Genomic DNA, 70,425 nt, shown 5'->3' with positions numbered 1-70,425 from the left:
GCCATCATCGACTCCCTCTCACCTCAGTACTCTTCCTCCTGTCTTTGGGTTCCCTGATTTCTTGCCACGTCTCACAGAACTCACGGACCATATAAAAGTAATGGTTCATGAGGTTTTGGAGGCTGGCAAGTCCCAAATTTGCTGTTCAGGCACAGACTTTTCCCTGGCCCTCAATCTCTGCCCAAAGGCATTCAGCTTTCTTGCTCCATGGGTCAGGAAGCCCACTGTGCCATCTCCTGTGGGTCTGTCCTTCTTAACGGGTGGTAAGCTCTCCTCCTCACTCTGGAATTGGCTCTTTTAAGGCAGAGCTGACCAATCCCCCTGGTAGGCCACAATTATTCTGTCACACAGTCACCTGGGTGGGAGTTACAAGTCCATGGCTATAAAGGCCACCCACAAAAGTAATTAATCCACCACACAAGACTTTCCACTTCACAGACACACAGCTTAAAGTGCCACACTCTCCTGAGAGTATACCTGGAGGGTAAAAAGGAGCTAGCTGGAGGGCAATTGTTGGTACAAGAGAGGACAGACAGGAAATGTTTGGAATTCTCAAAATAAACTTCCTGTTTTTTACAATGTTGTGCTTGGCTGACTCAGACTGCAGCCTATTTTCAATTCTTAAAAACTTTATTATCTAATGAGACTTTCCATGCATGTTTTAGGCTAGGAATCAAATAATGAAATTGGGCCCAAGGGCCTGTGTTGGCAAGGAAAGGGATTTTAAGGTGGAGCTGAGCTCTCAGGGCAGTGTCTAGATAATGCTTTCCTTTCTCTTCCTTGTGGACTTGCAGGTGGCCCTTCTGACTGAGATGGCATCTTCTCTAAAGGTCCTGGGCTCTGTCTTTCTCCTACTGTTACCCCTATGGGAGCAGCTCATATATGGCCAGAACCTCTCCCGGGAGGAGTTCATGAAACAGCACCACCTGAGGCCAAGCCAGGCATTCAGCCAGTACAAATGTGATGTCCTCATGAAGGAAATACAAGGTCTGAAAGAGAAGAACTCTCATATCTTCCTCTATACTCCATGGCACCAAATTTACAATGTTTGTTTCAGGACCTGGAGAGAGCGGAAGAGAAATGTGTATGTGTGGTCCAAGCAACCCTTCAAAACACTCAAGTGTAGTAAGAGGAATTCAGAAGATATGTATAGAGAGAAAAGGAGCTACAGCTACGTTGAATTCCACTGTAGCGTGGAAGGGTATGTTGATAGCATAGAAGATTTGCAGGTGTTAGGTGTCATCTACTACTAGAAAGGCTACCCACTTCCCCAGGCACTAAATATCTTATTCAGTGCTTCCCAAGTGGTGGGCCCTGCCTACACCAATAGTCCTTGCCACTCCCCACTTTGCAGTTCATATGCCAAAGTTTTCAAACTATTTAGACTTATGCATCACACTGTTTCTTGATACCATAACTTTACCTAAGCTGTTTCTTGCCTGAAATACCCTTTTATCCTATTGGCCTGATTTACTCCTATATTTTTTTCAAGATTCAACTCATATGGCATCTCTTCTTGACTAGCCTAATACTTTCCTTATGCCTACCCAAGTCTCATAATCTTCCCTTCCCTAAATAAACTATATCATTCCAATGTGTGTGACATTTATGTGTGATGTGTGCAGAATATGTCTTATTGATTTTTGTACAGGTGGTACAGTTGCAAGTGTGGTATAGATTGGGGGCTTGGATGTGATATGTGCTGTGTGTAGGTTTAAGGTGTGTTGTGTGTGTGTATGTGAAGTGTGTGATATGTTTTACTTTTATGATGAGTGTGTAAATGTTTATGTGCTAAGCTGGGCACAAGCTGTGACCAGATAGTGTGTTAGGCATTGATTGTTGTGACATGCTGAGTCTCACACAGATTGGGGGTGGGGTAGGCAGAGCTAACTCGGTAAAAAACACACAGCATAGTCCCTGGGCTCATAGTAGGTGCTCAGTCAAATATGGTTTTCTTTTCCCATCCTCTGGCTTAGGAGTTTAGCTTTGACTTTGATAAAACAAACATGACAAGTTCGCATCAATCATCTGCTCTCTCTAGCTTAAGAAAGTAGGGATTTCTAATACAAAAAGACAGTAGCCTGTTATCTGTGAGGAAGCTATAAACTCCCAGAATCAAAAAGAGCTCTTCCTCTATCAGCGGCAGAGTGGCAGAGCTCCCTACTGTCGTGATTCATTTAAAATGTCCCTAAACAGGTAAGTGCATTTTAGATGGTTTAAGGCATTATGTTTCCTAAAGGCAAAAACATTAAGTAGAAGACATTAGCACAGATGAATTTATCTTATATTAACATTTTCACTTGGCAGAGGAACAGCGTGTGGTGAGAGGACTTAAAAATGCAACAATCCTTAAGAATGGGGCTTAAAATTGTGAATATTGTTGTAGGAAAGAGGAAGTCAATGGAAGAAGGAAACATTCTGGACAGACGCAGGTAGAATCCATGAGAATTCTGTTTGTAAAAGGGTGTGTTCATTTTCCTGGGGTTATTACAACAAAATACTTCAAAATGGGTGGCTGAAAAAAACATAAATTTGTTCTCACAGTTCTGGAGGCTAGAAGCCTAAAATCAAGGTGTTTTCAAGGTCATGCTCAGTCTGAAGGCTCTAGAGGAGGATTTCTTCCTTGCCTCTTCTAGCTTCTAACCAGGCATTCTTTGGTTTATGGCAGCATAAACCAAATCTCTGCTTCTGTCTTCACATGGCCATTTTCTCTGTGTGTCTGTCAGAGTGTGTCTTGTCTCCTCATTTCATAAGAACGCCAGTCATATTGGATTAAGGCCCACCCTACTTCAGCCTGATCTTATGTTAACTAATTACATCTTCAAAGACTATTTTCAAATGAGAGCACATTCACAGGTACCAGGGGTTAAGACTTGAACATACGTTTTGGCGGGGGCGGGGGGGGGGCACAAATCAACCCATAACAACTGGTTTTCTACAAAAGCTGATTGTTTGTGTTCTAAAGGAATTAAAAGAGTTTCAAGAATTGGAATGTCAATCCTTACCCTATGAACACTTTTCTTGGGCCTAGGAATTCTTGCTGAGTTATTCTGCCTTCCATAAAAAAAAAAAAAAAAAACAGCCCCTTTAAATGTCGCCTACAGATTATTTTGTTCTCTGGAAAAGCTTTCACCTGCTACTGGTTCTAGTCTTCCACTATTGTTTTCTTGCCTTCTGGCCTTTGGTTTCTTCCTCTCTGCAGCTGCTTATAGATGCCCACCTTTCTTTCCACCAGGATCATTTTGCAAACAGTGCTCTCAGGCAAATGAAGCACATTCCAAGGTGAACAACCAGGAAAGCAAAGGGCTGATTTGATGGGTAGATGCATGGACGAAAGAGTGGATAGCTCATTAGGGGAAGAGTGTTTATTGATGGAACCAAAGATTTTTAACATATAAAAGAGAAACTTGAGGGGCATCATCACTGTCTTTAAGAGCCTGACAAGCTATCATGAGGAAAGAGAAAAGGGAATTATTCTCTATGGTAATAGAGAACCAAATCTCAAGTTACAGGAAATTGTAATATATGCACGCTTTTTTTTTTCCAGTCTCACTCTTTATGCAAAGGCCACAGAGGTGAGTGCCAGCCACCTGCAGCTCAGAGCCAAACTAAGTGGTCTGATATCCTATCTTCTTTCTTTCCCCCAACATCCATTTTAATTGAGATGATTTTTAAGTCTGTCTTTCTGCTGACTTGTCCCTTGGCACAGAAAGACCCACTGAGGACAAGAAATGGACAAGAAGCCAAGTCCTGAAAGGAAGTTTGCAAGAACTGTCAGGCAGGTACAGGAAGGCTCTTTATTCTCTCTTGAATGACTTTTGCTTCATGCAAAGCATTTAACTCAATAGAAGTCCAAAGTTGCTCTGAAACTACAGAGGTTGAGGTGAGATTTCTCAAGCAAAGGAATTGAGAGAAAAAGAGCCCATAGTGATTATTGGATCCTAAAGTATGGACTAACCAGATGCAGAGATGATAACTTCCGGGTAGTTGCCATTGTTTGACAGCTCAAGTGAGTTTAGCAAGGTTGAAAGGTGCAAAATTAACATACAAAAATTGATTGTATTTCTAAATGCTAACAACAAACAATCAAAATTTAAAATAAAAAATAACATTTACAGCACCATCAAAAATTTGTTGTGCAACACATGCTGTTGTTGTTAGGTGCTGTTGTGTTGGTTTCAACTAATAACGACCCTATGTACAACAGAACGAAACTGTGCCTGGTCCTGCATCATCCTCACAATCATTGTTGTGCTTGAGCCCATTGTTGCAGCCACCTTCTCAATCTATCTCGTTGAGGGTCTTCCTCTTTTTTGCTGACTTTCTGCCACGTGTGATGTCCTTCTCCAGTGACTGATCCTTCCTGATAACATGTCCAAAGTATGTGAGATGTAGCCTCTCCAACTTGCTTCTAAGGAGCATTCTGGGTGTACTTCTTGAAGACAGATTTGTTCATTCTTTTGGCACCCCACGGTACATTCAATATTCTTCACCAATACCCCGGTTCAAAGGCATCAATTCTTCAGTTTTCCTTACTCTTCATCCAGTTTTCACATGCATATGAGGTGATTGAAAACACTATGGCTTGGGTCAGGTGCACCTTAGTCTTCAAGGGGACATCTTTGTTTTTCAACACTTTAAAGAGGTCTCTTGTAGCAGATTTGCCCAATGCAATGTTTCATTTGATTTCTCAACTGCTGCTTCCATGGGTGTTGATCGTGGATTGAAGTAAAAGGAAATCCTTGACAACTTCAATCTTTTCCCTGTTTATCATGGTGTTGCTTATTGGTTCAGTTGTGAGGGTTTTTGTTTATTTTGAGGTGTAATCCATACTGAAGGCTGTGGTCTTTGATCTTCATCAGTAAGTGTCTCAAGTCCTCTTCACTTTCAGCAAGCAAGGTTGTATCATCTGCATAACGCAGGTTGTTAATGAGTCTTCCTCCAAACCTGATGTACCATTCTTCATATAGTCCAGCTGCTTGGATTATTTGCTCAGCATACAGATTGAATAATTATGGTGAAAGGATACAACTCTGACGCACACTTTCCTGACTTTAAACCATGCAGTATTCCCTTGTTCTGTTCAAACAACTGTCTCTTGATCTATGTACAGATTCCTCATGGGCACAATTAACTGTCCTGGAATTCCCATTCTTCACAACATAATCCATAATTTGTTATGATCCACACAGTTGAATGCCTTTGCATAGTCAATAAAACACAGGTAAACATCTTCTTCATATTCTCTAATTTCAGCCAGGATCCATCTGATATCAGCAATGATATCCCTCCATCCATATCCTCTTCTGAATCTGGCTTGAATTTCTGGCAGTCCCCTGTCGATACAAAGCTCCAGCTGTTTTTGAATGATCTTTACCAAATTTTTACTTGTGTGTGATATTAATGATATTGTTCAATAATTTCCACATTCTTTTGGATTCTCTTTCTTGAGAATACATGTAAATATGGATCTCTTCCAGTCGGTTGGCCAGGTAGCTGTCTTCCAAATTTCTTGGCATAGAGGAGTGAACACTTCCAATGCTGCATCCATTTGTTGAAATATCTCAATTGGTATTCGGTCAATTCCTGATGGCTTGTTTTCTGCCAATGCCTTCAGTGCGGCTTGAACCTCTTCCTTCAGTACCATAGGTTCCTGATCATATGCCACCTCCTGAAATGGCTGATTGCTGACCAATTGTTTTTGATGTAGTGACTCTGTGTATTCTTTTCATTTTCTTTGTCATTTAATATTTTCCCCATTGAATTCTTCAATATTGCAACTCCAGGCTTGAATTTTTTCTTCAGTTCTTTCAGCTTGAGAAATGCCAAGGCTGTTCTTCCTTTTTGGTTTTCTAACTCCAGGCCTTTGCACATGTCATTATAATACTTTGCCTTCTCAAGCCACCCTTTGAAATCTTCCGCTCAGTTCTTTTACTTCCTCATTTCTTCCTTTCGCTTTAACTACTAGACGTTCAAGAGCGAGTTTCAGAGTCTCTCCTGACATCCATTTTGGTCTTTTCTTTCTCTCTTGTCTTTTTAATGACCTCTTGCTTTTTTCATGTATAATGTCTGTGATGTCATTCCACAACTCCTCTGGTCTTTGGTCATTAGTGTTCAATGCATCAAATCTATTCTTGAGATGGTCTCTTAATTCAGGTAGGATATAATCAAGGTTGTACTTTGGCTTTTGTGGACTTGTTCAGTTTCAACTTGAACTTGCATATGAGCAATTGATGGTCCATTCCACAGTCAGCCCCTGGCCTTGTTCTGACTGGTGATATTTAGCTCTTCCATCATCTCTTCCCACGGATGTAGTCAATTTATTCCTGTGCATTCCATCTGCATAGGTCCACAAGTATAAAAAGTCACCATTTATGTTGTTGAAAAAAAGTATTTGCTATGAAAAAGTCACTGGTCTTGCAAAATTCTGTCATGTGATCTCCGGTATGGTTTCTATCACCAAGGCCATATTTTCCAACTACTGATCCTTCTTCTTTGTTTCCAACTTTGGCATTCGAATCACCAGTAATTATCAATGCATCTTGATTGCATGTTCAATCAATTTCATTACTGGTGCAAGAAATATACACTGAAAATTACAAAGTATTGCTGAGGGAAATTAAAGACCTAAATAAATGGAAAGGTATATCATGCTCGTGAGTCAAAACACTCAATATTGTTCAAATGTCTATTCTCTCAAATTGATCTACAGATTCAATGCAAACTCAATCAAAATCCCAAAAGGAATTTTGAAGAAATTGACAAACTGATTCTAAAATTCATGTGGAAAAACAAAGGACCTTGAATATCTAAAACAACTTCAAAAAGAACAAAGTTGGAGGGCTAACATTACTTGATTTCAAGACTTATTATGAAGCTATAATAATAAGGTAAGCCAAACAGTGTGCTATTGGTATAAACATAGACAAATAGACCAGCAGAACAGAATAGAGAATCCAGAAACAGATCTACACATATATGGACAATTGATTTCCAACAAGTGTGCAAAAGTGATTCAGTAAAGAAAGGCTATCTTTTCAACAAATGATGCTGAGGTAATTGAGTAACCACGTGCAAAAAAAAAAAAGAACTGAATCTATACGTTAGATCGTATATAAAAACCAACTCAAAACGAATCATAGACCTAAAGGTAAAACCTGAAACTATAAAACCTCTAAAAGGGAACAGGAAAAAACTTTGTGACATAAGGTGAGACAAAGATTTTTTTAGATACAATACCAGAAGCATAATCCATAGAAGAAAAAATTAGTAAATTAGACTTAAAATCAAAGTTTCTGCTCTTCTAAAGAATGAAAAGACAACAGACTGGGAGAAAATATTTGCAAATCATGTCTGTCAATAGACATATCTACAATATATAAAATCTCATTTCTATGGATTGAATTATGCCCTTCAAAAATATGTGCTGTAAACCCTAACCTTGGAGCCCTGGTGGAGCAGTGGTTAAGTGTTCTGCTGCTAACCAAAAGGTTGGCAATTTGAATCTACTAGCTGCTCCTTGGGAACCCTATAGGGCAGCTCTACTCTGTTCTGTAGGGTCTCTGAGTCCGAATTGACTAAAGGACAATGGTTTTTTGTTGTTGTTGTTGTTGTTTTATGCCTGTGGTTATAATCCCATTTGGGAAGGGGTTGTCTTTGTTATGCTAATGAGACAGGATTAGTGCAGGGTGTATCTTGAGTCAATCTCTTGAGATATAAAAAGAGATTTAACAAAAGAACAGAAAGAGACATGGGGTAAAATACATCCAAGACACATGGAGACCTCCAGGGAACCAGGAAGCAGAAGCTGAACAGACAAGGACCTTCCTCCAGAGCCAACAGAGAGAAAGAAAGCCTTCCCCTTGAGCCAGTGCTTTGAATTTGGGCCTCTAGCCTCCTAAACTGTGAGAAAATAAATTTCTGTCCGTTAAAGCCACCCACTTGTGGTATTTCTGTTATAGCAGCAGTAGATAACTAAGAGACTCGCAAAAGTAAATAATAAGAAAACAAAGCCCTTTATTTTTAATTAGCAAAAATTTAAACACTTTACAAAAAAGATATACCAAAGGCAAATCAGCACATGAAAAAAGATGTTCAACACCACTAGTCAAAACTAAGTAATAAGAAAACAAAATCTTTTTTTTTTTAATTAGCAAAAGGTTCAAACAGATACTTCACAAAAAAAGATACATGAAAACAAACCAATACATGAAAAAAGATGCTCAACACCATTAGTCATTAGGGAAATGTGAGTTAAAACCACAATGTGATACCACGGTAGAACTATTTGAATGGCTAAATTTTAAAAGACTGACCATACCAAGAGTCACACACTGCAGGTGGACATGTGAAATGGTACAACCACTTTAGAACACAATTTGCCAGTTTCCCAAAATGTTAAATGCACATACACCCCAGCCATTTCATTCCTAGGTGTTAGCCCAAGAGAAATCAAAGCATATGCCCACACAAAGAATTGGGCATGAATGTTCTTAGCAGCTTTATTTGTAAAACAGCCAAAAACTGGAAACAACCCAAACGTCCATCAAGTGAATGGATTAACAATTTGTGGTACATGCACACAGCAGAACAGCACTCAGCAATAAAAACAAACAAACCGTGTGTAGAGGGAGAGGAGATACATGGGAACTCTACTTTTTGCTCAGTTGTTAGGAACAAGAGCTGTAAGATTTGTGTTTGGATATTGTACCTTCTCAGATAGATCTTAATCTTTTACGCCATCTTGGCATTCTGCAGATATGATGTCCCAGAATGTAAGGGAGTGTCTTGACTTGGCTCCCTTTTTTTTCAGCCATTGTCATTACCAGGTATCTTCAATTGCATGTCTAATGGATGACTCAGACTTAACTTGTTCAAAATTAAATTGATATTCCTACTCCCCCACAACACACACACACACACACACACACACACACACACACACACAAACCCTGCTCCTCCTAGCATGTATCTATCTCAGTAAATAACAAATCTACCCTTCCAGGTGCTCAGACCAAAAACCTAAGTCTCATCTTGACTGTTTCTTTGGCACTCCACATCTGATCTCTCAGCAAATCCTGCCACGTTTATCTAAAAAAGTAGTAAGAATTTACCTCTCACCACCTCCACTGCCAGAGTAATCCTGTTGAAATGTGAAGCAGATCATATCATTCCTTCGCTTAATACCCTTCAGTGCGTTTCCATCTTGCTCAGAGAAAAATCCAAAGTCCTTTCCATGGTCAACAAGGACCACAAGACCTGGAACCCCATTACCTCACCAACATCCTCCTGGAACCCTTACTCTCAGGACAGGCAAGCACTTTCCATCTCAGGACTTCTGCTCCTGCTTGTCTCTGCCCCTAGAAAACCCTTCCTCCTGATATGCATGGCTCACAACCTCACTTCTTTCAGATCTTGCTCAAATGTCATCTTCTCGTGGAGGCCTTCACTAACCACTCTAGTTAAAAGCACACATTCTTCCCATACATACTTGCCACCCACTTAACTGCTTTATTTCTCTCCATAGCATTTATCATCATCTGAATCAGTATATATTTTATTTTATTTTTAATTGTCTATCCCCTTTTAAAGTGTAAAATTCCATACGAGGAGACATTTTTGTCTGTTTTATTTGGTCCCAGTGCTTAGAGTATTGCCCGGCATGTAGAGATGATTAACAAGTGGGCATCGAAAGAATGAGAAGAAAGGCAGGAAAATGTAGTCTGTGTCCTCCTAACACTGGGGTTATAGAGTACTGAGAAAAAGGGAATGGGCGATATTGGGGTAAGGTAAGCTGTCTGTCACAAGGACTACCCACGTAACAACTCAAAAAGACTAGAAATTTCAAATGTTAGCTTAAAAGACCGTGAGATTTTAGGGAAGACTCTTGGGAAAAACCCCATAAGGTGTCTGAGGTCTGAAAACCTCTGACACGAACATGGAATTAATTTTGCTTTATTTTGAGAAGCACACCTAATTAAGAGAGGAGTATTGCGTTCTTAAGCAAGTATACCTAGTTGCCTCTTCAGTGATATAGGATGCATATTTGCAAGAGAGAAAATCTAGACCACGACTATCTACAACCTCGTTGTTTAAGGTCTCTTTGTGAACATTTGTCACCAAATAGCCTTAATTTTATCAAATGAAGGTTATGATTGGCTGTCACCAGGAAGCTACAATTTCCGCCCTTGGAGGGTAAAAAGAGTGGCCAGAATGCCTCCCCCCCACCCCACACACACCATTCCTCAATCCCAAACCCAAACCAAACCCGGTTGCCACGGAGTAGGTTCAGACTCACAGCGGCCCTATAGGACAGAGTAGAACTGCCCCACAGGGTTTCCAAAGAGCACCTGACGGATTTGCACTGCCGACCTTTTGCTTAGCAGCCTGAGCTCTTAACCTCTGCGCCACCAGGGCCCCTTTGCTGGGGTAGTCACCTGTTTATCCCTGCAAGGTTAGGCAGTGGTTATGAGTTAAATCCTCTCTTACTGACACCCACTACCAGAAGAGACACAGCAGCATCTCGGCATTTCCATTTCGTTGTAATGGACAGGAGCGAAAAGCTCCTTCTTCGAGAAGTTTGGTGGACCCTAAAATGGAAGCTCTAACTCTAGGAGAATTGAGGTGTGGCTACACTTCCTGGTGTCAAGAGGAGTGGCTTTGGAAATTTATTGTACCGAGCAGTTTCCGCCCTGCTCCCTCGGAGCGCAGCAGGCAAGTCTGTGCGCCTGGGGAGCCTGCGGGACTGAGTGCACGGAGTTCTCAGGAACCCTGGGTAACTCAAACACCAGCTTGGGTTCAAAACCGGGGCTCATTCTCTGTAGAAGGGTCTCTCCAGCCATCTCCTTCCCCAGCCATCTGTCAAAATAATCTCCACGTTGCTGACTGGGAAAGGGGACTTCTTTGGGAGACGCAGATACTGGTTTTGAGGATAAGGATCCCCTGCTTCCCCGGCAACGGAACTGATTAAACCCAAAAGATAGGCTTCTCTTCAGACACTTAGAATTAGGGGACAGAAACTCTGCAAAAACTACTTAGGCTGATTCTGGGGAGTGTGCATTGATCCGCGCAGGCTATCCGCGCGTAGGGTCTCAAGGATCAGAAAGGAACAAGGTGACAAGGTTTTCTGTGGTCCCTTAACGCTCGGCTTAGACTTCCTGGAAACTCGAAAGTATCAAACTCAAAGTCTAGCGAAGAACTGATAGCGCTTCTCGGGGGTAACAGGGAAAGAGTTTTTTCTCCACCACCATCGCTATCACCACTACCATCACCGCCGCCACTGTCCCCAATCTATCCAAGGGCTCTAGATTAAGAAATTGTCTTCCGTTCTCTAAAGTTTATGAGCGTTTGCTCTCGCCAGGGTCTGCGCTTGGGCATGGCAGAGGCTGATGCGCTCCTCCTTTCTAGGAACAATTACATTCTAGATCTCAAGAGCTTCGTTTCCCGTGCAGATAGCTTGTTCTAAGAAAGATCTTGCCCTTCAGTTCCCTGAAGGAGAGGAGCGGTGCGGGACGGACGGGTGCAGGTTGGAGTCCTACTGGAGCCGAGGAGGAAGGCAAGAAAGAAATCGGCTCTTTTCGGAACTTTCCCCTGAACCTTTTTTGGTGGTATCTGGGATCAAAGCTTCTGGTCTCGCATCCAGAGGAAAACGCTGAAGAAATGACAGAAAACGTGACTAGGAGGAGTAGACAGGCAATATTGCACAGTCTGGTAGAGTGGCTAAGAAGCCTAAGGCTCTCCTCTCTCTGGAGGCATGGGTTTGAGTCCTACCAGAGCTAGGTTTTTGTTTCTATGTCGACAGTGATTACTTCCCGGGTCTTCACTGAGGGTAAAAGTTCTGCAAATATCCCAAGTATTATCCATGTTAACACCTGAACTCTCTGCGAATGCCAAGCACTGGACTGGGTTATGGGACCAGTGGATGAATGGCTCACAGTCTACCCACACGGTGCTCACAATACAAGTGGATGCATGGACCAGTAAAAGCCCAGTAGCAGAGGCACTCATCTTTGATCCTTGAGTTCAGTTTGGAAGGGAGTCAGGGCACCAAACTGATGACATTTGAGATGGAGCCTTGGATGAGTTAAGAGGTGGAGAGGGGAAGGTTAGAAAGGCTTGGAGCCTTGAAAGTGCAAGGTATGTTCTGTGAATTGGGGGGAGAGGGTGGGGAGCGGAGACTGAAGGGAAGCAGGGGACGAGGCTTTGTCTCATCATTTGTCCCTAAATATCAAACAAAGGAGATGGGTTTAAACAGGACAGGAATAACCAAGGGAGGCAACTGCTCACCAGCTCAGGGAGGTGATGTTAAAGAAGATCCCATTCTCAGGCATGAACCAGCCAAGGACAACCCGTTCATCCACCACTTTGCCCCCCACCTAACCCATAAAGGGTTCCGTGGTGGATTCCAAGTCAGAATTTGAACTCTTTAAGGGAGCTTCTCACTTTCGGACCTTTGAGTGCAGCATCCTTCCTGCCTTGCTCACTGGCCTTTGGTGTCCAGGGAGTGCATTCCTAGGGACTCCACCACACCCAGGTTTGAATCCCGGCATTGCCCATTCCTCAAGGCTTTGGAAAGGAATCACCAGTTCATTCAGTAATGATAGAGCCTGACTGGCCTGTGCCCTAAAAGGGACAAATTGTAAATTTGTCTATGTGGCTGGTCAATCTCAGCACTAGTGACATTTTTGAATTGGATAAGTCATTGCTGTGAGAGGCTGTCCTGTGTATTGGAGGATGGTTAGCAGCATCCCTGACCTTTACCCACTAGATGACAGTAGCACCACCTCCCAGTGTGACAACCAAAAAATGTCTCCAGACTTTGTCAAATGTCCCCTAGGGAGGCAAGTCATCCATGGAGGCTGAGGAGGGTAAAATTATTATCTCCCAGTGTGGGGCTTGTCTTTTCTACCCCTCAACAGTGTTTTACAAAACACAAGATTTTTTTTTAATAACTTTTATTAAGCTTCAAGTGAACGTTTACAAATCCAATCAGTCTGTCACATATAAGTTTACATACATCTCACTCCCTACTCCCACTTGCTCTCCCCCTCTTGAGTCAGCCCTTTCAGTCTCTCCTTTCTTGACAATTTTGCCTGCTTCCCTCTCTCTCTATCCTCCCATCCCCCCTCCAGACAAGAGTTGCCAACACAATCTCAAGTGTCCACCTGATATAATTAGCTCACTCTTCATCAGCGTCTCTCTCCCACCCGCTGACCAGTCCCTTTCATTTCTGATGAGTTGTCTTCGGGGGTGGTTCCTGTCCTGTGTCAATTGAAGGTCTGGGGAGCATGGCCGCCGGGATTCCTCCAGTCTCAGTCAGACCATTAAGTATGGTCTTTTTATGAGAATTTGGGGTCTATATCCCACTGATCTCCTGCTCCCTCAGGGGTCCTCTGCTGTGCTCCCTGTCAGGGCAGTCATCGATTGTGGCCGGGCACCAACTAGTTCTTCTGGTCTCAGGATGATGTAGGTCTCTGGTTCATGTGGCCCTTTCTGTCTCTTGGGCTCTTAGTTGTCATGTGACCTTGGTGTTCTTCATTTTCCTTTGCTCCAGGTGGGTTGAGATCAATTGATGCATCTTAGATGGCCGCTTGTTAGCATTTAAGACCCCAGACGCCACATTTCAAAGTGGGATGCAGAATGATTTCATAATAGAATTATTTTGCCAATTGACTTAGAAGTTCCCGCAAACCATGTTCCCCAGACCCCCGCGCTTGCTCCGCTGACCTCTGAAGCATTCATTTTATCCCGGAAACTTCTTTGCTTTTGGTCCAGTCCAATTGAGCTGACCTTCCATGTATTGAGTGTTGTCTTTCCCTTCACCTAAAGCAGTTCTTGTCTACTGATTAATCAATAAAAAACCCTCTCCCACCCTCCCTCCCTCCCCCCCTCGTAACCACAAAAGTATGTGTTCTTCTCAGGTTTACTATTACTCAAGATCTTATAATAGTGGTCTTATACAATATTTGTCCTTTTGCCTCTGACTAATTTCGCTCAGCATAATGCCTTCCAGGTTCCTCCATGTTATGAAATGTTTCAGAGATTCGTCACTGTTCTTTATCGATGCGTAGTATTCCACTGTGTGAATATACCACAATTTATTTACCCATTCATCCGTTGATGGACACCTTTGTTGCTTCCAACTTTTTGCTATTGTAAACAGAGCTGCAATAAACATGGGTGTGCATATATCTGTTTGTATGAAGGCTCTTGTATCTCTAGGGTATATTCCTAGGAGTGGGATTTCTGGGTTGTATGGTAGTTCTATTTCTAACTGTTTAAGATAACGCCAGATAGATTTCCAAAGTGGTTGTACCATTTTACATTCCCACCAGCAGTGTATGAGAGTTCCAATCTCTCCGCAGCCTCTCCAACATTTATTATTTTGTGTTTTTTGGATTAATGCCAGCCTTGCTGGTGTGAGATGGAATCTCATCGTAGTTTTAATTTGCATTTCTCTAATGGCTAATGATCGAGAGCATTTTCTCATGTATCTGTTGGCTGCCTGAATATCTTCTTTAGTGAAATGTGTGTTCATATCCTTTGCCCACTTCTTGATTGGGTTGTTTGTCTTTTTGTGGTTGAGTTTTGACAGAATCATGTAGATTTTAGAGATCAGGCGCTGGTCAGAGATGTCATAGCTGAAAATTCTTTCCCAGTCTGTAGGTGGTCTTTTTACTCTTTTGGAGAAGTCTTTAGATGAGCATAGGTGTTTGATTTTTAGGAGCTCCCAGTTATCGGGTTTCTCTTCATCATTTTTGGTAATGTTTTGTATTCTGTTTATACCTTGTATTAGGGCTCCTAGGGTTGTCCCAATTTTTTCTTCCATGATCTTTATCGTTTTAGTCTTTATGTTTAGGTCTTTGATCCACTTGGAGTTAGTTTTTGTGCATGGTGTGAGGTATGGGTCCTGTTTCATTTTTTTGCAAATGGATATCCAGTTATGCCAGCACCATTTGTTAAAAAGGCTATCTTTTCCCCAGTTAATTGACACTGGTCCTTTGTCATATATCAGCTACTCATACGTGTATGGATCTATGTCTGGGTTCTCAATTCTGTTCCATTGGTCTATGTGTCTGTTGTTGTACCAATACCAGGCTGTTTTGACTACTGTGGCTGTATAATAGGTTCTGAAGTCGGGTAAGGTGAGGCCTCCCACTTTCTTCTTCTTTTTCAGTAGTGCTTTGCTTATCCGGGGCTTCTTTCCCTTCCATATGAAATTGGTGATTTGTTTCTCTATCCCCTTAAAATATGACATTGGAATTTGGATCGGAAGTGCGTTAAATGTGTAGATGGCTTTTGGTAGAATAGACATTTTTACTATGTTACGTCTTCCTATCCATGAGCAGGGTATGTTTTTCCACTTAAGTATGTCCTTTTGAATTTCTTGTAGTAGAGCTTTGTAGTTTTCTTTGTATAGGTCTTTTACATCCTTGGTAAGATTTATTCCTAAGTATCTTATCTTCTTGGGGGCTACTGTGAATGGTATTGATTTGGTTATTTCCTCTTCGGTGTTCTTTTTGTTGATGTAGAGGAATCCAAGTGATTTTTGTATGTTTATTTTATAACCTGAGACTCTGCCAAACTCTTCTATTAGTTTCAGTAGTTTTCTGGAGGATTCCTTAGGGTTTTCTGTGTATATAATCATGTCATCTGCAAATAGTGATAACTTTACTTCTTCCTTGCCAATCCGGATACCTTTTATTTCTTTGTCTAGCCTAATTGCCCTGGCTAAGACTTCCAACACGGTGTTGAATAAGAGCGGTGATAAAGGGCATCCTTGTCTGGTTCCCGTTCTCAAGGGAAATGCTTTCAGGTTCTCTCCATTTAGAGTGATATTGGCTGTTGGCTTTGCATAGATGCCCTTTATTATGTTGAGGAATTTTCCTTCAATTCCTATTTTGGTAAGAGTTTTTATCATAAATGGGTGTTGGACTTTGTCAAATGCCTTTTCTGCATCAATTGATAAGACCATGTGGTTTTTGTCTTTTGTTTTATTTATGTGATGGATTACATTAATGGTTTTTCTGATATTAAACCAGCCTTGCATACCTGGTATAAATCCCACTTGATCAGGGTGAATTATTTTTTGGATGTGTTGTTGGATTCTACTGGCTAGAATTTTGTTGAGGATTTTTGCATCAATGTTCATGAGGGATATAGGTCTATAATTTTCTTTTTTTTGTAATGTCTTTACCTGGTTTTGGTATCAGGGAGATGGTGGCTTCATAGAATGAGTTGGGTAGTATTCCGTCATTTTCTATGCTTTGGAATACCTTTAGTAGTAGTGGTGTTAACTCTTCTCTGAAAGTTTGGTAGAACTCTGCAGTGAAGCCGTCCGGGCCAGGGGTTTTTTTTGTTGGGAGTTTTTTGATCACCGTTTCAATCTCTTTTTTTGTTAATGGGTCTATTTAGTTGTTCTACTTCTGAATGTGTTAGTTTAGGTAGGTAGTGTTTTTCCAGGAATTCATCCATTTCTTCTAGGTTTTCAAATTTGTTAGAGTACAATTTTTCATAATAATCTGAAATGATTCTTTTAATTTCATTTGGTTCTGTTGTGATGTGGTCCTTCTCATTTCTTATTCGGGTTATTCGTTTCCTTTCCTGTATTTCTTTAGTCAGTCTAGCCAATGGTTTATCAATTTTGTTAATTTTTTCAAAGAACCAGCTTTTGGCTTTGTTAATTCTTTCAATTGTTTTTCTGTTCTCTAATTCATTTAGTTCAGCTCTAATTTTTATTATTTGTTTTCTTCTGGTGCCTGATGGATTCTTTTGTTGCTCAGTTTCTATTTGTTCAAGTTGTAGGGACAGTTCTCTGATTTTGGCTCTTTCTTCTTTTTGTATGTGTGCATTTATTGATATAAATTGGCCTCTGAGCACTGCTTTTGCTGTGTCCCAGAGGTTTTGATAGGAAGTATTTTCATTCTCATTGCTTTCTATGAATTTCCTTATTCCCTCCTTAATGTCTTCTATAACCCAGTCTTTTTTCAGAAGGGTGTTGTTCATTTTCCAAGTATTTGATTTCTTTTCCCTAGTTTTTCTGTTATTGATCTCTAGTTTTATTGCCTTGTGGTCTGAGAAGATGCTTTGTAATATTTCGATGTTTTGGACTCTGCAAAGGTTTGTTTTATGACCTAATATGTGGTCTATTCTAGAGAATGTTCCATGTGCGCTAGAAAAAAAAGTATATTTTGCAGCAGTTGGGTGGAGAGTTCTGTATAAGTCAATGAGGTCAAGTTGGTTGATTGTTGTAATTAGATCTTCCATGTCTCTGTTGAGCTTCTTACTGGATGTCCTGTCCTTCTCCGAAAGTAGTGTGTTGAAGTCTCCTACTATAATTGTGGAGGTATCTATCTCGCTTTTCAATTCTGTTAAAATTTGATTTATGTATCTTGCAGCCCTGTCATTGGGTGCATAAATATTTAATATGGTTATGTCTTCCTGATCAATTGTCCCTTTTATCATTATATAGTGTCCTTCTTTATCCTTTGTGGTGGATTTAAGTCTAAAGTCTATTTTGTCAGAAATTAATATTGCTACTCCTCTTCTTTTTTGCTTATTGTTTGCTTGATATACTTTTTTCCATCCTTTGAGTTTTAGTTTGTTTGTGTCTCTAAGTCTAAGGTGTGTCTCTTGTAGGCAGCATATAGATGGATCGTGTTTCTTTATCCAGTCTGTGACTCTCTGTCTCTTTATTGGTGTATTTAGTCCATTTACATTCAGGGTAATTATAGATAAATAAGTTTTTAGTGCTGTCATTTTGATGCCTTTTTATGTGTGTTGTTGACAATTTCATTTTTCTACATACTTTTTTGTGCTGAGGCGTTTTTCTTAGTAAATTGTGAGATCCTCATTTTCATAGTGCTTGACTTTATGTTAGTTGAGTCGTTACGTTTTTCTTGGTTTTTATCTTGAGTTATACAGTTGTTATACCTTTTTGTGGTTACCTTATTGTTTACCCCTATTTTTCTAAGTAAAAACCTAACTTGTATTGTTCTATATCGCCTTGTATCACTCTCCATATGGCAGTTCAATGCCTCCTGTATTTAGTCCCTCTTTTTGATTATTGTGATCTTTTACCTATTGACTTCCATGATTCCCTGTTATGTGTATTTTTTTTTTAATTAATCTTAATTTGTTTTTGTGATTTCCCTATTTGAGTTGATATCAGGATGTTCTGTTTTGTGACCTTGCGTTGTGCTGATAGCTGATATTATTGGTTCTCTGACCAAACAATATCCTTTAGTATTTCTTGTAGCTTTGGTTTGGTTTTTGCAAATTCTCTAAACTTGTGTTTGTCTGTAAATATCTTAATTTCGCCTTCATATTTCAGAGAGAGTTTTGCTGGATATATGATCCTTGGCTGGCAGTTTTTCTCCTTCAGTGTTCTGTATATGTCGTCCCATTCCCTTCTTGCCTGCATGGTTTCTGCTGAGTAGTCAGAACATATTCTTACTGATTCTCCCTTGAAGGAAACCTTTCTCTTCTCCCTGGCTGCTTTTAAAATTTTCTGTTTATCTTCGGTTTTGGTGAGTTTGATGATAATATGTCTTGGTGTTTTTCTTTTTGTATCAATCTTAAATGGGGTTCGATGAGCATCTTGGATAGATATCCTTTTGTCTTTCATGATGTCAGGGAAGTTTTGTGTCAGGAGTTCTTCAACTATTTTCTCTGTGTTTTCTGTCCCCCCTCCCTGTTCTGGGACTCCAATCACCCGCGGGTTATCCTTCTTGATAGAGTCCCACATAATTCTTAGGGTTTCTTCATTTTTTTTAATTCTTTTATCTGATTTTTTTTCAGCTATGTTGGTGTTGATTGCCTGGTCCTCCAGATGTCCCAGTCTGCATTCTAATTGCTCGAGTCTGCTCCTCTGACTTCCTAGTGCGTTGTCTAATTCTGTTATTTTATTGTTAATCTTTTGGATTTCTACATGTTGTCTCTCTATGGATTCTTGCAACTTATTAATTTTTCCACTATGTTCTTGAATAATCTTTTTGAGTTCTTCAACAGTTTTATCAGTGTGTTCCTTGGCTTTTTCTGCAGTTATCCTAATTTCATTTGTGATATCATTAAGCATTCTGTAAATTAGTTTTTTATATTCTGTATCTGATAATTCCAAGATTGTATCTTCATTTGGGAAAGATTTTGATTCTTTTGTTTGGGGGGTTGGAGAAGCTGTCACAGTCTGCTTCTTTAAGTGGTTTGATATGGATTGTTGTCTCCGAGCCATCACTGGGAAACTAGTTTTTCCAGAAAATCCGCTGCGTCCAGTCCAAATCCCTGCGGGACGGTTCCCCGGCTCGGACGCTGCTCTTTCTGCTCCAAGACCAGTCACTGCCTCCCAGGGACTTCTCCTACCGGCTGCGTCCCACGCCGCCTGTGGAACTGGGTGGTCCCCCTCTCGGGGTTAGTTCAGGGGGGTGGAGCCGCTCTCTGTGCTTGTGCCGTACCTGACTGGTATGCTCGCTCCAGACTCTGGAAACAATCACTGCTTCCCCGTATTAGTTCGTTCTCCGTCTCTAAATCTGTGTTTGTTGTTCAGGGTTCGTAGATTGTTATGTATGTGATCGATTCACTTGTTTTTCCGTGTCTTTGTTTGAAGAGGGATCCGAGGTAGCGTCTGCCTAATCCGCCATCTTGGCTCCGCCCCAATACAAGCTTTTTAATGTTGCTGTTTTTTTTTTTTTTTTACAAAATACAATGAATCATGTTTTTCTTTTATAGATTATGCTTTGGGTGTCGTATCTAAAAAATCTTTTCCCAATCTGAGTGGACAAAGATATTTTCCTTAAAAATTTGTTGTTTTGAGTTTCACCGTTAGATCTGTTATTCATTTTGAGTTAATTTTTGTGTATGATGCCAAGTAGGGATCAATACGCTTTAAGTTTGTCATGGATTGAATTATGTTCCTCCCAAAATGTGTATAGGAACTTGGCTAGGCCATGATTTCCAGTATTGCATGGACATCCTCCATTTTGTGATTGCAATTTTATGTTAAAGAGGATTAGGGTGGGATCTTAACACCCTTACTAGGGTTACTTCCCAGATCCAAAGTAAAGGGAGTTTCCCTAGGGTGTGGCCTCTACCACCTTTTATCTTACAAGAGATAAAAGGAAAGGGAAGCAAGCAGAGAGTGGGGGACCTCACACCACCAAGAAAGCAATGCTGGGAGCAAAGCGCATCCTTTGGACCCGGGATCCCTGCACAGAGAAGCTCCTAGTCTGGGGGAAGATGGATGAGAAGGCTAACAGAGAGAGAAAGGCTTCCCCTGGAGCCGACACCCTGAATTTGGACTTCTAACCTACTTTACTGTGAAGAAATAAATTTCTCTTTGTTAAAGCCATCCACTTGTGGTATTTCTATTAAGACTAAGACAAGGTTGTTGCAATTTTTTTAGCACCATTCATTGAAAAGACTACCTTTCTCTGATAAATTGCCTCTGAAACTTTGTTGACAACCAATTACTCCATATATGTGTCTTCTGTCTCTGTACTCTTATTCTGTTCCATGTGGCATTGTGACGCCAATACCACATTGTCTTGATTATAGTAGCTTTGTAATAAGCCTCAAAGTCAGACAGAGTATGTCCTCCAGCTTTTTCTTTTCTTCAAAGTTGTTTTGGGTATACTGTTTTTTTTTAATTTCCACGCGAATTTTGGAATCAGCTTGTCAATTTCTGCAAAACAAACAAAAACCTGTTGGTCTTTTTATTGGGATTACATTGGATTTATAATTTGGGTATAATTGATATCTTAACAATAATGAGTCTTTCAATTCATGAACATGAAATCTCTCTCCACGTATTTAGGTTTTCTTTCATTTCTCTCAACATTTTTTTCAGTGTACGAGTCTTGTACATGTTTTATCCTAAAGTATTTCATATTATCGATTCAATTGCAAACTGAATTGCTTTTTAAAATTTCAATTTCTGATTGTTCATAACTTGTATCTGTTGCCATCTAGTCGATTCCAACTCATAGCGACCCTGTAGGACAGAGTAGAACTGCCCCATAGGGTTTCCAAGACTGTAATCTTTGCAGAAACAGACTGCCACATCTTTCTCCCAAACAGTATCTGGTGTATTCGAACCCTGACCTTTCAGTTAGCAGCTGAGAGCTTAACTACTGTGCCACCAGAGCTCTGATTGTTCATTACCAGTATATAAAAATACAATTAACTTTGAATATTGATCTTGTATCCTGCAACTTTGCTAAATGTAGTTATTATATTTGAAGCTTTCTGTAGATTCTATAAGATTTTCTACAATTGACTTTCATGTTTTCTGGAAATAAAAGACAGCTTTGCCCTTCCTTGAAGCTTGGATGCCGTTTATTTCATTTTCTTGCCTTGTTGAATGGGCAAAATTCCCCAGAAGTGAGGAAAGCAGATAATCTTCATTGCTCTTGATCTTAAAGCAGATATTCTTTTTTAAAAAATAATTTTTATTGTGCTTTAAGTGAAGGTTTACAAATCAAGTCAGTCTCTCACACAAAAACCCATATACACCTTGCTACACACTCCCAATTACTCTCCCCCTAATGAGACAGCCCGCTCTCTCCCTCCACTCTCTCTTTTCGTGTCCTTTTCACCAGCTTTTAACCCTCTCCACCCTCTCATCTCCCCTCCAGGCAGGAGATGCCAACATAGTCTCAAGTCTCCACCTGATCCAAGAAGCTCACTCCTCACCAGCATCCCTCTCCAACCCATTGTCCAGTCCAATCCAAGCCTGAAGAGTTGGCTTCGGGAATGGTTCCTGTCCCAGGGCAACAGAAAGTCTGGGGGCCATGACCATCGGGGTTCTTCCAGTCTCAGTCAGACCATTAAGTCTGGTCTTACGAGAATTTGGGGTCTGCATCCCAAAAGCAGATATTCTTGCTCGCTCTTGATCTTACTGGGAAAACATTCACTCTGTCACCATTAAGTATGATGTTCGCTGGAAGTTTTCGATAGATGTACTTTATCCAGTTGAGGAAATTCCCTTAAAACAAATAGAACAACTTGTTGGGCTGTCTTCAGTCAATGGTTCTCCATCTTGGCTGTACTTTGGAAAATTTATAAAATACTGATATTTGGACACCACCCCCAGAGATTCTGATTTAATTGGTTTCGGGTGCAATTTTGACATAAAATTTTTTTAAAGCTCCACATGTGATTCTAATGAGTAGCCAGTGTTGAGAATTGCCCTAGGGATATAACTATTATTTTGAGCCTGAGGTGCCAGGTTCAAAACTTGAACAAGCCGTAATGCGGTTTTTGAAAAATGCCACCAGTTATCAGAGGAAGGCCATTTGTAAATGAGGGCGGAATATTCTGTAAAACTGCCAGAAGGGAGGATAGGTGCAGGGATCCCACAGTCTAGCTAGCCCCTATGTAGCTGCAGGCCTTTGCCCTAGCAATTCTCGGAAAAACCCGGGAAAAAGGAGCCCGGAAGTGACTCTTACTCAAGAATAAAAGAGAGCTAGTAGGTGACCTTTCTTCCTGGCCCTTTAATACACAGCCTACATTTCCTGATCTACCTGGACTTCTATACCTACAGAGAACAAAGTCAGGGAAATAAATGATATGGCGTATTTGAGTGCCATGTGGAAGAGTCGTTTATCTTTTCTGCGGGCTTCCTCTGGGACCAAAGACCTAGTAGATTCATTCTTCAACCAATATCTTCTGTACATCTACTATTTATATGCAAGGCACTGGGGAAAAAAGACCACATCTGACCTAGTTAGTTTCCTCTAGGAGCTTCCATTTTAAATACCTAGAGTTTCACTACCTTGATTGAAAAATGAAAACTCCATCCTCTGTAAGACCTTCTTCTTTCAACGCTGAGTAGAGAATGAATATCCAGACCCAACTGGGAAAGTACAGTTCTGTGAAAAGACCAGCTGTTTTCCTGAACGTTTTCTGCGCATGCTTTTAGGTGGACTCAGTAGGACTTCAAAAGCACAATCCGTAGAACAAAGCTAAAAGATGGAAAGGAAGGTAGCCACCATCAGAAAAAAAAAAAAATCAGAAGAAGGTAGGAATTTTTTTTTACCACCCGATCTTGTGGTGGAAACCCTAGTGGCGTAGTGGTTAAGGTCGGCAGTGCGAATTCACCAAGTGCTCCTTGGGAACTCTATGGGGGCAGTTCTACTCTGCCCTGTAGGGTCGCTATGAGTCGAAATCGACTGGGCCGCAATGGGTTTGGTTTTCAGGTTTTGATCGCGTGGTTGAGCAGTCCAAAGTGGTGGATTAAGGCTCCAGTCTATTTGGGAGGATAGGTTCGAATCCCACCCCTACCAACGAAGGTTCTCTTTCTTTTTTTGCCAATTGCAGAGCACAGACCAAAAGACGGTGCATATCCCAGGAGCAACGGTTAAGCACTTGGTTACCAAAGGAAAGGTGGCAATTCGTACCTACCCAGCGACTCCAAGGGAGAAAGATCCTGGCGATCTGCTTCCTAAAGATTACAGCCTAAATAAACCTATGGAGCAGTTCTACTCTGTCACGTGGGGTTGCTATGAGTCGAAAATTGCCTTCAAGGCACCAAACAACATCACTAGATTGGGACTGTCACCGAAATATATTGATGAGTGACTCTTGCCAAGAGCTTCCCCTTTTTCTAGCTGTGTAGAAGACCCATTCAAGTCCCGTAGGCACCCTCCCCCCGTGCTCTGCTGGGATAGAGCTCAGAGAAGTTTTGCCCAAGGGTCATGTTTTGCATAGTCTTCAAAGATGAAGTTCGCTGGGAGGGTAAGAGTGTGGGGAAACAAGTTTTAAGACCTGACAGTGGGAGACCTGACCCCGAGAAGAAGCAGATGTCCCTTGCAGCTGGAGGACTGGTATACAGACTGGAGAGGGACAAGTAGTGGTGTTTAGTCACATTTTTTTTTTTCTCCTAGTACAAAGAAACTCATAGAAGCTTCAAGGGAAAGTCGGCTAGCCTAGAGCGAACTTCAAGAGGCAACAGCGTTGGCAAAAACACAGGAGTCAACTGAGACTTCAGAGCGGGTTCCTCGAGGTCCCGGCTCCCCAGTGATCTGTTTGTTGTGGAACGTGTTTGTCTCCCCATCCCCTAAACCCCTCCCTTCCTGGTCTTCACTGGCAAGACCAGCGTCTCCTCTTCCCTAGGGTCTTTCTCTACCAGGAAATGAAACGGAAAGAGAAGGTCTGAGAAAGACGGTTAGGCGATGTGACTCAGCAAAGAGACAATGCCCACCGGGCGAGGGGATGTTTCAACTCTTGCAGACTTGAGCCTAGGATCCTTGATAACCAGCCTGGATATCAAGATCGCTGCCCCTCCCCTCTCGCCCTCAAAGAGCCCCAGAGTGTTTCAATCCATAACCTGAACTCTTATCAGACATTCTCACCTCTATGAGTACAATGTTCTTCCGAGTTTGTGCTCGCTTTGGGGATTCCAGAAGGTGAATGGCTAGTCTTTGGGGTCCCCTGCAACCTGGGTTGAATCTGTGTTGTCTTTTGTTCAGTATCTCTATGAGGGAGTTGAAAAGGAGAGAGCGCTTTTAGGGGAACGGGAGGAACTTCATTTCAGGAGGTGATGAAAGAACGGAGCTGGTCTGTGCTCTTAAAAGAGGTCCTTAGAGAAGCTTCGAGTTCCTGGTCGGCTTCTGGTTGCCCGACTTTTGCTTAGGCATATTCACCCAAATCGCATTTCTTATTTAAATGCAACATTCAGCCTACGTTCACCTTGCTGACCTAGGCTGGAGAGAAACACAATAATACTAACGGGGTCTCACATTAAATTCATGACTAATCCGAAGTGCGTCTGCATGACAATCTATTTGTCTCAACCCATTCATTGTACCATTTCTTAAAGATTACCCTTTCATCCCTTGTCCTATCTCCTCAAAACTGCCCAGACTTCCTCACATAGCCTGACTCTCAGCTTCATATTTCACGGAGAAAACAGAAGCAGGCACAGGAGAACTTCTACAAGGTCGCCATCTACCTACATCCGAGTGCCCTTAATGCCTCCTGTCACTATGGATAACCTGTCCGAGATCCTAACTAAGGCCATCCCCGCCACCTGTGCACTGAATGCCATCCCCCGTTGCTCTCCAACAGTGTCTTCTTATGTCTTCTCCTGGATCATTCCCAACAGCCTACAAGGGTGCAGTTACTAAGGTCCCACCTTAAAAATCGCAGACTCCGGAAGCAAGAAGGGGGAACGCCTACTTCCTAGAATTTTTAAGACACTTCTGAGCACCTGAGGGCACGCCGAACTTCTGCGCAATTCTTTCTGGGTCTCCGAGTATCTCGCTAACAAATCCTAGGAAGATCAGACGTTTTGGTGCTTGGATGGCGTGTAGAGCGGACGTTTTATTTCTCTCTTTTCTCATCCCTCCAACCCTAGTAAGAAGGGATGTAGATCAAGACGTACGGCCGACCCTTCAAAGAATCACGGAGCGCCTATTATTTGTCACGAACGGAGTTTGGCGCTGGGAGACATGGTTCCGTCCTCCAGAAATTCATTTTCGTTTTTAAACAAATAGTGGCAGTGGATTTAAAGTAAAACCTTCCAGTTTGTTTACAAAATGTGGGAAGAGTGAGAGTAGGTTGGTGTCAGCAGGTAGCGTGGCCGAGCGGTCTAAGGCGCTGGATTTAGGCTCCAGTCTCTCCGGAGGCGTGGGTTCGAATCCCACCGCTGCCAGGGTTGTATTTTGTTTTTAATATAAGTTATTCGCCTGTTTTACTCACTCTATCGCAAAACCCCCCAATTCAATTTCTCCTACCTATTAAAAAAAAAAAAGTGGGTATAAATAAATGTTCACATTTCCCACCACGAGTAGCTCACGAACTACCTGGGTACATAAACCACTGATCTTCCAGTGGGAAGACACTTATCTTTATTTCTTTTCTATAATAGAAACAGAATAAAGAATGGGTGCTTCCTCATGAAATCTCTCTGAAGTACTGTAGTCTCTAAAAACTATTCCTCGCTAAGAAGAACCAGAGCTTCTTAGAGTGGCTGATTTCAGGTTTGGGGCAGAAAACATACGTGAGGATCCTGGCAAGAAAGCAAGACTTTTTTGGGTACTTCTGACATGACTGGTTATGTCCAAAGTTCACAGGGGCCAACGTAAAGACGTTTCCATTGGCCAGAAATGGAATAAACTGATGACCAAAAAGAATAATGACTGCAATTGATAGAAACACATTGAATATACTAATATATAATGATTTTTAAGTGAAGAAAGGCATTTAAAAAATTGATCACCAGTGGGGAAAGCTAGGGCCAAAACTCCTTACTGTGAAATTTGGCAGTAAATGATAAGAAGCAAGCATTCTCTCTCCCTGTAATGTATAAATTCTATTTTACGGTAACCAGACAGCTCCAGTTGGTGAGTAAAATCTCTTTGAAGAGGAGCTATACTGAAAAAACATGGCAGAAATATAGAATTATACATAATAATTTAGCAAATCCTAAAATTTTATTCAAGTCGTGATCATAGTGAATGAAATAATAATTCAACGGTAGGACTAGGTGAATTTTACAGTGGACAGCTCAGGCTATCCCTTAAAAAAATCCCTTATGAACCCACTAATCAACATTAGTGTCGAAGCCTGGAACGTCATGCACCTCCTGAGGAGATAATCTACACAATATATAGTGTGGAGAAGACCACCTATGAAGTATTTTTGTCATAATTCTATACACCAGGAGGGGTTACATGTGCAGGCATTTCTTCAAGGGTGGGTTCCAACCAAGCTAAGTCCTTCTGGGCCCACCCAAAAAGATCGGGTGACTTGGTTTTCTGACTTTCTTGGAGGAAGTATTCCAGGTGAGAGAGCATGCACCCTTCGATAGCTCAGCTGGTAGAGCGGAGGACTGTAGAAAGGGACGTTTGTGGATATCCTTAGGTCGCTGGTTCGATTCCGGCTCGAAGGAAGTGCCCGACACTTTTGCTCAACCCGCAGTGCACGTCCAGCCCCGCCTCTCCTTTGCCTGCTCCCTGGTCCTGCCCTGCAGCAACCCAGCATCCCGACTCTGACACGCTACAACCTGGAATCAACTCGCGCAAGGCCCGTGCCTCTCTGATTTTATTCTCACATAGCTACTGAACGACAGGTCCGGCACCGGTACTTTGCTCACAATTGACGAATCTATCCATCCAGGTAGACAAGCTAGCTACCCCTTGTTAGGTGCCGTCGAGTCGGTTCCGACTCCTTGCGACCCTACGCACAACAGAACGAAACACCGCCGGGTCCTGCGCCACCCTTACAATCATTATTATGTCTGAGCTCATTGTTGCAGCCACTGTGTCAATTCATCTCGTGGAGGGTCTTCCTCTTTTCCGCTGACCCTGTACTCTGCCAAGCATGATGTCTTTCTCCAGGGGCTGATCCCTCCTGACAACATGTCCAGAGTATGTAAGACGCAGTCTCGCTATCCTTGCTTCTAAGAAGCATTCTGGTTGTACTTCTTCCAAGCCAGATCTGTTCGTTCTTTTGGCAGCCCATAGTACCCATAGTGTAACTTTAAACTCCCCCCAAAGCAAAAAAACACCCACTTCCGTCGAGTTGATTCCGACTCCTAGCGACCCTCTAGAGGCAGGAAAAATCATGGCATTCTTCCTGAAAACATTCGTTCATGCATTCACTCTCTCTTGGTTTCTCTCTGTCTCTTGCCCTGTCTCTCATATGCTTTTACGTCTTATACGTCTATCTTTACAGAAAACCCAGGAGAACTCTCAGTCGGCCTTGACGGTCACAAAGAGGACATCCAGTGGCTCCTTCAAGTTGCCTGTCGTTATGAAGGCCTCTGCTGCCCAGGATGTTTGTGGCCTTTCCTGAAGGAGCAATGACTCCGCCGACGCCATTCAACGCTGGAGAAACCAGTTGCGGCAATTCTCCTGCAACTTCCGGAGGTGAGAGCTGCTCCAGGGATCAAGAGCAAGTAAACATGCAGGACTGGAAGGAGCTGGCCTGAGAGAGGGAGGGAAGATGTGTGTGGCGGGGGCGCAGGGTTGGGTGTGGTAGAACACTGGCATGGAAAGCAACTCTCATCTGGAAAATGGCACACACTTGGCCTGCTTGCCCGGGCTGGGTGGGTCTCAGCACCTTTTGCACTGGGCCTGCAGGGCTGAATTGCAGGAGCCCCAGGAGGAGGATGCAGCATCTCCATCAGCAAGCCTGGAGCAGGAAGTGGGCTTAGCCTTACACAAGGGTGCTTCACCCTTGGGCCAGGAGGGGGCTGTGGGAGCCCAGAGAAGAACGCCAGGGAGCTGACCCAGCTCTCATCCTTGGCTCTCTAATGAAAACACCAGACACGTGTTGTACAGATGAAGATAGCAGGGAGCAGAAAGAAGGAGCATCCCCAGCTGGAAGTGTAGCCCTCTGAGGGCTTGGGGGCCCTGCCGCAGTCGCCAATGTCCAACCCCTCAGCCAGAAAGCCCTTTTCCGAATCTGGACTCCAAATGGAGACTGCGATTCTGCAGTACTTTCCCGTCCTCGCAAGCTGCCCCTGCTCTTCTCATCCCTGCAATCTCACCTTCCCTCCTCCACCTCCTTCTCCGACATTTTCCCTAAACTGTTAAGTAGGGAAGAAGTCTCTTGAGTCTCTAGTGGCCGGGAGGGAGCCTGTGGGGGCAGACAGGAGACCTTGGTGAGAACTGTAAAGCTTTGCAGCCACACAGAAACCTTGAACGTCATGATCTGCGAGGAAAAGCAATCAGGGACAGAAGTTGGAACCTCAGCCCTTTATTTGCTCTTTTCTGCTGATGGGATGTTGAGGTGCCAGGCCCTTCGCAATCGAAATCTGATGCTTTGGGGGCCTGAAGAGGAGAGCCAGGGATTTTGGTGATCAGCACAACCAGGTTGGGGATAATCCCGGAGCTGACTCTTCCCGGCTGGGGCAGGACAGACAGCAACAAAAGGCGGGGATGAAGCGCACTGCTCCACGACCTGGGATGTGATACACCAGGTGGGTGCTGAAAGCCTGGCCAAAGACTTGCGCCAGGGCAAGGAGGGCAACCCGAACACCTGTGATGTCTGTCCCTGCCTCCTCCTACCGAAGGTGCCTTTCCATGGAAGCCAGCATAACCTAGAATTACTTGAGCAAGCGTCCGCCTCTAGCAACCGACTCAGGATCCACAGGCGGGCAGATGAGAGCACGAGGGGCATCGGCCTCCGCCAGCCATGGAGGTGGGTCACCTGCCGGGCGCCTTATCCATTCTCCCTCACTTGCCAGCGACCCCCATTGGGGAAAACCGAGGCCATATGGGTCAAAGAGGGCATGAGGGAGGGGCCAGAGCAGGACCCGGAGGAAGCAAAACTGAGAACTATGCGAGTTTCGGAGCCCTAGTGGTGCAGCGCTTGAGCGTTCGGCTGCTAACCCCAAAGGTCGGCAATTCGAATCCACAAGCGGCTCCATGGAAACCCTACGGGACAGTTCTATTCTGCCCTATAGGGTCTCTGTGAGTCGGAATAGACTAGAGGGCAACGGGATTTTACGCCATGGGCGGCCGTTCCTTTTTTCCTCCATCACCCCTCCCGACACACCTTCTCACTACTGGCCAGAACCCTCCCACTTGCTTTCTAGCCCCGGAGGGCCATCCTGCGTACAGGTGGGGGTGGGATCGATGAGGCCCCAGGGAAGGGCCCCGGGGATCTTTAAAATCGCCACCGCGGAGTCCCGGTCGCGGCCAAACGCCAGCGGAAACCGAGTACAGAATATCTGCTCCGCCAGGAAAGGCGCTCTCCGGCGACCAGTGCCGGCGTCTCTCCAAAGGTGGCTTCCAACCAAGGAAAAGTATCCGGGACTCAGAGTGGTCCGGTGACTTGGCTTACAGCATTTCTTGAAAGAAATATCCCCAGCGGTACTGGAGTGCACCCTTCGATAGCTCAGCTGGTAGAGCGGAGGACTGTAGGCAGGACACAGGTGGACATCCTTAGGTCGCTGGTTCGATTCCGGCTCGAAGGAGTTGCTTATCACTTTTACACAAACCACAGTGTATCTCTCTTCTGCCTGCCGCCCAGCCCTTCCCTACTACGGCACAGCATTCCGACTCCGACAGACTAAAGCCAGGCAAGCCTTTCTGGAGCAGGCACGTGCCGTGTTGGTCCCAGAGAACACATATGGCCCTCCTTCTAGCTTAACCAAACATACCCGCAATGACTTGTTCCTTTCTGCCTTTATTCTCACAGAACTCTTGAGCCACCAATCAGTCACCAGCAGTTTGCTCACCATTGAGGAATTTTTTCCACCAGGTGGACAAACTAGCTACCCGCAGTGCAACACTGGAGGCTGACAGGCATACCTGTCAGGAAAAATCATAGCGTCCGGTCTGTAAACTTTCTTATTCTCTCTCTGTCACCTCTCCCTCCCTGTCTCCCCTTTGTGTCTCTCCCTTTTGACATCTCTCCTTCATATGTCTACAAATTTCTATATGTCTTATGTATCTATCAATACAGACAGAAAACGCTTGCCTTCCAATTGTTAATCCACCTGTCCACCAGATCTCCCACCCTGAAAACTCCAAGTCTCTCTCGATTCTGCACCTTCACCAAAGCTCACCATGGCAGGAGGACAACACAGGAGGCCTGTGAGTGTGCCTTGACCGTCACTATGAACACATCCAGTGGCTCCTCTAAGTTTCCTTCAAGTGTGTGCAGTTGAAGAGTAGAGAGGCAGGCCTTATTTGCCAGTCGTCATTTGTGCCCCCTCTAGCTGCCCAGAAGGGTTGTGGCTTTTGCTGAAGAATCGATGACTCCTCACGCGCTGTTCAGTGCTGGAGAAACCAGCTGCAATGATTGTCCTGCAACTTCCGGTGGTGAGTGCTTCTCTGAGTGTCTAGGAGGAACAGGAGGGATGTAAGGTAGGGGCTGAGGGTTGGGTGCCATGAAAGTGAGATGTGAACCACAGCTTCTAACTCGCAAAGGGAAAACAACTTCACCTGCTTACCCAGGCCACTGTCCGGATAGGTTTCAGCAGCTGGCTGGCTCCCTTTTACACTTAGCCTTCAGAGATGAGTTGCCGTGAGCCCCAGGTGGAAGATGCAGCATCCTTCTCAGTGAGCCTGGAGCAGAAAGTGGGCTGAGCGTCGTACAAGGAGATGCTTCATTTGGGGCTGCAGGGGGCTGTGAGTGCAGATAAGAATGTCAGGGAGCTGATCATACTTGGCTGTCCAAACGAAAATGCCAGAAACGTGTTGTGCAGTTGAAAGGTAGAGAGGAGAAGAAGCCAGGAGCAGCCTGGGGTGGAATGCGGCTATCTGAGGCCCTGGTGTCCCTGACCCAGTTGTCCATGCCTGATAGTGCAGCCAAAAAGTGCTTTACTGAATTCGGGCCCCAAGTGAAGACTGAGGTTCGGCACATGGTTTCCCCTCTTTACAAACTTCCCCTGGTCTCCTCCTGCAGACTCCTCCTTCCCAGCCTCCATCTCCTTCTCCGGACAGCAAGGGTTGAGTTGGGCAGGAGCCCTTTGAGTGTCTAGTGATCATAAGGGCACACCCAGGTAGCAGACTGGTGACTTGTCAAGGACTGTAAATCTCTTCAGCCGCGCAGAGACCACAGCCTTGAACGTTGTCGGCAGGTACCAGTGCACAGGGACAGAAGGTGGAACCTCAGCCTTTTACTGGCTATTCTCCCCTGATTTTTCTCCCCTGATTGGATATCCAGAGACAGGGACCCTTGAAACCATACTTTGGTGCTTTGGGAGGCCTGGTGAGGAGGGCCAGGGAACTTTGGTGACCAGCACAACCGAATAGGAAAGACCTTCGGCACTGACAGATCCTCGCTTGGCGGGACAGACAGTAGCAGGTGGCATGAGAGAGGAATTGATCCTGGTCCACGGAGGTCCCAGAGTAACCGCCAGTCACGTGGGAGCGTCAAACGCCGACGAGGAATAAGGCTTGGGTGTGAGCGACCAGGCCACTGGTGAACTTTCCTGTGTGAGCCAGCAGCCTGGTGGAGTCACACACCAGGTGGGTGCTGAAAGCTTGGCCTAAGACAGAGCAAGCAGCACAATCCGAACAGCTTTGTTCTCTTACTTGCCCCCTCCCACCCTCAGGCGTCTTTCCATGGAGGTCCCTGTAACCTTGACCTAGTTAAGGAAGCCGCCGCTACTTCTGTGTGCAGGCAGAAAAGGTATGGAAGCCCTCACGGATCCAGAGGGGCACCAGCCCGCCCGGCGCTCTATATACTTTCCCCCTCCCTTGCAGCAAGCCTCATTGTGAAAAACTGAACACCGGTCGGTAAAAGCGGGCAGGAGGGAGGGGTCAGATCTGGCTCTGGGAGAAGCTAGGCTCTGAGAGGCGGTGTTTGCCGGGGGGCCTCTCCAGGAGGGTTGCGGTTTCCAGCCGCCCGTCCAGTGGCAGTTCCAGTTCTCCTTTCCTCCACAACTCCTCCCTACACCCATCTCGCCACTCGCCGGGGCCTACCACGCGCTTTTGGGCCCCCTACGGCTATCGTCTCACGAGTACAGGTGGGGGTGAGCTCGATGAGGCCACAGTGAAGGGCCCAAAAAAAAAAAAAAAATTTTTTTTTTTTTTTTTTTTTTAAGACATCTTTAAAATCTCCGCTCCGGATGCACCGGAGCGACCAATCACCAGCAGCCACGGAACGCAGATTTGTTGCAACTGGAAAAGCGCGCTCTGGCGACTTGTGCCGGCGTCTCTTCAAAGGTGGGTTTCAATCAACCAAAGGCATCTGGGACCCAAAACAGTCCAGTGACGCCAATATTTCTTGGAAGATATTTCTCTATCAACTTAGGTGTGCACCCTTCGATAGCTCAGCTGGTAGAGCGGAGGACTGTAGATAGGACATACGTGGATATCCTTAGGTCGCTGGTTCGATTCCGGCTCGAAGGAGTGGTTGAGGCTTTTGCGCAAACCACAGTCCACGTCTAACCTCCCCTTTCCGCTGCCTGACGCCCCACCCTGGCCCACTGCAACGCAGCACCCCGACTCCGACGGGCAAAAGTCAGGAAAGGCAAGCCTTCTTGGAACACGGAGGTGTGATATTGGTCCCAGGGAACATATCTCAACGTTCTTTGTGCTCTTCAAACATGCCCGCGAATGACCTGCACTTTTCTGCGTTGATTCACGTATAGCTCCAACTCCTGACCGGGCGAACTGGCATCAACACTTTGCTCATTATTGAGGATTTCTTTCTTTCTTTTCATCTAGGAGGACAAACTAGCTACCCATGGTGTAATTCTGGAGGCTGACAGGCATACAGATCAAGGAAATTATGGCATTCTTCCTGAAAACTATCTTATTCCCTCTCTCTAACCTGCTTTCACCCTCCCTCAGTCCTTCCTTTTCACTTCTTCTGTCTCCTGCCCTCTCTCCCCACTATATCTGTAAATTTCTAGATGTCTATCAATACACCCAGAAAACTCTCATCATTCCCATGATTAACCCACTTGTGGACAGATCTGCCACCCTGAGAAACTCCATGTGTCTGTGATTCTGCACCTGCACTGAAGCCCCAGCCCTGAACGCCACCGTCTGCAGAGACCAATGCACAGGGAGAGAAGATGCAAATTGGAGTCTGGTTTGGGTGCTTTTGTGGTTCTGGCGGAGGAGGGGCATAATCCCTGCACTCACCCTACAGCTGGGGCGGGGGAGTGGGGCAGACAGCAGCAGGAGGAAGAGCTTTTGGATAACTGAGGTCCTCCTGACAAGCTGTCACATTGGGATCATGGGGGATATCAAACTTGGTCAACCTGAGGTCTCTTCACTGTAGCTAGTCAAGGCACAGTTGGAAGGTCTATGGGTGTGACACGTCTGGTGGGTTCTGAAAGCCTGCGAGAAACCTGGACACCTACGGTCTCTGCTCTGCCTCCTCCTGCAGCACGTGTCTTTCCATGGAAGCTGTCATGGTTATGGTTATCAATCTCTGGCTGATGGTTCAGGGTTCGCAGGTGGGCAGATGTGGGCAATGAAGACCCACTGGCCATGATGGGCACTATCCTTGGCCAGGCACTGAGTGTGAGTTCTTTTCCTGGAGCTATATCCATTCTCCCTATCTTGCAGCAAGCCTCTTTGCATGGAAAAGCAAACCCACGCCGGCCAAAGCAGGTAGGAGCGAGGGGCCAGACCAGGACCTGGAAGAAGCAAGGCTCTAAGAGGCTGCACCAGTTTGGGGACCTCCCCAGGACACATGCAGCTTGCAGCTGCCCGCCTAGTGGCCCTTTCAGTTTCCCTCCTTCCTTCATCACTCCTCTCCAGACCTATCTAGCTACTCTCCGGAACACCCCTTCTGCTTTCAGTTCCCCTCCCAGGACTGTCATCCGCAAGAGTATAGTGGGAGTGGAGTCAACAGGGCCCAAATGATCTTTAAAATCACCACCTGGGTATGTCTTGCAGTGAGCAAGTGGCAGCAACAACTGCCCACAGTGCGTTTGCTCTGCCAGGAAAGGCTCACTCTGGCCACGCGGGCTGGTGTCTCTTCAAAGGTGGGTTCCCACCAACCAAGGACATCTGGGACCCAAAGCGGTTGGGCAGCTTGGCCTCTGGAATATCTTGAAAGAAATATTCCCAGCTGTGCTGGCGTGCACCCTTTGATAGTTCAGCTGGTAGAGCGGAGGACAGTAGACAGGACACATGTGGACATCCTCGGGTGGCTGGTTCCAGGTGCCTGATGCTTTTGTGAAAACCCCAGTGCCAGTTTAACCCCACCTCTCCTCCACCTGCTGCCCAACTCTGCCCTGCACAAGGCAGCATTCCCACTCTAACAAGCTAAAAGCCAGGCAAGACTTCCTGGAGCACCGACGTGTTCTGGTGGTCCCAGGAAACACACCCGATCCTCCCTCCTGCTCTGCAAACATACCCTTCAGCTCAATACAGTCACCCTTTGCTTCTACCATATGGCCCAGACCCACCAACGGCAAATGCCTGGGTCCTTTCACTTTCATTTTCACACAGATCCTGAGTGCCCAATAGGCCCACAAGACTTGGTTTGTTGTTGTTAGATGCCAGCCAAGTGGGTTCCGACCCATAGCAACCCGTGTATAACAGAACTAAACAGTGCCCGGTCCTGTGCCAAGCTCATGATTGTTGTTACACTTGCACCCATTGTTGCAGCCGCTGTGTCAAGCCATCTCGTTGAGGGTCCTCCCCTTTTTCACTGACCCTCTACTTCTCCAAGCATGATATCCTTTTCCAAGGACTGATAACGCGTCCAAAGTATGTGAGACGAAGTTGTGTCGTTCTTGCTTCTAAGGAGCATTCTGGTTGTACTTCTTCCAAGACACATTTATTTGTTCTTTTGGCAGTCCATCATATATTCAATACTTACCGCCAACACCACAAATCAAAGGCGTCGATTCTTCTTTGGTCTTCCTTATTCATTGTCCAGCTTTACCACGGAAAAAGTCTTTTCCATCCCAGTGGAAAAATAGCTGCCCACAGTGTAAATCAGGAGATTGATATTCGTATCAATCAGAGAAAACCACAGCATCTGTCTTAGTTATCTGGCGCTCCTATAACAGGAATTCCTTGAGTGGGTGGCTTTAACAAACAGAAATTAATTTTCTCATAGTTAGGAAGCTAGAAGTTCAAATTCAGTAAACCAACTCTAGGAGAAGGCTTTCTCTCTTTGATGGCTCTGGGAGAAAGCCCTTGTCTCTTTTTCAGCTTCTGTTCCCTAACTCCTTGGTGAGCTTCTTGGTTTCTTGAGCTTGGTGGCATGGCATCTCTCTTACCCCTCATCTGCTTTCTTGCTTACATGTAACTTGCACTTTAATACCTCAAAAGAGATTAAGATGCACCCTACACTAATACTACCTCATTAACATAACAAAGAAAACCCAATTCCCAAATGGAATTATAACCACAGGTAGAGTAGAATTTACAACACAATTTTTTTCTTGTGTGTGTGTGGGGGGGAGGGGGGCATAATTCAACCCATAACAGCATCCTTCCTGAAAATTTTCTTATTCTTTCTCTCTCTGGCCCTCTCTATATCCCTGTCTCACCCTCTTTCCCTTGTATGTCTTTAAATGTCTATATGTCTTATGTGTCTATTAATACACACAGAAAGTGCTCATCCCCCCCATGATTAATCCCCTGTGGACAGATCTGCCACCCTGAAAAACTTCAAAAGTCTGCCAGTTCTTAACCTGCACCAAAGGTAACTTTGCCAGGAAGACAACAAGGGAGGCTATCAGTCAGCCTTGAAGGTCACCAAAAAGACACCCAGTGGCCCCGTCACGTAGGGGGTCCTGGTGTAACCTCGGACCTGCTTGTCTGCTCTGGCTGCCTGGGAGGGTTGTAACTTTTGCTGGAGGAGTAATGATTCGTCGCATGCTGTTCAGTGTTGGAGAAACCAGCTGCAGTGAACCCTGTGGGCTTCACCTTGCGGGTGGAGAGAGATGTGAGTGCAGAGAAGAACACCAAGGAGGGCCCTTGTTTTCAGCCTTGGCTCTCCAATGAAAACAACAGAGATGTGTTTTGCAGTTGAAGGTAGCAGGGAGAAAAAGCTAGGAGTATCCTGGGCTGGGAATATGGTCCCCTGAGGCCCTGTGTTCCTTGCCTCAGTTGCCCATTCCCAACCCCTGAACCAAAAAGTGCTTTTCTGATTCTGGACTCCACGTGAGACTGGGTTTCCACACCTGCTGTCCAGTCCTTAAAAGCTACCCCTGGTCTCCCCCTGCAGTCTCAGCCTTCTCTCCTCTATCTCCTCCTCAAATGGCACTCTTAAAGAGATGTGATGAGCACTTTAGTCTCCCAGGGCCATGAGAACACACCTGTGGGTGCAGACTGGTGACCTTGGGGAGAACTGTAAAGCTCTGCCTCCATGAGGAGACACTAGCCATAAACACGACTGCCTGTGCACAGGGACAGAATATGGCACATCAGTCCTTTATTACCTATTCTCCATGAGGGTATGTTGAGGGGCAGGCACCTTCCAAATGGGGCTTTGGTGCTTTTGGGGGTCCTGGAGGAGAAGGACGAGGGGGTTTTGTGACCAGTACAACTGAGCCCTGAATGAATCCTGATGCTGAGTTTTCCTCACTGGGGCCAGACAGACCACAGCAGGTGGTGGGTTAGAGATACTGACCCTGATCCACAGAGGTACAGGACTGAGGACCAGTCACATGAGACCATCAAAATCAGTAGGCCAAAGATGGTTTTGGTAAGACCGACCAGGCCACAGGAAGACTTTCCCTAAGTGGGTGAGCAGCCAAGGGAGCACACGCGGGGTGGGTGCTTGAAAGCCTGGTAAAGAACTCCAACCAAAGTAAGGAGCACAGCCCTGCCACCTATGTTCTCCTCACCTGCTCCCTTCCACCTTAGGCACTTTCCTTGGAAGCCTTATAGGATTAACCTATTTGATTAAGCGGCCACCTCTAGCCTATGATTCAGGGTGCATGGGCAGTTAGAAAAAGGCACCAAGCCCTCAATGGCCTCTACAGGCCTCAGTGCCCAGCACTATATCCTTTCTTTCTCACTTGCCAGCAAGCCTCATTTTGTAAAACTGAGCCCACGTGGTCAAAGCGGGTAGGTGAGAGGGGCCACGTTTGGACCTGGGAGAAGTAAGGTTGTGAGAGGTTTAGGGCAACTGTAGGACGGGTGCGGTTTGCAGCAGCCAGCCCAGTGCCCAATCTGGATCTTCTTTCCTCCACAAATCCTCTCCAGAATCATCTTGCCACTCTCCGGGACCCTTCTCCCGGCTGCCGGGGCCCCCCCCGAGAGGTGTCATCCGCACCTGTACAGATGGGAGTGGGGTCGATAAGCCCACATGAAAGATTCCCAAAAATCTTCGTAATCCCCACTCGGCGTGCACCGCTGCAACCAGATGTCAGAGGCCACCGAGAGCAGATTTGTTGCAACAGGAAAGGCGCGCTCTGGCGACGGAGCAGGAGTCTCTCCAAAGGTGGGTTCTAACCAACCAAAGGCACCTGTGACCCAAAGCAGGCCAGTGACTTGGACGCCAGTATTTCTTGAAAGAAATATCCCCAGTTGAAACAGTGCGCACCCTTCGATAGCTCAGCTGGTAGAGCGGAGGACTGTAGACAGGACACGCGTGGGCATCCTTAGGTCGCTGGTTCGATTCCGGCTCGAAGGAGGTGCGAGGTGCTTTTGCACAAACTACAGTGCGGGTCTAGCCCCACCTTTCCGCCGCCTGCTGCCCCGCCCGTCTCTGTAGCAACGCAGCATCCTCACTCTGACAGACAAAAGCCAGGCAAGTCTTCCTGGAAGGGAGGAGCTGTAGGGCCCAGGGGACACATCTGATCGTTCTTCCTGCTCTCCAGACATAACCATAAACGACCTGTAAGTTTTGCTGTGATTCTAATACAGCTCATGACCATCCTGGCATCAGCGTTTTGCTCACCACTGACAAATTCTTTTACATCCAGGTGGACAAACTGGCTACCCACCATATGACTTTGGAGAAGGGCAGGCATACTGGTCCAGAAAAACCATGGGATACTGACTAAAATCTCTCTTATTCTCTCTCTCTCTCTGTAGCTCTTTCCATCCCTCCTTCTCTACCTTCCTCCCTCCCTCCCACTCTCTCTCCATCCCTCCTTTCCACTCCCTCTCCCTCTATCTTTGCCTCCCTGTGTTTTGACTCTCTCCCTCCTATGTCTGTAAATTTCTATATGTCTGTCAATACACTCAGAAACTCTTACCATTAATCCACTTGAAGACAGATCTGCCACCCTGAGAAACTTAATGTGTCTGCAACTCAGCACCTGCACTGACGCTCCCATGTCAAGAGGACAACACAGAAGAGCTATCAGTCGGCATTGATGGTCACCAAAGGACATCCAGTGGCTCCTTCAAGTTGCCTGTCAGTGTGAGGGTACAGGTGTGGCCTCAAGCAGGTCTCACCTTACAGGTGCCTGCACTCCGTCTCTGGCAGTGCTGGAGAGTTGTGGCTTTTCCTGGAGGAGTGACAATTCCCCATATGCTGTTCTATGCTGGGGGAACCAGCTGCAGTGGTTCCCTTGCAACTTCTGGGGGCAAGTGCTCCCAGGCAGCAAGACGAAGCAAATCTGCAGGCCTGAAAAGAGCTTCTTTGAGTGTCTCCAGGCTTAGGAGGTAGATGGTGGGGAACAAGGTTTGGGTGCTACTGAAGCATGGCATGGACTCCAGCTCCCATGTGGCAAAGGGCACACAGCTTCACCTGCTTCCCCATGCCACTGGCCAAGTTAGGCCAAACTCCCTTTTGCATTGTGCCCTCGGGGCTGAGTTAAAATGCCCAGGAAGATGCAGCAGCCTGGAGCAGGCAGTGGGCTGTTCATGATATAAGAAAGCAGCTTCACCTTGGGGCTGGAAGGGGCTGTGGGTGCAGAGAAGAAAACAGGGAGTTGAATCCAAAGAAAACACCAAAGAAGTGTTGTGCAGTTGGAAGGTGGAGGAAGAAGAAGCCAGGAGCATCACTGGCTGGGAGTGTGGTCCTCTGAGGCCCTGGGGCACCTGCCTCAGTAGCCATGCCCAATCACTGAGCCAGAAAGAGCTTTTCTGATTCTGGACTCCAAGTGGAGACTGGGTTCCGGAATGTGATTTCCCATCCTGGAAAACTGCACCTGTTCTCCCACCTCTGGTCCCAGCCTTCCCCACCTCTACCTCACTCTCAGACTGCACTCCTAAGGAGATGGTTTGTCCAGAAGCCTCTTCAGCCTCCTGTGGACCAGGAGACATGGCCATGGGCACAGACAGGTGACCTTGGAGAGGACTATAAAGCTCTGCAGCCATGCAGACACCCCAGCCTTGAACTTCATGGTCTGCAGAGTCCAGAGCACAGGATCAGGAGATGCAATGTCAGCCCTTTATTGGCTATTCTCCCCTGATGGGAAGTCCAGGCCCAGTCCCCTTTGGAACCGTGCTTGGTTGCATTTGGGGGCCTTGCTTAGGAAGGACCCCTGCACTCACCCTTCCCACTGGAGCAGGAGGAGGGCAGCAGAGGAAGTGGCCCTGGACAACTGGAGGTCCTCCTGACAACCAGTCACTTGGGGGACGTAGGGGGGCAGTTGTCAAACTCGGTTGACCTTAGGTCTGTTCGGTGTGGCTGTCAAGCCATTAGGATAGTGGTCTGTGAGCGTGATACACCTGGTGGGTTTTCAAAGCCTGAGAGCAATCCGGACACCTATGGCCTCTGTCCCTGCCTCGTCTCGCCTCATAACCTCGACGGAGCAGCCGCCTTTATCATTCAGCATCCGCGGGAGGGCAGGTGAGGGCACGGAAGCCCTGGCTACCCGCTACCGGCACCAGCCTCGGACAGGGGTTGAGAGTGGGTACCCTACTCGGCGCTGTGTTCATTCCTCCTCACTTGCCAACAAGCCTCGTTGTGGAAAACCGAGGCCACGTCGGTCAAAGCTGTTGTAGGGAGGACCCACACCAGTGCCTGGGTGAAGCAAGGCTCTGCGATGCGGTGCGGGTTTGGGGCCTCTTGGGAGCCCTGGTCGCTGTGAATAGGAATCCACTCGACAGCAGTGGATTTATTCTTTGTTTGTTTTAAGGAGCCATGGTGGGGCAGTGGTTAAGGAACTCGGCTGCTAACCGAAAGTTAGACAGTTCGAAACTACAAGCCGCTCCGCGGGACAGTTGACTTCTGTAAAAACCACACCTTTGCGACCTTATGGGGCAGTTCTACGCTATGAATCGGAATCCACTCGACAGCGATGGATTTGATTTTGCCATGGATTTAATTTTCGGTGTACAGGACCGGTGCAACCCCCGCCCACTGGCCTTTCTGGTTCTTTTTCCTCCACCTCCCCTAACCGAACCCATCTAGGCGACCCTCCCACCTGTTCCCCCACCCTCTGCCCTTCCAGGAGAATCATCTGAAGGAGTACAGGTGAGGTGAGGTAAATGCAGCTACCGGGAAGGGCACCAGATCTTTAAAATAGCCTTCGAGGGGTGCCCCGCTGAGAACCAACGCCCTCAGAAACCTAGCGCACAGTATCTGCTCTGCCAAGAAAGGCGCCCTCTGGCGACAAGTGCTTGCGTGTCTCCAAATGTGGATTCCAACCAAGTGAAGGCTTCTGGGACCCAAAACGGTGGGGTGACTTGGCCTTTCGCATTTCTTGAAAGAAATATCTCCATTGGGAGTACTGTGCACCCTTCGATAGCTCAGCTGGTAGAGCGGAGGACTGTAGACAGGACAAGCGTGGACATCCTTAGGTCGCTGGTTCAATTCCGGCTCGAAGGAAGTGCCCGACCCTTTTGCATAAGCCTCAGTGCACGTCTAGCCCCACCCCCTTTACCTGAAGACCCCCTAGCCCTGCAGCAGTGCAGCATCCCGACTCGGACAGGTAAAAGCCAGGCAAGCCTTCCTTGGGTTCCCGGCTGTCCCAGGGAACGCACTTGATCCTTCTTTGTGCCCTCCAAACTTACTCTTCAGCTCAAACAGTCGCACTCTGCTTCTTTCTTATAGCACAGCACAACAACCTGCAAACCTCCTGTGCCCTTCCACTTTCTCACACAGCTCCCCAAAACAGCTGGCACCAGCACTTTGCTCACCACTGAGACTTATCCCTCCGGTGGACCAACCAGCGACTGGTGGTGTAACTCTGGAGGCTGATACGCACAATGGTCACCAAAAACCATGGCAACCGTCCTGAAAGCACTCTTATTCTCTGTCTCTGTCTCCCTATTTCTGGTTCTCTCTCCCTCATGTCTATAAATCCCCCCAAAATCCAAGCCCATTGCTGTCCAGCAGATTCCGACTCATAGTGATCCTATAGCAGAGGTTAGACTTCTCCATAGTATTTCCAAAGAGTGGCTGGTGGATTCAAATTGCCAACATACTGATTAGCAGTCCATCTCTTAACCACCCTGCCAACAGAGCTCCGTGTCTATAAATGGCTATGAATGTCTATCTGCCTTATAAGTCTCCCAGTACACACAGAAAACGTTCATCCCTCCATGATTAATACACTTGTGGACAGATGTACCACCCTGAGAAACTCAAGTCTTTGCCAGTTTGGCATCTGCATTGAAGCTGACTGTGACACAAGAATAACACAGGAGGGCTAGAGGTGGCATTGACAGCCTCCAAGAGAATATCCAGTAACTCCTTCAACTGGCCTGTCATTGTGTGTTGCAGGTGTGGCCTCGGGCGGGCCTCACCTCAGAAAGTGCCTGTGTGCCTCCTCTAGCTGCCCAGGAGAGTTGCGGCTCCTGCTGCAGGAGGCTCAGAGATTCCTCACATGCTGTTCAGTGTTGGGGAAATCAGCTGCTGTGATCCCCTGCAACTTCTGGTGTCAAGAGCTGCCAGAGAGTGAAGAGAATCAAACATGCTCGCCTGGAAAGAGCTGCTCCAAGTGTCTCCAGGGTTAGGAGGTAGATGGTGGGGAACAAGGGTTGGGTGCTACCAAAGCATGGCATGGACTACAGTTCCCACATGGCAAAGGTCACATAGCTTCAACTGCTTCCCCATGCCACTGGCCCAGTTAGGCCTAGCTCCCTTTTGCATTGTGCCCTCAGGGCTGAGTTGCACGAATGCCCAGGAGGAAGATTCAGCACCCTCATCAGTGAGCCTGGAGAGGAAGTGGGCTGTACATTATATAAGGAGCAGCATCACCTTGGGGCTGGAAGGGGCTGTGGCTGCAGAGAAGAAAACAGAGAGATGATTCCAATGAAAATGCCAGAGAAGTGTTGTCAGTTGGAAGGTGGAGGAAGAAGAAGCCAGGAGCATCACTGGCTGGGAGTGTGGTCCTCTGAGGCCCTGGGGCACCTGCCTTGGTTGCCATGCCCAATCACTGAGCCAGTAAGGACTTTTTTGTTTCTGGGCTGCAAGTGGAGACTGGGTTCCCAAACGTGCTTTCCCATCCTGGAAAACTGCCCCTGGTCTCCTACCTCTGGCCCAGGCTTCTCTGCCCTTACCTCATTCTCAGACAGCAATCGTAAGGGGATAGGTCATGCAGAGGCCTCTTCAGTCTCCTGTGTACCAGGAGACATGGCCATGGGCACAGACAGGTGACCTTGGAGAGGACTGCAAAGCTCTGCAGCCACACAGACACCCTAGCCTTGAACGTCATGGTCTGCAGAGTCCAGAGCACAGGATCAGAAGATGCAATGTCGGCCATTTATTGGCCCTTCTCCCCTGACGGGAAGTCCAGGCCCCAGGCCCCTTCCATACCATGCATGCGTGCATTTGGGAGTCTGGCTTAGGAAGGACCCCTGCGTTCTCCTTTCCCACTGGGGCAGGACAGAGAGCAGCAGGAGGAAGCACCCGTGGACAACGGAGGTCCTCCTGACAACCAGTCAAGTGGGCCTTGCGGGGGGGGGCGATAGGGTAGGGAACTGGGGAGGGGGGCATCAAGCTCGGTTGACCTGACATCGCTTCCAGGTAGCTGGTCAAGCCATTGGGATAGCGGTCTGTGGGCGTGAGACACCTGGTGAATTCTGAAAGCCTGACAGCATCCCAGGCACCTATGGCTGCTGTCCCTGCCTCCTCTCGCCACAAAACCTTGACCGAGCTGCCGCCTCTATCAAATGATTCAGGATCTTTGGGCTGGCAGATGAGGGCACGGATGCCCTCGCTGCCCACGACGGGCACCAGCCTCGGACAGGCGTCGAGCATGGGCACCTGCCCGGCGCCGTATTCATTCTTCTTCACCTGCCAGCAAGCCTCGTTGTGGAAAACTGAGGCCAAGTCCTTCAAAGCTGGTAGGAGGGAGGGGCCAGACCAGTACCTGGGGAAGCAAGGCCCCGCGAGGCAGTGCGGGTTTGGGGCCTCTAGGGAGCTCTGGTCGCTATGAGTCGGAATCGATTCCAAGCAATGGGTTTGTTTTTTGTTTGTTTCAAGGAGCCCTGGTGGCCCAGTGGTTAAAGTCCTCAGCTGCTAACTGAAAGGGAGGCAGTTCGAACTACCACCAGCTCCGCAGGTAGTCGGCTTCCGTAAATTCACAGCCTTGAGATCTTCTGGGACAGTTCTAATCTCTCCAGTAGGGTCGCTATGAGTCGGAATCAACTCCACAGCGGTGGGATTCGTTTTTGGTTTACAGCACTGGTGCGGTTTGCAGCAGCTCTGCCCGTGACCGTTTCGGTTCTTTTTCCTCCACCGTCCTTCCCCACACCAGTCTCGGGTTCTCACTCCCCCACTCGCTGTCGCCCCTTCCCCACCGCCCCCCCCCCCCGACGCCGGCCTGTCATCTGCAAGAGTACCGGTGGGGGTGAGGTCAATGAAGCCACAGGGAAGGACCCTAGATCTTTAAAACAGCCACCGAGGGGTGCCCCGCTGCGAACAAACGCCACCGGAAACCGAGTGCAGAATATCTGCTTCTCCAGGAAAGGAGCGCTCTGGCGACAAGTGCTTGCGTGTCTCCAAATGTGGATTCCAACCAAGTGAAGGCTTTTGGGACCCAAAACCGTGGGGTGACTTGGCCTCCTGCATTCCTTGAAACAAATATTCCCAGTTGTGGCAGACCGCACCCTTCGATAGCTCAGCTGGTAGAGCGGAGGACTGTAGACAGCACAAGTGTGGACATCCTTAGGTCGCTGGTTCGATTCCGGCTCGAAGGAGGTGCCTGATGCTTTTACATAAACCTCAGCGCATGTCTAGTCCCACCTCTCCTCTGCCTGAGGACCCCCTTGCTCTCCAGCAACGCAGCATCCCAACTCTGACAGGCAAAAACCAGCAAGCCTTCCTGGAACACTGATGTGTGCTGGATGTCCCAGGGAACATACCTGATCCTTCTTTGTGCCCTCCGAACATACTGTTCGGCTCAAATAGTGGCTCTCTTGGTTGTGGCTTATAGCCCAGTACCACCACCTACAAACTTCTGGTGCCCTTTCACTCTCTCAGACACCCATAAAAAAACAAATCCGTTGTGGAGTCTATACCGGTTCGTAGCAGCCCTGTACCACAGACTAGAACTGTTCTAAAGGGTTTCTAAGAAGCAGCTGATGGATTTGAACTGCTGACCTTTTTTGGTTAGCAGCCAAGCTCTTAACCACTGTGCTGGCACCAGCTCTTTGCTCACCATTGAGGGGTCTTTTCCACCTGGTGGCCCACCTAGCTACCCGTGGTGTAACTTTGGAGGCTGACAGGTATAATGATCACTGAAAACCATCGCAATCATTCTAAAACTCTCTTACTGTCTGTCTCTGTATTTCTGGTCCTCTCTCCCTCATGTCTATAAAAACGAAAAAAAAAAAAATCCAAGTCCATTGTCGACAAGTAGATTCTGACTCATAAGGATCCTATAGCACAGGGTAGGCTGCACCATAGCGTTTCCACTGTGCCACCAGAGATTAGAGTCTCTAAATGACTATAAATGTCCATCTGCCTTATATGTCTACCAGTGCACACAGAAAACGCTCATCCCCCCCATGATTAGTACACTTGTGGACATGTATGCCACTCTGAAAAACTCAAGTCTTCGCCAATTTGACATCTGCATTGAGGCTAACTGTGACGTGAGGCTAACATGGGAGGGCTAAAGGTGGCATTGACGGCCTCCAAGAGAATATCCAGTAATTCCTTCAACTTGCTTGTCATTGTGTGTTGCAGGTGTGGCCTCGGGCAGGCCTCACCTCAGAAAGCGCCTGTGTGTCTCCTCTAGCTGCCCAGGACAGTTGTGGCTCCTGCTGCAGGAGGCTCAAAGATTCCTCACATGCTGTTCAGTGTTGGGGAAATCAGCTGCTGTGATCCCCTGCAACTTTTGGTGTCAAGAGCTCCCAGAGAGCAAGAAGAAGCAAACAGCCAGGCTTGGAAAGAGCTGCTCCAAGTGTCTCCAGGGTTAGAAGGTAGATGGTGGGGAACAAGAGTTGGGTGCTACCAAAGCATGGCATGGACTACAGTTCCCACATGGCAAAGGTCACACAGCTTCAACTGCTTCCCCATGCCACTGGCCCAGTTAGACCTAGCTCCCTTTGGCGTTGTGCCCTCAGAGATGAGTTGCAGGGATGCCCAGGAGGAAGATCCAGCATCCTCATCAGTGAGCCTGGAAAGGAAGTGGGCTGTACATTATACAAGGAGCAGCATCACCTTCAGGCTGGAAGGGGCTGTGGGTGCTGAGAAGAAAACAGAGAGATGATTCCAATGAAAATGCCAGAGAAGTGTTGTGCAGTTGGAAGGTGGAGGAAGAAGAGGCCAGGAGCATCACTGGCTGGGAGTGTGGTCCTCTGAGGCCCTGGGGCACCTGCCTCAGTAGCCATGCCCAACCACTGAGCCAGAAAGAGCTTTTCTGATTCTGGACTCCAAGTAGAGACTGGGTTCCTGAATGTGTTTCCCATCCTGGAAAACTGTCCCTGGTCTCCCACCTCCAGTCCCAGCCTTGCCTGCCTCTACCTCGCTCTCAGACAGCACTCCTAAGGAGACGGTTTGTCCGGAAGCCTCTTCAGCCTTCTGTGGACCAGGAGACATGGCCGTGGGCACAGACAGGTGACCTTGGAGAGGATTGTAAAGCTCTGCAGCTATGCAGAGACCCCAGTCTTGAATCTCACCGCCTGCAGAGCCCAGCACACAGGAACAGAAAATGCAACCTCAGCCCTTTATTGGCTATTATCGCCTGATGGGAAGTCCAGGCCCCAGGCCCCTTGGAAAACATGTTTGGGTGCATTTAGAGGCCTGCCTTAGGAATGACCCCTGTGCTCACCCTTCCCACTGGAGCAGGAAGGAGGGCAGCAGGAGGAAGCGTCCCTAGACGACCAAGGTCCTCCTGACAACCAGTCACTTGGGGGACCCGGAAGGGGATGGGGTCATCAAACTCAGTTGACCTGAGGTCACTTTGGTGTGGCTAGTCAAGCCATTGGAATAGTGGTCTGTGAGTATGATACACCTGGTAGGTTTTCAAAGCCTGAGAGCAACCTGGACACCTATGGCCTCGGACCCTGTGTCCTCTCGCTGCATAACCTTAAGAGAGCGGCTGCCTTTATAAAATGATTCAGGATCTGCGTATGGGCAGGTGAGGGCATGGAAGCCCTCACTGCCAAAGACAGGCCAGCTTCAGAGAGGTGTCGAGCCGGGTACCCTGCCCGGCACTGCATTCAGTCTTCCTGACTTGCCAGCAAGCCTAGTTGTGAAAAGCTGAGCCCACGTCGGTGAAAGTGGGTAGGGGGAGGGCCCACACTAGTACTGGGGGAAGCAAGGCTCTGAGAGGCGGTGCCTGTTTGAGGCCTCATGGGAGTCCTGGTCGCTGTGAGTCAGAATCGACTCCACAGCAATGGATTTGTGTTTTGTTTGTTTTCAGGAGCCGTGGTGGTGCAGTGGTTAAGGAACTTGGTTGCTAAGTGAAAGGTAGGCAGTTCGAACCTACTACCCACTCTGCAGGAGAGACATGTGGCAGTAGGCTTCTGTAAAGATCACAGTCTTGCAACCTTATGGGGCTGTTCTACGCCATGAGTAGGAATCAACTCGACAGCAGTGAGTTTGGTTTTTAGTTTACATGACCGGTGTGGTTTGTGGCCCCCGCCCAATGGCCATCCTGGTTCTTTTTCCTCTACCACTCCTCCCCAAACCCATCTTGCAGAGCCTCCCACTTGCTCCCCACCCCCCAGGATTGTCATCTGCATGAGTACAGGTAGGGTCAGGTCAATGAAGCTGCAGGGAAGGGCCCCAGATCTTTAAAATAGCCATTGAGGGGTGACCCTTTGCGAACAAACTTCAGCGGAAACCTAGCTCAGAATATCTGCTCTGCCAGAAAAGGAGCCCCCTGGTGACATGTGCTGGCATCTCTCCAAAGGTAGATTGCAACCAAATGAAGGCTTTTAGGACCCAAAACAGTGGAGTGACTTGGCCTCCCACATTTCTTGAAAGAAATATCCCCAGTTGTGGCAGAGTGCACCCTTCGATAGCTCAGCTGGTAGAGCAGAGGACTGTAGACAGGACAGTGTGGACATCCTTAGGTCGCTGGTTCGATTCCGGCTCGAAGGAGATGCCTAACACTTTTGCACAAACCTCAGTGCACATCTAGCCCCACCTCTCCTCTGCCTGATGAGCCCCCCCAAACCCAGCCCTGCAGCAACGCAGCATCCAGACTCTGACAGGTAAAAGCCAGGCAAGTCTTCTTGGAACAAAGATGTGTATTGGCTGTCCCGGGGAACATACCTGATCCTTCTTTGCACCCTTCAAACATACTCTTCAGCTCAAACAGTGGCACTCTGTTTCTTCCTTATAGCACAGCACAACCACCTACAAACTTCCTGTGCCCTTCCACTTTCTCACACAGCTCCCCAAAACAGTTGGCACCAGCACTTTGCTCACCATTGAGGAGTCTTTTTCATCCAGTGGACCAACTACCTACCCATGGTGTGACTCTGGGAACTGATGGGCATAATGGTCATCGAAAACCATGGCAACTGTCCTGAGAACACTCTTACTCTCTGTCTCTGTCTCCCTATTTTTGGTCCTCTCTCCCTCAAGTCTATAAAAACAAAAACTTACAAGCCCACTGCCACCAAGTATATTCCGACTCATAGCAATCCTACAGCATAGGGTAGACTGTTCCATAGTGTTTCCAAGGAGCAGCTGATGGATTCAAATTGCCAACATATTGGTTAGCAGTCCATCTCTTAACCACCCTGCCAACAGAGCTCCCTGTCTATAAATGGCTCTGAATGTCTATCTGCCTTATATATCTCCCAGTACACACAGAAAATGCTCATTCCTCCCCTGAGCAATACACTTGTGGACAGATGTGCCACCCTGAGAAACTCAAGTCTTTGTCAATTTGGTATCCGCATTGAAGCCGACCGAGACATAAGCATAACACCGGAAGGCTAAAGGTGGCATTGATGGCCTCCAAGAAGACATCCCGTAACTCCTTCAACTTGCCTGTCATCATGTGTTGCAGGTGTGGCCTTGGGCAGGCCTCACCTTAGAAGTGCCTGTCTGTGTGCCTCCTCTAGCTGCCCAGGACAGTTGTGGCTCCTGCTGGAGGAGGCTCAAGGACTCCTCACATGCTGTTCATTGCTGGGGAAATGAGCTGCTGTGATTCACCTGCAACTTCTGGTGTCAAGTGCTGCCAGAGAGCGAGAAGAAGCAAATATGCAGGCCTGGAAAGAGCTGCTCTATGTGTCTCCAGGGTTAGGAGACAGATGGCGGGGAACAAAGGTTGGGTGCCACGGTATGGACATGGGATGGACTTTAGCTCCCATGTGGCAAAGGGCACACAGTTCAACTGCTTCCCCATGCCACTGCCCGAGTTAGGCCTAACTCCCTTTTGCATTGTGCCCTCAGGGCTGAGTTGCACGAATGCCCAGGAGGAAGATCCAGCATCCTCATCCTCGAGCCTGGAAAGGAAGTGGCTACACATTGTATAAGGAGCAGCATCACCTTGGGGCTGGAAGGGGCTGTGGGTGCTGAGAAGAAAAGAGAGAGATGATTCCTATGAAAATGCCAGAGAAGTGTTGTGCAGTTGGAAGGTGGAGGAAGAAGAAGCCAGGAGCATCACTGGCTGGGAGTGTGGTCCTCTGAGGCCATGGGACACCTGCCTCAGTAGCCATGCCCAACCACTGAGCCAGAAAGAGCTTTTCTGATTCTGGACTCCAAGTGGAGACTGGGTTCTGGAACGTGCTTTCCCATCCTAGAAAACTACCCCTGGTCTCCCACCTCTGGTCCCAACCTTCCCCACCTCTACGTCACTCTCAGACAGCATTCCTAAGGGGATAGGTTGTGCAGAGGGCTCTTCAATCTCCTGTGGACCAGGAGATATGGCCATGGGCACAGACAGGTGACCGTGGAGAGGACTGTAAAGCCCTGCAGCCACATAGACACCCCAGCCTTGAACATCACGATCTGCAGAGTCCAGAGCACAGGATCAGAAGATGTAAGTCAGCTCTTTATTGGCTATTCTTCCCTGATGGGAAGTCCAGGCCCCAGCCCCCTTCGGAACTTTGCTTGGGTGCATTTGGGGGCCTTGCTTAGGAAGGACCCCTGTGCTCACCCTTCCCACTGGGGTGGACAGAGAGCAGCAGGAGGAAGCATCCCTGAACAAAGGAGGTCCTCTTGACAACCTGTCATGGGGGGAGGGACAGAGGGGCCTGTAGAAGGGGGGGCTGCCAAACTTGTTTGACCTTAGGTCTCTTCGGTGTGACTAGTCAAGCCATTGGGATAGAGGTCTGTGGGCGTGATACACCTGGTGGGTTTTCAAAGCCTGAGAGCAACTCGGACACCTATGGCCTCTGTCCCTGCCGGGTCTCCCCGCATAACCTTGACCGAGCAGCCACCTCTATCAAATGATTCAGGGTCCGCAGGTGGGCAGGTGAGGGCATGGAAGCCCTCACCTGCCCAAGATGGACACCAGCCTCGGACAGGCTTCTAGCATGGGTACCTGCCCGATGCCGTATTCATTCTTCCTCACTTGTCGGCAAGCCTATTTGTGAAAAGCCGAGACCATGTAGGTGAAAGTGGGTAGGGGGGAGGGCCCACACTAGCGCCAGGGAAGCAAGGCTCTGCGACGAGGTGCAGTGAGGTGCCGTTTGCAGCCTCTTGGGAGCCCTGGTCGCTGTGAGTTGGAATCCACTTGACAGCAATAGATTTCTTTTTTGTTTGTTTTAAGCACCCCTGGTGGCTCAGTGGTTAAGGAACTCAGCTGCTAAGAGAAAGGTAGACAGTTCGAACCTCGTATCCACTCCGCAGGAGAGACATGTGCCAGTTGCCTTTTGTAAAGATCAGAGTCTTGCGACCTTATGGGGGCAGTTCTAATCTCTCCAGTAGGGTCGCTATGAGTCGGAATCAGCTCCACAGCGGTGAATCTTTGGTTTACAGCACTGGTGCGGTTTGCAGTCACTCTGCCCAGTGGCCGTTCTGCTGCTTTTTCCTCCACAGCCCTTCCCCACACCAGCCTCAGAGACCCTCCCACCCGCTGTCGCCAACCCCCTCCCCCCAGAGTTGTCCATCTGCACGAGTACAGGTGGAGGTGAGGTCAATGATGCCACAGGGAAGGGCCCTAGGTCTTTAAAGTACCCATTTAAGGGTGCCCCGCTGGGACCAAACGCCCGCGGAAACCGAGTGCAGATCGTCTGCTCCGCCAGGACGGTCGCGCTCTGGAGATTCTTACCGGCGTCTCCCCAAAGGTGGGTTCCAACCAAGCGATGGCATCTGGGACTCAAAGCGGTTGGATGATTTCGCCTTCCGCTTTTCTGGAAAGAAATATCCCTAGCTGTGGTAGTATGGGCCCTTCGATAGCTCAGCTGGTAGAGCGGAGGACTGTAGACAGAACATGTGTAGACATCCTTAGGTCGCTGGTTCGATTCCGGCTCGAAGGAGGTGCCTGATGCTTTTGCATAAACCTCAGTGCACGTCTAGCCCCTTCTCTTCCTCTGCCTGACGACCCCCTCGCTCTGCGGCAATCCAGCTTCCAGACTCTGACAGGAAAAGGTTAAGAAGAAGCAAACGTGCAGGTTTGGGAAGGGCTGCTCCAAGTGTCTCCAGGGTTAGGAAGCAGATGGTGGGGAACAAGGGTTGGGTGCTACCAAGGCATGGCATGGACTTCAGCTTCCATGTGGCAAAGGGCACGCAACTTCTCCTGCTTTTGCAGGCCACTGGCCCAGTTAGGCCTAGCTCCCTTTTGCACTGTGTCCTCAGGGCTGAGTTGCAGGAATGCCCAGGAGGAAGATTCAGAATTCTCATCAGTGAGCCTGGAGCAGGCAGTGGGCTGCACATTGTATAAAGAGCCCCTTTATCTTAGCACTGGAATGGGCTGTGGGTGCTGAGAAGAAAACAGGGAGATGATTCCAATGAAAATGCCAGAGAAGTGTTGTCAGTTGGAAGGTGGAGGAAGAAGAAGCCAGGAGCATCACTGGCTGGGAGTGTGGTCCTCTGAGGCCCTGGGGCACCTGCCTCAGTAGCCATGCCCAACCACTGAGCCAGAAAGAGCTTTTCTGATTTCGGACTCCAAGTGGAGACTGGGTTCTGGAATGTGTTTTCTCATCCTAGAAAACTACCCCTGGTCTCCCACCTCTGGTCTCAGCCTTCCCCACCTCTACCTCACTCTCAGACAGCACTCCTAAGGTGCCAGGTTGTGCAGAAGCCTCTTCAGCCTCCTGTGGACCAGGAGATATGGCCGTGGGCACAGACAGGTGACCATGGAGAGGACTGTAAAGCTCTGCAGCCACGCAGACACCCGAGCCTTGAACACCACGGTCTGCAGAGTCCAGAGCACAGGATCAGAAGATGCAATGTCAGCCCTTTATTGGCTATTCTCCCCTGATGGGAAGTCCAGGCCCCAGGTCCTTTTGGAACCGTGCTTGGTTGCATTTGGGGGCCTTGCTTAGGAAGGACCCCTGCACTCACCCTTCCCACTGGAGCGGGAGGAATGCAGCAGGAGGAAGAGCCCCTGGACAACGGAGGTCCTCCTGACAACCAGTCAGGTGGGGGACAGAGTGGGAGAGTAAGGGGAAGGGGCGTCAAACTCGGTTGACCTCAGGTCGCTTAGGTAGGGCTAGTCAAGCCATTGGGATATCGGTCTGTGAGCGTGATACGCCTGGTGGGTTCTGAAAGATTGAGAGCGTACTGCACACCTGTGGTCTCTGTCCTTGCATCGTCTCTTCTCAGAACCTGGACGGAACCGCCGCCTCTATCAAATGATTCAGGATCCCCGGGCTGGCAGATGAGGGTACGGAAGCCCTCGCTGCCCGCTACAGTCACCAGCCTCGGACAGGCTTTTAAAGTGGGTACCTGCCCGGCGCCGTATTCATTCTTCCTCACCTGCCCTCAAGCATCTTTGTGGAAACCTGAGCCCACGCGGTTCAAAGCCAGTAGGAGGGAGGGGCCAGACCAGTACCGGGGGAAGCAAGGCTCCGCGAGGCAGTGCGGGTTTGGGGCCTCTAGGTAGCCGCTCGCTATGAGTCGGAATCGATTCTACGGCAATGGGTTTGTTTTTTGTTTGTTTCAAGGAGCTCTGGTGGCCCAGTGGTTAAAGTCCTCGGCTGCTAACCGAAAGGCAGGCAGTTCGAACCTATCAGCCGCTCCGCGGGAGAGACAGGTGGTAGTCGGCTTCAGTAAAGATCACAGCCTTGGGACCTTCTGGGACAGTTCTAATCTGTCCAATAGGGTTGCTATGAATTGGAATCAACTCCACAGCGGTGGATTTGGTTTTTGGTTTTACAGAACTGGTGCGGTTTGCAGCCGCTCTGTCCAGTGGCCATTTTGGTTCTTTTTCCTCTACGGTCCGTCCCCGCAGCAGTCTCAGGGACCCTCCCATCCGCTGTCTCCCTCCGCGCCCCCACCCCCACCCCCGGCCTATCATCTGCACGAGTACCGCTGGGGGTGAGGGCAATGAAGCCACAGGGAAGGACCCTAGATCTTTAAAAGAGCCCTCGAGGGGTGCCCTGCTGCGAACGCCAGCGGAAACCGGGTGCCGAATATCTGCTTCGCCGGGAAAGGCGCCCTCTGGCGACCGGTGCTGGCGTCTCTCCAAAGGTGGGTTCCAACCAATGGAAGGCATCTCTGACTCAAAGCGGTCGCATGACTTCGCTTTCCGCCTTTCTGGAAACAAATATCCCCAGTTATGGCAGCGTGCACCCTTCGATAGCTCAGCTGGTAGAGCGGAGGACTGTAGATAAGATGCTTGTGGACATCCTTAGGTCGCTGGTTCGATTCCGGCTCGAAGGAGGTGTCGGATGCTTTTGCATAACCTGAGTGCAGATCAAGCCCCACCTCTCCTCTGCCTGAAGACCCCCTTGCTCTGCAGCAACGCAGCATCCCGGCTCTGATAGGCAAAAATCGGGCGAAGCCTTCCTGGAACGTTGATGTGTGCTGGCAGTCCCAGGAAATATACCTGATCCTTCTTTGTGCCCCCCAAACGTACTCTTTGGTTTACATAGTGGTAGTCTTGATTCTTTCTTATAGCACAGCGAAACCACCTACAAACTTCGGGTGCCCATCCACTCTCTCAGCAACCGATAAAAAACCAAACTGCTTGCCATGGATTCCAGCTCATGGCGCCTATAGGACAGAGTAGAACGGCCCCAATAGGGTTTCCAAGGAGAAGCTGCTGGATTTGAACTGCTGACCTTTTTTGGTTAGCAGCCAAGCTCTTAACCCCTACACCTGTTGGCACCACCACTTTGCTCACCATTGAGTAGTCTTTTCCATCCCGTGGGACAACTAGCTATCCGTGGTGTAACTCTGGAGGGTGACAGGCATATTGGTCATCAAAAACCATGGCAACCGTTCTGAAAATTCTGTCTGTCTCCCTATCTCTGGTCCTATCTCTGTCATGTCTATACATGTCTAGAAGCCTTATATGTCTACCAATATGCAAAGAAAATTCTTACCCCTTCCATGATTAATACACCTGTGGACAGATACGCCACCCTGAGACACCCAAGTCTTTGGGAATTTGGCATCTACATTGAAGCTGACTGACTCACGAGGTTAACATAGGAGGGCTAAAGGTGGCATTGATGGCTTCCAAGAGGACATCCAGTAACTCCTTCAAGTTGCCTGTCATGTTCGTTGCAGGCGTAGCCTTGGGCAGGCCTCACCTTAGACAGGCCTGCATGTCTCCTCTAGCTGCCCAAGAGGGTTGTGGCTCCTGCTGAGGGAGGCTCATGCAGTTCAGTGTTGGGGAAACCAGTTGTGTGAATCCCCTGCAACTTCTGGCGGTGAGTGCTATGTCAGAGAGCTAGAGCAAGTGAATGTGAACGCCTGGAAAGAGCTCACTCCAAGTGTCTCCAGAGGGCTAGGAGTGGCGCAGCTGTTTGGGCCGAGGGGCTGCACGCTGTGCAAGCTTGGCATGGACTGCAGCTCCCATCTTGAAAGAATACACAACTTCATTGCTCATGCAGGCCACTGGAGGTGTAGGTCTCAGCAGCAGGATCCCTTTTGCACTAGGCCCTCTGGACTGAGTTGCAGGAGCCCCAGGAAGAGAACGCAGTGTTCACATCATTAAGCCTGAAGGAGGAAGTGAGGAGTGCAGTATACAAGGAGTCCCTTCACTTTGGGGCTGGAGGGGACTGTGGGTACGGAGAAGAATTCCAGGGAGGGTCCTTGGTCTCAGCCTTGGTTCTTCAATTAAAATGCCAGGGACATATTGTGCAGTTGAAATTGGGGGTGGGGTGGGGGTGGGGAAGAAGCCAGGTGCATCTCGGATTGGGAATGTGGCTCTTGAGGCCCAGGAGTCCCTGCCATGATCACCCTTGCCTAACCCCGGAGCCATAAGGCACTTTCCAATCTGAACTCCAAGTGTAGACTGCGTTTCCCCTCCTTGCACGCTGCCCCTGTTCTCCCCCTGTAGCCTCCCCCTTTCCTGCCTACTATCCCTCTCTGACAACATTCCTTAGGAGAGGGGTGGTGCAGTAGCCTCTTCAGTCTCCTGTGGGCCACCAGGGCATGCCGTGGGCTCAGACAAGTGTATGGAAAGCTTAGCCACACAGACACCGCAGCTTGAACACCACCGTCTACAAATATCAGCACAAAGGGACAAAAGATGGAACCTCAGCCCTATTGGTTGTTCTTCCCTTAATGGCTGTCGAAGCTCAGGGCCTTTTGGAATCAGACTTAGATGCTTTTGGGGGCGTGGTGCAGGAGGACCGGGAGTTTTGGTGACCCGCACAACCGAGTCGGAAGGAACTCGGAGCTGATCCTTACCCTGTTGGGCTGGACTGACCGAAGTCAGCGGTTTGAGAGAGGAATTGACCATGGTCCACGGAGATCCCTGACTGAGAACCAGTCATGTGGGGGCTTTCAAACTCGGTCAACAGAAGATGTTTTCGGTGAGGCTGGTAAAGAGACGAGAGGCTGTTTGGTGGGTCCTGAAAGCTTAACCAAAGACTTGATCCAGGGCAAGCAGCAGCAACCAGGACACCTATGGTCTCTGCTCCTGCCTCATCCCGCTACTTCTCTAGACGCTGGTATAACTTTGACCCACTCGAAGCGGTCGCCGTAGGCAGGTGGATCAGGATACGCGGGCGGGCAGAGGGGGCGCAGAAGTCCCCCCTGGCCACGACGGGCATCAGCTTTGGCCAGGCGTCGAGCCTGTGTTCCCTGCCTGGCGCCATATCCTTTCTCCCTCACCTGCCAGCAAACCTCATTGAGGAAAATAGTCCTCGCTTGTTAAGCCGGTGGCGGGGGGGGGGGGGGGGGGGGCGGTGCAGACCGTGCCTTGGAGGAAGCAAGGCTCTGAGAGGGGCCCGGGTTTGAGGACCTCCGCAGGACCGGAGCGGTTGGCAGCCTCCCGCCCAGTGACTGTTCGGGGTTCACCTCCCTCCTCCATTACAACTCCTCACACCCATTATGCCACTCGCCCGGACACTCCCACCTGCTTGGGCCCCCTCCCAGAGCTGTCGTCGCACAGGTACAGGTGGGCGTGGAGTCGTTGAGGCCACAGGGAGGGGCCCCAGGGATCTTTAAAATCCCCACCGAAGGATGCTCAGCTGCGACCAATGCCAGCGGAAACAGAGCGCAGAGTATTTATTCCGCCAGGAAAGGCGCGTTCTGGCGGCGTGTGCCTGCGTAGGTGGGTTCCAAATCAAGAGAAGGCATCTGAGACCCAAAATGGTGGGATGCCTTGACCTTCCGCATTTCTTGAAACATCCTTAACAGCTACGCTCTGCACCCTTCGATAGCTCAGCTGGTAGAGCGGAGGACTGTAGATAGAACACGTGTGGACATCCTTAGGCCGCTGGTTCGATTCCGGCTCGAAGGAGGTGCCCGAAGCTTTTGCGCAAAGCGGTAGTACCGGCCCCACCTCTGCCTGAGGGACCCCCTTATCCTGCAGCAACGCAGCATCCCAACTCTGACAGGCAAAGGCCAGGCAAGCCTTACCGGAACACTGACGTGTGCTATTGTCCAGGGAACACACGTGATCCTTTTTTGAGCCCTCTAACATCCCCTTCAGTTCAAAGTAGATCATCTCTGCTTTGCTTCTCCCTCTTCTCCTAGCCCCACCACAGGTAGCGGAGACAAGAAATTAGGAGCATTCCGGGTTGGGAGTGTGACCCTGTGAGGTCTGGGGCCACTGCTGCTGTCACCCAAGTCCAGCTGCGGGGCCAGAAAGCATTTTTCAGGCTTTAGACTGCGAGTGTAGTTAGTACCCGTTTCTGGGTACAAGCTCCCCTCCTTGCAAACGGCTCCTAATCTCCCCCACCTGTATTCTCAGCCTTCCGTGCCTCCGTATCCTCTTCCAATGGCACTCCTAAAGAGGCGGGTTGAGCAGGACCCTCTTCAGCCTTCAGTGGCCTGCCTCTGTGTGGGCTCCCTTCTATGCTGGGGTCTTTTTACAGCACTCACAGCAAGACTAATTGCATTGGAAACTGAAAAATGTGGTTAAAAATATGCTAGGGATTTTATCATATCTCACCATACACCTGGCGTTCCAGTCCATGCTCATTCCAGAAATAATTGGAAGGATCTTCCGTTACCCCCGTGATTCTTCAAGGAGAATAGCATGGCTATGTAACTTGATGCATAAAATATTTCCCTGGAGTACAGCCGAAGAACAACTAGATGATGAGCACGTTCTTCCACACTCACCTCTGCTTGCTTCTTGACCAACTTTTGAGGTTGTCTGGCTTCTGTAAACTGACCAATGAAGGAAGGATCACTGCTAATGCCAAGAGAGGAAAATCCTATTCTTAATGAAGGATATCCTTCCTTTTCAGATTTGGCAGGAATAAGAATTGGGATATTTCCATTGAAGGTCCCTAAATATTTTCTGTTTTACTTAGCCCTCATGGTCTCATCTCTTCATCAACTAAGGACCTTTCTGACTAAAGTTCTGCTCATTGCTGGGCTCCTGATGATTGGATCAATATCAGTCCTCTATGTGGGACATCCCCACTGGTAACTGAGTTCATAAATGAAGTTTTGAAGTTTTTATACCTTTACATAATGGGATTAATTAGAAACTAAGCCTTTTCTTACTCTTCTCCATCCTTGCACTCAGGCTAATACCAATTATGAAAACCAATGTGGTTCAAGACTAGAAAAATGACCCACATGGAAGATTTTCCAATCAGTGGTTAAAGGACTGTGGATAAATGTGCAGTGTCTTTTCCTAATGGTAAATGAGAAGTAAAATCCTTTCAGGTCTACCTTTTGTCTTCCAGTCCCTCAATTTACACAGATCAAAATACCTTGGGGCATTTTCAAGTACACTAAGTTCCCGGATTACAAATGAGTTCTGTTCCTAAATCCTCCTTCAAGTCAAATTTGTTCATAAACTGGAACAGTTAGATAATGGCTCGTGTTTAACGTGACAGTCAAATGTTTGAATTAGTATATAGTGTGCCTTTCTATGCATAAAAAACATTAAAGAAACTTGTCCAGATATACTAAAACATCTTTAACATTGCTGTTGTTGTTTTCCTAGATTCATACTTGGTACACTCCACGTTCCGGTTATTAATGGACGTTTGCAGCTGTTCCTTCTCATTTTGAGTTGTGCCACATCAGCAAATGAAGGGCCTGAAAGCTTGACTCCATCCAGGTCATTAAGGTTGACTCTGCTTTGAGGAGGCAGCTCTTCCACAGTTGTCTTTTAAGTGACTTCCAACCTGAGGGGCTCATCTTCCAGCACTATATCAGACAACGTTCTGCTGCTATTCATAAGATTTTCACTGGCTAATTCTTTTCAGAAGTAGGCTGCTGGTCCTTCTTCCTAGTCTGTCTTAGTCTAGAAGCTCAGCTGAAACCTGTCCTCCATGGGTGACCCTACTGTATATGAATACTGGTGGCATAGCTAGCTTCCAGCATCACAGCAACATGCAGTCCCCCACAGTACAACAAACTAACAGACAAGGGGGAATGTTTTGATGCTCATAGCAAATTAGCATCAGTTTGTTATTATGAGCCATTGTATGTACCTCCAATTTTTAATATAGTAAGGCTTTATGGGGGCTGGTTCCTAACTACAGGCCGTTCATAGACTGCCTGTAAAGACCTTTCATTTAGGTATCAGAGCCTGCTTGGGCCAAAACCACTGAGCACACTGCAGCTAAACACTTCCTAAAACAGGGAAGGGTGGGGCTTTGGAGGCTGACCTGCTGGTAGCTACAAAGAATAAAGTGTGACTCAGCCTCTTCAGGATCAGAAGGCAGCCCTTTTTACAAGGAAGAAGAACAGCATCTGAGAGCCACGCCTGGGATAAAAGCATCAAAGACAAGCAGTTTCTTATTAGGCGTATCACTTTGTTTTTCCACATGTTTTTCCCATCGTTGCAGCCCAGTCTCACTATACCTCAGAGAATAGGGCAGGAATCTAAGTCACAAAAGGGCAAGTGAGTTCCTGTCTCTATGTCCTATAGCATAACCTCACCTTCAATGGGAGATCAACACTGTCCCAGAAGATGGCAAGTACTCTTCTTTTTACAGATGTAGTTTTCCTTCCTTTCTCCTTGATGTTTTTACTGAAAATATTGGAAGCCCAGAAAAAGTCACCTTTGAAGTAATCAAGTTAATAATTTCTATCACCCACCCCACCCCAACTCTCTGATTTAGCCAAAATGTACCGTATTTCCTGGGCTTATAAACACAAGGCAATAATAGAGTTCTCTATATGCTTTGATCTCTCTGCCTCCTTTTGTGACATTCTCTATCACCCATCTCAGGATTACCTTTACTGGAATCTTTCCCTAGCTCCTCAAGTCTCAGTTCAGTTCTTCTCTTCTTTGTTTCTCTGGTGACCCTTGATTATTTTTATCTTTCTACCTATCATGCTGTATTGATCTTATGCTTCAACATGCTCATAAGCAGTGAGCTCCTTGAGGTCTGGGTAAAGGTCTTCACTTTGGTATCATCAGCATCATGCACAGTGTCTTACAAGAGAAGGCACCCAGTGAAAGTTGAATTATTTACTGATCATAGGTATTTCAACATCAGCTCAAGAAAGATGAGGGCTCTGAATGAATTATTACATCCTGCATTAATGACTAGAGATCTGATTTATTGGAGGACAAACTTTTTTTTCTAAGACAATGGAAATTCCATGTAAACAGTCCAGTGTTCTCTGTGATGAAAATCAAATGAGGAAGCTCTGGAAATTACACAGTTGGATATTCAAATCAATTCTACCACTGAGGAAACTTGAAAATTGAAAAAAAATACAGGAAAACATCTGCTTGATGACATTGGAAAAATAATAAAGATGAGAAGAGTTACTCAACCAAAATCTGGGAAAGCGGAAATCCAGAGTGGTGATAAGTAGAAAAATTTCACGTGTGGAAAGAAATCATTTCACAAAATCAATATGAGTTTTATATCAAATCCAGACAAGGACGTTATTATAGGCCAGTCTCAATCGGGAACATGGATGCTAAAATTTTAAAAGAAAAGTTAGCAAACCAAATACAGCAACATATAAAAAATATAACATCTGACAAAATTTGAGCTATTGGATTGATTTAACATTAGAAAATCAATGTAATTTGACACATTAATAGACTGTGATGGTTAAGGTTGTGTGTCAACTTGGCTAGGCCACGATTCTCAATGGTTTGGCAGTCACATGATGTTGTGATCACTTCCATGCCATGATGAGATTTGATATAATGTGATCACCTCCATGATGGGATCTGCTGTGAGTAGCCAATCAGTTGAAAGGGAGTTTCCTTGAGCATGTGCCCTGCATTGAATATAAGCAGACATTCTGGCAAGGCTCATGGGCTTTTGCTCGCTCTGAATCCTGCAGCTGGATCCTGTTCACCTGAGCTCCAGTTCTTGGGACTTGAGCTAGCAGTCTACCTGTGGTCTTGCCTGCCGATCTTGGAATTCATTGATCTTTGCAGTGTGTGAGCAAGAGCCTTGCTCTCTAACCTGCCAATCTTGGGTTCACCAGCTCCTGTGGCTATGTGAATCAAGAGAAGCCTCTATCCTGACCCACGGGCTTGGGATGTTCCAGCTTCTACAACGAGATGAGCCATTTCCTTGATATAAATCTCTCTATTTATACATTTTTCTGGCTTTGCGTCTCTAGAGAACCCAGCCCAAGACATTTGGTACTGAGAGTAGTTCTAGAGAAACGAGGTTGTAAGGATGAGTTTTCTAAATTGGTTTTCAAGCCTGGTTAGTCTTAAAGATGTTGATGACTTTGCCTCCAGTAGTAGAGAGGGCACTACTAATCCATGGTGTAAGGTGGCAATATAAATGTGCAAAATAGCACCATCAATAGGTCAGGTATTGGTAAAAGGCAAGGCTCTGGGTGATCACATGTTTGATATCTTTCTACAATTTTGTCATAATGAAAAGTATATGAAAGCTGGTTGATTGGTCCTAATTTCACTAGACAAACTGGTAAAAGAAAGAAATGGGCTCACGGTTTCGGAGTCAAAGCTCAAGTGCCACATAAAGGACCTCAAAGTTTACACTTATGCCTTGAAAGAAAATCTTATTTCTTGTCCTAACAGAGCTGATATTGCCAGAAGCCAAACCCAGAGTCGTATCATAGAAGCAGCTGAATTACAACCCCAACTAAATTGCCAACCTCAAGAGATCTCTGAAGTTAAAGTGAGGGCACTGATTTTGAAGAAATAGGATCCTGAAACTTGGGATGGGGACATATGGTCATGTCTTAGTTATCTAGTGATGCTATAACAGATACCACAAGTGGATGGTTTTAACAAAGAGAAATTTATTCTCTCACATTCTAGTAAGTTACAAGTCCAAATTCAAGGCATCAGCTTCGGGGGAAGGCTTTTTCTTTCTGTCAGCTCTGGAAGAAGGTCCTTGTCCTCAATCTACCTATGGTCGAGGAGCTTCTCAGGCATAGGGACCCCAGGTCCAAATGACGTGCTCTGCTCCTGGTGTTGCTTTTCTGGTGGTGTGAGGTCCCCAACTCTCTGCTTACTTCCCTTTCCTTTTATCTCTTGTGAGATAAAATGTGGTGCAGGCCACATCCCAAGGAAACTCTCTTTACACTGGATCAGGGAGGTGGCCTGATTAAGGGTGGTGTTACAATCCCACCCTAATCCTTTCAACATAAAATTACAATCACAAAATGTATGACAATCACACAATACTGGGAATCAAGGCCTAACCAAGTTGATACACACGTTTTTGTGGGGACATACTTCCATCCATGACAGGACAGATAATTGGGAAGCTGGAGACACTGAGTTCCTAAATCCTGGTGAATCACTCCTGTCAACAAAATCAGCCCTCTCATTCCCATCTGAAGAGATTATCCCATGTTTATTTCTTTTATCTGCTAGGCCACCCTCCCTAGTAAAGCCATTAGCTCCTCCACTCCTATCTGATGAGATTAACACAGCTGCATCTAAAGAGCTTTTGTCTGAGTCATTGCCTGAGGCATAGCCTGAGGCAGATGTTTTACAAAACAATGCTGAATGTTCTCAAAACATTTCCCCACCACCAATTTTGGCTTCTAGACCTACAACTAGACTTAAGTTGCAGTGAGCCCTAAAAAGTGAAGTACAAAGTATGACCCAGGAGAAGGTACACTACACTCCAAGAACTGCTTGATTTTCTAATATATACAAACAGAAACCTGGGGGATATGTGTGGGAACAGCTATTAACAGTGTGGGATAATGTTGCAAGAAACATAAAGATGGATCAGTCTGAGTTTATTGTTATGGGCCCACTAAGCATAGATTCTTCATTCAATGTTTCAGCTTGAGAAGTTAAGAAAGTATCTAATAGTTTATTTGGTTGGGTCACTGAAGCATGGATTATATGGTAGCCTATGATAAATCAAGTTAATTTAGTGCCAGATCTGCCTTGGTATACTGTAGAAGAAGATATCCAATGGCTTAGGGAATTCAGCATGCTAGAGTGTTAGACCCTAGCACCCACAGTCCCACACACGGAGTGCCCAAAACACATCTTTTACCACAACAGTGAGGAACTAATTTGTGAAGAGAGCCCCAGCATCCTTAAAGACTGCTGTTATTGCTATTATGTAAGTCAGATTCAACAGTGGGAACTGCTCTAAATGAATTAAGACAACTAACTACAGTGGGGTTGATTGGACCCTGTGGTGGTAGGGGCCAAGTGTCGGCACCCAATCAGTGAAGATGAGGTGGGTGTGATTACCAAAAGGAGTCAAAGAAATAATCAGAATAGTCTGACTTGATGGACTTATACCATTGGCTACTTAGTCACATGTTCTTATAAGTGAAATAGTTAGGAAATCTACTAAATATTTTCTTGATCTGTACAAGAGGAAGAATTCTAGGCCAAGTGAACAGCAGTCTAACTTGAATCACCAGAATAGAGAGTCATGGCCTGTTAATCCAGACTTGAGAGAGTTTACAGAATCATAACACCTTGAATGAAGGGGAAGCTGGGTTCTCTTGAGGAAGGACCACACTACACTACCCAAAATTTATGCCATTAATGTTTCTCCAGGCCTTCCCCAAGAGGATGTATGGTCTTTTGTGAGAGTGACTGTTCACTGGGGAAAAGGAAATAATCAGATTTTGGGGGGAATTACTGAATATTGAATTACTGAATGTCACTGTGGCCCAACAGTCAGAGGGAAGGCATATGGAAGTCAGGTTATCAATGGGGTCTTAGCTCATGTCTTTCTCACAGTAGGTCCAGTGGGTCCCTGAACTCATTCAATAGTGATTTCCCCAGTTCAGGAATCCATAATTGGAATACACATACTCAGCAAATTGCAGAACCCCTATATTGAATCACTGACAAATGGAGTAAGGACAATTATGGTAGGAAAAAGCAAGGGGAGCCATTAGAACTGCCCCTACCTAGGAAAATAGAAAACCAAAAGCAATACACATTCCTGGAGGGAATGCAGAGATCACTGCCACCATCAAGGACTTGAAGGATGCAGGGGTGATGATTCCCACCACATTCCTATTCAACTTGCCTATTTGGCCTGTGCAAAAAAACAGATGAATCTTGGAGAACGACAGTGGATTACTGAAAACTTAACCAGGTGGTGACTCCAATTGCAGCTGCTATTCCAGATGTGGTTTCCTTTCATGATGAAATTAATACAGCTCCTGGCAACTGGTATGCAGCTATTGATCTGGCTGAGCTTTTGTCTTAGTCATCTAGTGCTGCTTTAACAGAAATACCACAAGCAGAAGGCTTTAACAAAGAGAAATTGATTCTCTCACAGTCTGGTAGGCTACAAGTCCAAATTCAGGGTGTTAGCTCCAGGAGAAAGCTTTCTCTGTCGACTCTGGAGGAAGGTCCTTGTCATCAGTCTTCCCCTGGACTAGGAGCTTCTCTGCACAGAAACCCCAGGTCCAAAGGATGCGCTGGGCTCCTGCACTGCTTTCTTGGTGGTATGAAATCCCCTACTCTCTGCTTGCGTTCCTTTCATCTCTTATAAGACAAAAGGTGGTACAGGCCTCATCCCAGGGAAACTCCCTTTACATTGGATCAGGTATGTGACCTTAGTAAAAACAAAATGCTCCCCTTTCCATGATGGAAGTGTCATCCTATCCATTTGATTGTTAAAATCCTCCTCTGCTGAGGTCACCATTTGGTGAACATTGACATGAGACACAAATATCTTCATTTCTTTTGCCCATTCACAGAGGTCTATCCATATACCTCTTTCTCATACCTCCTTGTCTCCAATTTTTCAATCATGTTCCTTCTAAGTCCCTGACCATCCAGTCAAACCATTGGCAACAGCCCATGAATTGGTATACAATTACACATCTGGCAGTTCTTCCTTCCAAGCAAAGTGAACCACCATGTGCACTGCTTGAAGTTCTGCACATTGGGAGTATCTCCCTTCACCACTGTCCTTCAAGGAGGTCCCAGAAAGGGGCTGTAGTGCTTCTACTGTCAACTTTTGAGTGGTGTCTGTATATTGTGCAGAGCCATCTGTAAACCAGACAGGAGTTTTCACTTCCTCAATCAATTGATCACAAGGAACTCCCTATGAGGCCAAAGGTGCAGGCTGGAAGATGGAAGGCAATGTGATAGGAGTGGAGACCATAGGCATTTGGTCCACTTACTCATGCAACTTACTTGTGCCTTCAGGTCTTGCTCAGGCCCAATCTCATATATATCATTTTCATTTAATGATGGAGTGTTGCTATGTACATCCAACTCAGCAGAGGAGGATTTTAGCAGTCAAGTGGATAGGATGACACATTCTGTGGAAACCTGTTATCCTCTCCCCAGTCACTCCCATAATTGCCAATGGGCTCATGAACAAAGTGGCCATGGTGGCTGGGATGGAGGTTATGCATGGGCTCAGCAACATGGACTTCCACTCACCAAAGCTGACTTGGCTATAGCCAGTGCTGAGTGCCCAGTCTTACAGTAGCAGAGACCAACACTGAGTCCCCAGTATAGCACCATTCCTTGAGGTGATCAGCCAGCAACCTGGTGGCAGATTGATTACATTGGACCACTTCCATCATGGAAAGGGGAGCATTTTGTTCTTACTGGAATAGATGCTTTGAATATGGAGTTGCCTTTCCTCCCCACAATGCTTCTGCCAAAACTACACCCATGGAGTTACAGAATGCCTTATTCGCCATCCTCGTATCCCACACAGCATTGCCTTGGATCAGTGACTCACTTCACAGCAAATGAAGTGCAACAATGAGCCCATGCTCATGGAATTCACTGGTCTTACCATATTCCCCACTAACCTGAAGCAGCTAGCTTGATAGAAGAATGGAATGGCCTTCTAAAGACAAAATTATGGCACCAGCTAGGTGGCCATACCTTGCAGGGTTGGAGTGATGCTTTCCAGAAGGCTGTGTATGCTCTAAACCAGCCTCTGATATACGGCCCTGTTTCTCCCATAGCCAGGATTCATGAGTCCAGGAATCAAGGATTGGAAATGGAAGTGGCACCATTCACTATTACCCCTAGTGACCCACTAGCAAAATTTTTGCTTCCTGTTTCTGTGACCTTATGCTCTGCAAGACTAGAGGTCTTTGTTCCAAAGGCAGGACTGCTCCCATTAGGAGACACAACAATGATTACATTGAACTGGAAGCTAGAATGCCACATGGCTACTTTGGGCTCCTTATGCCTCTGCAATAGGCAAAGAAGGACGTTACCATACTGGCTAGTGTGATTGATTCTGATTACCAAGAAGAAGTTGAATTAATAGTATATAATGGAGGTAAAGAAGAGTATGTCTGGAATACAGAGGATCCTTAGGACTTCTCTTGGTACTATCATGCCCTGTGATTAATGTCTACAGAAAACTATAGTAAACCAATTCTACCTTGACTACTATTGACCCAGACCCTTCAGGAATGTAGGTTTGGGTCAGCCCACCAGGCAAAGAACCATGACCAGCTGAGGTGTTTGCTGAGTGTAAAGGCAGTACAGAATGGGTGGTAGAAGAAAAAAAAAGCAGGTCTAAATGTCAGCTAAGACTCTGTGACCAATTGCAGAAATAAGGACTGTAAATGTTATGAGTATTTCTTCCTTAGATGTGTGCATCAAAAATATTTTTGATTACTTATAAAATATAAGATATTAATAGGGCTAGGGGGTTTTCTGTTGTATCTGTGTTAGTTGTATCATATTACACACAAGTATGACTTTACAATTGTCTTTATTTAGAGATTGTGTATGTTTTAGGGCAATGTGTATGGGTACCAAGTTGACAAGGAATAGACTGCAATAGTTAAGGCTGTGTGTCAATTAGGCTGGGCCATGATTCTCAGTGTTTGGCAGTTATGATGTAATTTGACAGCTATGTAATGACATCTGATGTAATGTAATCCCTACCATGATGAGATCTGCTATTTTCAATCAGTTGAAAGGGAGTTTCCTTAGGGATGTGGCCTCCATTCAATATATGTGTGCTTTCTGGCAAAGCTCACTGGCTTTTTCTTGCCTCTGGATCCTCATCAGACTTCTGGTTCTTGGGACCTGAGCTAGCAGCTTACCTACTGATCTTGGGATTTGTCAGACTCCACAGCCTTGAGCCTCTGCATGTCTGTCAGTTTGTCGTACTGTGGGGACTTGCGTGTGCTGTGATGTTGGAAGCTATGCCACCAGTATTCTGATACCAGCAGGGTCACCCATGGAAGACAGGTTTCAGCTGAGCTTCCAGACTAAGACAGACTAGGAAGAAGGACCTGGCAGTCTACTTTTGAAAAGTATTAGCCAGCGAAAATCTTATGAATAGCAGCAGAACATTCTCTAATATAATGCTGGAAGATGAGCCCCCCAAGTTGGAAGACACTCAAAAGATGACTGGGGAAGAGCTGCTTCCTCAAAGTAGAATCAACCTTAATGACATGGATGGAGTAAAGCTTTTGGGACCTTCATTTGCTGATGTGGCACGACTCAAAATGAGAAGAAACAGCTGCAAATATCCATTAATAATCGGAACCTGGAATGTACGAAGTATGAATCTAGGAAAATTAGAAATCATCAATAATGAAATGGAATGCATAAACATCGATATCCTAGGCATTAGTGAGCTGAAATGGACTGATATTGGCCATTTTGAATCGGACAATCATGTAGTCTACTATGCTGGGGATGACAACTTGAAGAGGAATGGTGTTGCATTCATCATCAAAAAGAACATTTCAAGATCTGTCCTGAAGTACAATGCTGTCAGTGATAGGATAATATTCATATGCCTACAAGGAAGACCAGTTAATACGACTATTATTCAAATATACACACCAACCACTAGGGCCAAAGATGAAGAAATAGAAGGTTTTTATCAGCTGCTGCAGTCTGAAATTGATCAAACATGCAATCAAGATGCATTGATAATTACTGGTGATTGGAATGCGAAAGTTGGAAACAAAGAAGAAGGATAGTTGGAAAATATGGCCTTGGTGATAGAAACAATGCTGGAGATCAAATCATAGAATTTTGCAAGACCAAAGACTTCTTCATTGTGAATACCTTCTTTCACCAACATAAATGGCGACTATACACATGTACCTCACCAGATGGAACACACAGAAATCAAATTGACTACATCTGTGGAAAGAGAGCATGGAAAAGCTCAATATCATCAGTCAGAACAAGGCCAGGGGCTGACTATGGGAGAGACCATCAATTGCTCATATGCAAGTTCAAGCTGAAACTGAAGAAAATCAGAGCAAGTCCACGAGAGCCAAAATATGACCTTGAGAATATCCCACCTGAATTTAGACACCATCTGGAGAATAGATTTGAGGCATTAAACACTGGTGACCAAAGACCGGACAAGTTGTGGAATGACATCAAGGACATCATCCATGAAGAAAGCAAGAGGTCATTGAAAAGACAGGAAAGAAAGGAAAGACCAAGATGGATGTCAGAGGAGACTCTGAAACTTGCTCTCGAGTGTCGAGCAGCTAAAGCAAAAGGAAGAATTGATGAAGTAAATGAACTGAACAAAAGGTTTCAAAGGGCGGCTCGAGAAGACAAAGTATTATAATGACATGTGCAAAGAGCTGGAAATGGAAAACCAAAAGGGAAGAACGTGCTCGGTGTTTCTCAAGCTGAATGAACTGAAGAAAAAATTCAAGCCTTGAGTTGCAATAGAGAAGGACTCTATGGGGAAAATATTAAAGCATGCACGAAGCATCAAAAGAAGGTAGAAGGAATACACAGAGTCATTATACCAAGAAAATTAGTTGATGTCCAACCATTTCAAGAGGTAGCATATGATCAGGAACCGATGGTACTGAAGGAAGAAGTCCAAGCTGCTCTGAAGGCATTGGCAAAAAACGAGGCTCCAGGAATTGATGGAATATCAATTGAGATGTTTCAACAAATGGATGTAGTGCTGGAGATGCTCACTCGTCTATGCCAAGAAATATGGAAGACAGCTTCCTGGCCAACTGACTGGAAGAGATCCATATTTATGCCTATTCCCAAGAAAGGTGATCCCAAGAAAGCTGAATGTGGAAATTATAGAATAATATCATTAATATCACAGACAAGCAAAATTTTGCTGAAGATCATTCAAAAGTGGATGCAGCAGTACATCGATGGGGAACTGCCAGAAATTCAGGCCGGTTTCAGAAGAGGACGTGGAACCAGGCATATCATTGCTGACGTCAGGTGGATCCTGGCTGAAAGCAGACAATGCCAGAAGGACGTTTACCTGTGTTTTATTGACTATGCAAAGGCATTCGACTGTGTGGATCATAACAAATTACGGATAACATTGCAAAGAACGGGAATTCCAGAACACTTAATTGTGCTCATGAGGAACCTTTACATAGATCAAGAGGCAGTTGTTTGGACAGAACAAGGGGGTACTGATTGGTTTAAAGTCAGGAAAGGTGTGCACCAGGGTTGTATTCTTTCACCGTACTTATTCTATTTGTGTGCTGTGCAAATAATCCGAGAAGCTGGACTATATGAAGAAGAATGGGGCATCAGGATTGGAAGAAGACTCATTAACAACCTGCATTATGCAGATAACACAACCTTGCTTGCTGAAAGTGAAGAGGACTCGAAGCACTTACCATTGAAGATCAAAGACCCCAGCCTTCAGTATGGATTGCATCTCAATATAAAGAAGACAAAAATCCTCACAACTGGACCAATAAGCAACATCACGATAAACGGAGAAAAGATTGAAGTTGTCAATGATTTCATTTTACTTGGATCCACAATCAATAGCCATGGAAGCAGCAGTCGAGAAATCAAAAGACGCATTGCATTGGGTAAATCTGCTGCAAAGGACCTATTTAAAGTGTTGAAGAGCAAAGATGTCACCCTGAAGACTAAGGTGTGCCTGACCCAAGCCATGGTATTTTCAATCACATCATATGCATGTGAAAGGTGGACAATGAATAAGGAAGACCAAAGAAGAATTGATGCCTTTGAATTGTGGTGTTGGCGAAGAATATTGAATATACCATGGACTGCCAGAAGAATGAATAAATCTGTCTTGGAAGAAGTACAACCAAAATGCTCCTTAGAGGCAAGGATGGCAAGACAGTGTCTTACATGCTTTGGTCATGTTGTCAGGAGGGATCAGTCTCTGGAGAAGGACATCATGCTTGGCAAAGTACAGGGTCAGCGGAAAAGAGGAAGACCCTCAACAAGGTGGATTGACACAGTGGCCACAACTATGGGGTAAAGCATAACAACGATTGTAAGGATGGCGCAAGACCGGGCAGTGTTTCATTCTGTTGTGCATAGGGTTGCTAGGAGACGGAACCGGCTCGACGGCACCTAACAACAACAACACAGCCTTGAGCCAGCGGCCTACTGTCTTACCTGCCAGTCTTGGGATTTGTCAGCCTCTACAACATGTTGCAGGCTGTGAGCCAGAGACCTGCTGTCTGACCTGCCAATCTTGGGTTCACTAGCCCCTGCAGCTACGTGAGACAGGAGAAGCCTCTTGCCTGACTCATTGACTTGGGAATTTCCAGCCTTTACAACTGTGTGAGCCTCTCCCTGTCATATATCTATACACTTCACTGGTTTTGCTTCTCTAGAGAACCCAGCCTGTGACAGCAATCTATAGGCATATTATTAGAAACAAGTGATTTTAACAAATTTTCAGGATCAAATGTTAATATGCAAAAATCAAATATATTTATATATGCCGCAGCAACCAGTTAGAATGTGACATTTTAAAATATTATCTTTACAAGCACTATTGAAGAAGAATAAAGGAATGACTTTCACTACCTGACCTCAGAACTTAAATACAGCTGTGCTAGTCAAAACAACTTGCTACTGGTATGACAGACATA

At 46.7% G+C, this 70,425-nt stretch overlaps 11 non-coding genes across 11 annotated transcripts; all 11 read left to right on the top strand.

The window, feature by feature from the left end:
• Nucleotides 1-25,563: 25,563 nt before the first annotated feature.
• TRNAL-UAG (transfer RNA leucine (anticodon UAG)) lies at nt 25,564-25,645 on the top strand. The gene has a single exon. It is a non-coding gene; the product is annotated as a tRNA-Leu (tRNA).
• A 1,148-nt stretch (nt 25,646-26,793) lies between these two features.
• TRNAY-GUA (transfer RNA tyrosine (anticodon GUA)) lies at nt 26,794-26,884 on the top strand. Its single transcript is given in 2 exon segments — nt 26,794-26,830; nt 26,849-26,884. It is a non-coding gene; the product is annotated as a tRNA-Tyr (tRNA).
• A 2,943-nt stretch (nt 26,885-29,827) lies between these two features.
• On the top strand, nt 29,828-29,917 carry TRNAY-GUA (transfer RNA tyrosine (anticodon GUA)). Its single transcript is given in 2 exon segments — nt 29,828-29,864; nt 29,882-29,917. It is a non-coding gene; the product is annotated as a tRNA-Tyr (tRNA).
• Nucleotides 29,918-32,714: 2,797 nt separating this feature from the next.
• Nucleotides 32,715-32,804, top strand: TRNAY-GUA (transfer RNA tyrosine (anticodon GUA)). The gene is given in 2 exon segments: nt 32,715-32,751; nt 32,769-32,804. It is a non-coding gene; the product is annotated as a tRNA-Tyr (tRNA).
• Nucleotides 32,805-37,920: 5,116 nt separating this feature from the next.
• Nucleotides 37,921-38,010, top strand: TRNAY-GUA (transfer RNA tyrosine (anticodon GUA)). Its single transcript is given in 2 exon segments — nt 37,921-37,957; nt 37,975-38,010. It is a non-coding gene; the product is annotated as a tRNA-Tyr (tRNA).
• Nucleotides 38,011-41,013: 3,003 nt separating this feature from the next.
• TRNAY-GUA (transfer RNA tyrosine (anticodon GUA)) lies at nt 41,014-41,103 on the top strand. Its single transcript is given in 2 exon segments — nt 41,014-41,050; nt 41,068-41,103. It is a non-coding gene; the product is annotated as a tRNA-Tyr (tRNA).
• A 3,227-nt stretch (nt 41,104-44,330) lies between these two features.
• On the top strand, nt 44,331-44,420 carry TRNAY-GUA (transfer RNA tyrosine (anticodon GUA)). The gene is given in 2 exon segments: nt 44,331-44,367; nt 44,385-44,420. It is a non-coding gene; the product is annotated as a tRNA-Tyr (tRNA).
• A 3,266-nt stretch (nt 44,421-47,686) lies between these two features.
• TRNAY-GUA (transfer RNA tyrosine (anticodon GUA)) lies at nt 47,687-47,775 on the top strand. The gene is given in 2 exon segments: nt 47,687-47,723; nt 47,740-47,775. It is a non-coding gene; the product is annotated as a tRNA-Tyr (tRNA).
• A 3,245-nt stretch (nt 47,776-51,020) lies between these two features.
• Nucleotides 51,021-51,110, top strand: TRNAY-GUA (transfer RNA tyrosine (anticodon GUA)). The gene is given in 2 exon segments: nt 51,021-51,057; nt 51,075-51,110. It is a non-coding gene; the product is annotated as a tRNA-Tyr (tRNA).
• Nucleotides 51,111-53,367: 2,257 nt separating this feature from the next.
• TRNAY-GUA (transfer RNA tyrosine (anticodon GUA)) lies at nt 53,368-53,457 on the top strand. The gene is given in 2 exon segments: nt 53,368-53,404; nt 53,422-53,457. It is a non-coding gene; the product is annotated as a tRNA-Tyr (tRNA).
• Nucleotides 53,458-56,404: 2,947 nt separating this feature from the next.
• Nucleotides 56,405-56,494, top strand: TRNAY-GUA (transfer RNA tyrosine (anticodon GUA)). Its single transcript is given in 2 exon segments — nt 56,405-56,441; nt 56,459-56,494. It is a non-coding gene; the product is annotated as a tRNA-Tyr (tRNA).
• Nucleotides 56,495-70,425: the final 13,931 nt, after the last annotated feature.

This window comes from Loxodonta africana, chromosome 10 (genome assembly GCF_030014295.1).
Source record: "Loxodonta africana isolate mLoxAfr1 chromosome 10, mLoxAfr1.hap2, whole genome shotgun sequence".
Lineage (NCBI taxonomy): Eukaryota > Metazoa > Chordata > Mammalia > Proboscidea > Elephantidae > Loxodonta > Loxodonta africana.
This window is presented reverse-complemented; position numbering and strand designations above follow the sequence as displayed.